Genomic DNA, 70,563 nt, shown 5'->3' on the forward strand with positions numbered 1-70,563 from the left:
GTTGTTTGGAACTCGTTCACAAAAGTCGCATTCGACATAAACTGGAACGATTTCCTCACAAAGTACGGCCTCGGAGGCAACAAGTGGCTCTCAGGTAACCGAGGTTTTAATTCAAATTATTTTCATGCTGTTATCTTTTGGGTCAAAACATGCACAGATTTCGGTTTATCACAGCTCACCGGTTCGGTTCATTTTGCAAAGCTGTACAAGGGTCGGCATATTTGGATTCCAGTTTACCTGGATCACCACTTCTGGGCCGAGATGAGAAGCACACAAAGGAGTGAGAGCATGCATGCATTTTTTAACAAGTTCATCACACCCAACAGCTCCCTGAGTCAATTTGTGAAGCAATACGATAATTGCCTAGCAAGCAGAGAGAAAAGAGAGAAAATTCGACGCTGCATATTTTCACACCGTGATATCATGCGCAACAAAATCAGCAATAGAGATGGAGTTTCAGCACGTGTATACCCACGAGAAGTTCAGGGAAGTTAAAGGACAATTCATAGAAAAGGTGAACTGCATCACAAGATCAATGCATTTCACCCTAGGTTTCACAACATACTAAGTCGTAGAGCAGGTTTCTAACTCAACATTCAACAAGTTTTTCTTCACCTACGATGCAGTATCACGAGAGGTAAAGTGTCAATGCTTGCGGTTCGAGTCAAGGGGCATACTGTGTTGCCATTCTCTGAGCGTCCTAAGCTTCGAGCGAGTAGATAACGTGGCACCAAAATACATACTGGAGCGCTGGAGCAAGAACATAAAGAGGAGGCACACACACATCAAGATCAGCCAAGACGAGCCTCTACTGGAGCCGAGAAGCAAGAGATTCGACGATTTGGTGTTTCAATCCCACAATATCTACAAATTTTCCTCAGAGTTCGAGGAGCTGACCGGAATTCTGCACCGTGCCTTTGACAATGTCATGGCCGAAATGCAAGAATATCAAGCGAGAAGTAAAGGGAAAAGTTTGTTATCCTACGAAGAAGCGACGTTGAGCGACGTGAACAACCTTCAAAGCCCTCCACGTGTCAGAATAAGAGGCCAGCCAAAGAACAGACTTGGATCAAACCTGAAAAAAAAGATCTCAAATGCCACGAAGAAAAAGAAAAGGACAGCTCCAAGCGAGGTAAAATTGATTTGCTTTTGATTAGGGAAAAATTCATTTTTGTATTTTGCTAATATACGATTTATTATGTCTTTTGCAGTTGAACCTTTTAGACGGCGGATCAACAATTCAGTCAAGCTGCAGCCTTTACAATGCACTGGATATGAATTATCCCAGAGAGGATTATACGAGTTTTAGTTTTTATTAACATAAATTTTCTTTCATCTATGAGGAAATTTTGGTTCACTAAGGTTATAGTAGGGTTAATTTCTAACTGTTGTTAGTCTTTATTGAATAGTCACTTTTTTTTATATTAGCTTTTGTGAAATTCTTTATTCAATAGTCACTTTTTTGTTTATTGAGTAGTCAATTTATTGTGCTATGTCCGAGAGTTCAGGTGTTTCTAAAACTGAATACTGATATATACATTTTTTATTAATATATGCACTTTTTCGGTTCACTATGTGTATTAATTTCGGTTCATTTGTTTATTTGGGATTCCTGATGCTTGATAAACACCCTGATTCCATTCACTGTGAACTTGGAACAAAACAGCAGCCAGACAGTTCCAACAGATATATACATCTTTAATCAGGTATAAATATTAACATTAGATATATACATTAAGATTTACATTAATATTCAGATATATACATTGAAAGAAGCAGTGTTTGCTTTTTTAAACAAAATAATATTAATTACAACCAGTTAAACAAAGTATATTCTATTTACTACTATATATATCCCTAGACGTGAATTTACAAAAAGGGCTGGAGAGGGCAACAGATGGCTTCGGGAGTCTTATTGCTTCACATGCCCGAATCACTTGGTCTCTCATTTTGTTCAGTTTGTGCAACACAATATTTGGACCATATTCAAGCCTGAAAGCATCAATCTCTTCCTACATTTCAATTGAAAGGAATAAGTTACATAAGAAATGAACCCAACTGAAATGAGAAATGAAATAATTTTATTAATTTAGAAACTACTTACTTGTGTCCAAGCTTTATACTGATACCTCTTCCCGCTTTTGATCTTTCGAGGATCAATTGTTTCAAGCCATTTCATGACGTATATTGCACAATCATAACTAAGCAAGAATTTAAGTAAAATACGATTAATAGTATAAAAAATAAAACACATTAAAAATAGAACTATAGAAGAGAAAGATTTTTACCTTGTACGTTGACCATTCAGCCTGATATACTCTGCTTCTTCTCTATCTCTGTCCTCCATTAAGGGTTTCACCCCAGCGTAAACCCTTATCTAGGAGATTATTAATCCCTGAAAGTGATAAAAAAAAATAGTGACTTAAAATTAGGTGAATCAAAAACAGCAACTTCACTGAACCGAACACCAATCATGAGTTGAATAAAAACATCATAAACATTGAATCAACAAGAGAAACATTTATATAACTTATAACAAATTTGTTCAATTTAATTCTTAAATTAGTTATTTCATTCTTCTTCTTGTTCACAGGGCCAAGCACATAGAATGCCTTTTTCCGAACATCGACAATCCACAACCACAAGTGCCCTCCATTGTAAATCGGCACAAACAGTTGAAATTTGGGAAAATTATAGAATATCTCAGTTCAAACGATAGCAAACAAGAGAATTATCAAAGAAGGTTTAGAAATCACAACTTTCAAATAGATGCGATGCGAGTTTTCTTTTGTCAAGAAACTGGCGTTGGTGTGCATATCGATCGACATCGAACCGGTAGACCTTCTTGGTCTTTGGATCAATGTATTTCTCATCATGGTTTTCCAACATAAACATCTGCAAAACAAACCTCAGTTAAATCACAAAAGAACCAATAAAACACCATTCATGTGCTGAATAAAAGGACATAACTGAAGACACTAACAATCAAGTGAACGAAAATGACAAACTCCACTGAACCGAATGTAATTCATGTGCTGAATAAAACGTGATACACATTCAATCATCAAGAAAAATATTTCTGCATGCAAAAAGACCTAATTGAAGACACTAACAATCAAGTGAACGAAAATGACAAACTCCACTGAACAGAACCTAATTCATGTGCTGAATAAAATGTGATACGCATTCAATCATCAAGAAATACATTTTTGCATGAAAAAAGACCTAATTGAAGACACTATCAATCAAGTGAACAAAAATGACCAGCTACACTGAACCGAATGCAATTCATGTGCTGAATAAAACGTGATACACATTCAATTAGCAGGGAATAAAAAATTTGGCTTACCAAAATATCCGTCGGCACACAGTATATATCTTTCTCTAACTAGGGACATTTCATGTCGTTGAGAATCATGCAATGTGTATTGACCACCTACAGGAAGAAAATTTACGTGATATGAAGTATAAGAGTCTTTAGAAAAATCATTATGTTAACTCAATAGGCAAAGAATTTACCGTGCTTTCCACATGTTGTTCGGGCATTAGAGACATGAAATGATGTCTAAGCCCCTCAACTCCTCCGTGATTTCTTTCTCTTTCTCCGGAGTTTTGTAAACTTCAGCGGCTGTGAAGCTCGGCTCGGCACTTGTTACTTCAGCAAACTTCAATGCCGCCGTCACCCTAGCATCTACCACCCCCGCTGCCAGTATTTCAAGCTCTGACACAGTCGGCTCAGAGGGTTGACTTGATTGAGTCACTGTCATTTGAGAGGGGGAGAGTTGGTTAAGATGCTGGGGGACTTAACCCAAGGATGAAGGAAGGCACATCATCTTCCCATTGCCGAGGACGAGCAGCACTGCAAGACGATAGAGGAAAGTTTCAAGCAATAAGAAAAAGGCAGTACCATATAAGACGAAATTTAACAAAAATGATATTAAACAATGTAGTGAATCGAAATTAAACAATGTAGTGAACCGAAAATATCCAGATTTGAACAATCAGAAAACTTACAAATCAGGCTGTGCTTCTTCTTCCAATTGTCATGCCACCGGAGCTTCTTGGCATGGTTGTTGTTGTTCTTCGGGGGGGGTGCTGCATTAAACAGAAAATAGTTTAATAATGATACAGAATTATTATCCTGTACCATTAAAACTAATAAAAAGAATTCTAATTACAACTTAAAGGAACAATGAAAAAGCAATATATAAGATGAAACATTATAAAAAATGATATTGGTTAAAACTTACACATTCAACGGAGGTTCTAGCTCCATCTTCCTCGGGGAAGATTCCTTAGCGGCCTGCTTTTCTTGTTCCGATTGCTGTGTTGGTGCTTCTTCGTAGGGCTGCTGTTGCGGTTCCAGAGGGCTGCTGCATTAAACAGAAAATAGTTCAATAATGACCCCAAATTATTATCTTATACCATGAAAATTAATAGAAAGAATTTTATGTGCAACTTACTCATTATTAGAAGTTTGTTGTGTTTGACTTTCCGAAGGGATATAGATAAAGTCATCTTTCATCAACTTTTCCTTAAGAGAACTTGGAAGAGACACCGCAATAGGAGCTTTAAGGAATGTAAACAAGGAAAAAGTTAATGTTGAATAATTAGAATTGGTTCTGAGAAACTAAAATCTGCACATTGAAAACTCACATTTCCAAAGGTTCAGAACGAGTTTCTTCTCGAACCTCAATGATTTGTAAGTCAGAATCAGGTGTAGCGTTACTAACTTTTAAACACGATTTCCGTGTGATTAATTAAACAAAAATTATTACCTAAATCTAAAAGAGCAACATAAATATTTTTAACTTACACTGGTGGAGTTTTTAAACTCTTTTTTTGATGGATTTTCTTTCTTCTAAAATATTTTACTAGGGTTTTCGGGGTATTTTTCCTAATAAAAAAGATACTAAATTAAAATCAGCAACCAAGATTAAAAGCAAAGGTCTAGAAACACATGAAATTCACTTTTGGAACCCACTGAATCGAAAGTAAAGCATGCAATGAACGAATTTACCTGGTATTGTTTGGGGCATTTACAGACGGTGTGGAGCTCGTCTGAGTCTGTAAGAGAGGTTCGCTACCCAGATTTACAGTTGGCAGTCTAAGCAAGATAAATAAATATTACTAAGTGAATCCAGAGGAATTAGAAGATGTTCTAGCAAAAGTTAGCAAACAAAGAAAAAGAACTTGGTATAAGAAACCGAATCTTACGTCTCGGAAAAATCATTCCGTGCCTCTGTCGAGTCAAACTGATCTGGAGTAACGTTTGCTGTCTGAGCTCCATCATTTCTTCTCTTTGATCTCTTTTCTCTTAACATTTCCAACGCCTGTCTTCTTCTTTCCGCAGCGCTATCCTTTACTTGTTCAATTCTGAAAATTCATAAAATAAGTATCAATGAACATAAAATGAAAGCATCAATAACCGAAAATATGATTCCAGAAACTTACTCCTTCTCAGATTCAGTTTTGCTCTCTGAATTTGTCAAAACAAGCTTTCCTGATTTGGTTTTTTTTTTGGCCACCATCTCCGGTTGTTTTCTTTTCACTATGGGTGTTTTTTCGATTTCTTTTTCTCTACAACACAGACAAACACATTGAATTTATACTAGAGACAAATATCAGCAAGAGAAAGATTTCTAATGCCAAAGGACCCAACTGAAGACATTAACAATTAAGTGAATGAAATGACCAACTCCACTGAACCGAACGCAATTCATGTACTGAATAAAACGTGATACACATTTAATCATCAAGAAAAACATTTCTGCATGCAAAAGGACAAGCGAAGACACTAACAATCAAGTGAACGAAAATGACCAAGTCCACTGAACCGAACGCAATTCATGTGTTGAATAAAACATGATACACATTTAATCATCAAGAAAAATATTTCTGCATGCAAAAAGGACAAGTGAAGACACTAACAATTAAGTGAACAAAAATGACCAAGTCCACTGAACCGAACGCAATTCATGTGCTGAATAAAATGCGATACACATTCAGTCATCAAGAAAAACATTTATGCATATAAAATGACTCAACCGAACACTTGACAATCAAATGAATCAACTTGACCAACTCCACTCAACAATATCACATTTGTAATGTACTTAACAAGCATACATAAACAATTTTCAGCAAAGAAAAGCAAAACTAAACCAGATGAACATCATACAATCACATAAATGAACATCACCCAACACTTACTGGCTTTCAGATTGGCTTGTGCTCTTTGAATCCGTCGGGACAAGCTTCTGTTTTTTGCTTTCTTTTTTAACCACCTTCTGTGGTTGTTTTCTTTTCTTTGTCGCTTTTTTTTCAATTTCTTCTTCTTCTCAGTAATACATAAGAACAAACACATAAGAACAATTTTAACCAAATACAAGTAAAACGAAATCAATATGAACATCAAACTTACTGGTTTTCGGATTCACTTCTGCTTTCTGAATCCGTGGGACTGCTTTCAATTTCTCTTGTTGTTTCTGAATCTGTCGCAACAATTTTTTGTTTTTTAACCAGCCTTTGTTGTCATGTTCTCTTGGCTAGCAGTGTTTTGTCGGATTCGGAGTCAAATTCGGAAAAAAGTGTCTTCTTCCGAAGAAGAATCCAAAACAACAATTTTTTTTCTTCTTTCTTCCCTTTTGATTTTTTCTCTACCTTCTTTCTTTTTATTTTTTCCTTCTTTATTTGCTTTCTATACAGAAGTTCCTAAGCAAATACAATAACAATCTGGTGAATCAAAATGAGCAACTCCACTGAACCGAACAACATTAATGTGCTGAATAAAACGCCATAAAGATTTAATCATCAAGAAAAATATTTCTGCATGCACAAGGACTTAACTGAAAACATTATCAATCAAGTGAATCAAAATGAGCAGCTCTACTGAACCGAACAACATTCATATGGCGAATAAAACGCGATAAACATTTAATCATCAAGAAAAATATTTTATGTATTCACAAGGACTCAAATGAACACACTAACAATCAAGTGAATCAAAATTAGAAACTCCACTGAACAGAAAGAAAATAAGAACATATTTCATTCCAAGCCTTAGTTATGCGAAAAAAATGGAATGAGAATAAGTCGATCTACTAAAGTTTTGTTTAATTTACCATTGTATCGGTAGCTCTATGAGCAATCCGGTCAAGCATCATCTGCTTTGTCCAGTGGGCCACCCATGGTGGCCCAGGAGCATCAGGTGCATCCAAGCGAGGGAACTTGGATTAATGGAAATATATCAACATCAAAACGAAGACACAGCCGTCAACAGACTCTTTCTTCTCCTTTATCTTGTTTTTGATTCCCTTTCTTAAGAAGCTCAGCACATGATTTGCCCAATCCCATTGTCGGATGTTGTCCACTCGAAGGACAGGCGACTTATGGATTGGGAAGGTCACGCTTACCGTCGTCGGCAGCAAGAAGCATTTCTGTACGAAGACGACAAATGTCCTCTAAAATTTCTGCCTGTTCTCCTCCCTTTCAACACTCATTTCGAGGATAGACTTTGTCAAAGATGCCAACATAATACATTTGAAGCTGTCGATTATCTGCTTGTCTGCCGGATTCAGTTTGCCGTAATCAACCTTTTTAGGAAAATGATTCTCTATAATATTTTAATAGCAACAAATCAGCCAAAAAGGCTCAGCCAAATGAACCGAAATTAAAGGAAGCAATGAACCAAAAATAAGGAGAAATTAGAAAGTGTATTACCGCTGTGATTTATGCCCAGTGCAGCTGCTATCTTGTCAGATGTTATGTATATTTTTTCATGGAGAGTTTTCAGGCATCCATGATAGTAATCATAGAAATCAATCAATTCTCTCAAGAGGTTGTGAGAGACGTTCATTTCCAGGACATGTGCTAGCGCACCAAATCCCATTTCTTCAACAATATCTTTCTTTTCTTGGCTCGTTTCCTTGAACACCTTCGCTATTGCCTTTGTTTGGCATCTGCAATCGTGAGTTTTCTGCAAGGTTTCAAAATAGAATGTCACTATATATTTATAATACAAAATAGATTTTATTCAAATGAAAGCGGATAAATATATTTAATGTGTGCATATGCTTACGTTATAGCGCTTTCTCCTTCTTTGTCACCATTGACTTCTTCATTTTTGCCGTAAGGACAAAAAAATTTGGTGAATACTTCACTCAATACACCGACAAGCACAAGCATGCATATCTTAATCAAGTGAATGAAAATGTCCCAATCCACTGAACCGAACTCACTTGATGCACTGAATAAAACTTGATAAATAATGAAACAGCTAGAAAAGCATTTCTGCATGCAAATACACTAACAACCAATCAAGTGAATAAAAATCACCAAGTCCAATGAACAGAACACCATTCATGTTGTGAATAAAACGTGATAAACATTCATTCATCAAGAATAGTATTTCTGCATGCAAAAGATGTCAACTGAACATACTAACAATCAAGTGAATCAAAATTAGCAACTCCACTGAACTGAATGAAAATAAGAACACATTTCATTCCAAGCCCTAGTTACGCTGTAAAAATGGAATCAGAATACGTCGATTTACTAAACGAAGCAACTCTATCCAGTAAACCTAAAATGCAACTAGGAGAAACGGTAGATTGCAAGATTTCAAATGAACAGTAGTTTTTCTCAAACCTTTGTCAGTCTCTGTTGTTGTTTTCATTCATTTTTGCTTCTTCCTTCCGAAATCTTCTCGCGATTCTTTTTCAGTAGCGATTTTTACAGAGAACACGAGTGAAGATTGAGTGATTTTGAGAAAGATTCGAAGAGAATGAGCAATTTCGTGTGTGTTGAAGAAGAAGAAACGTTTTTTCATAATAAAGTGCGAATGAATATTAACGTTTTGGGGGTTTGAGGTGCGTGTAATACACGCTCATTTAATGGTATTGAATTTTTTTAGTATTGAATCAGTTTAGATGAATTTAGATACAAAATTAAATAGATGTGTAGCATATTTGTATTAATTTAACTTGAATAGTTTGACTAAGAACAAAAATATCTCTGTTAAAATTCAAATTTGAACCTCATTCAAATTATCATTATATGTGGGGATTTATAATTATGTCATTTAATTTATTGTCATACATATATTGTTCATTCAATAGCTCTTGAACGTATTCTTAAAACAACTTTTTACTTGACTGAATCATTCTGTCAAATCTGTCTAAAATCAATCCAAATTTTTTGAACTAATCTAATACACTATTCAATTTAAAGTATTAGATTAAATTGATAATACATCTAATGATTTATATTTAATCTATAAATAATTTACTAAAATTTATAAATAACTTATTAAAATTTATACTAAAAGATAAAAGTTTCAATATTTTAAATTTGCCCCAATAATAAAATTTGATAGATTCAATGATCAAACCCTCGTTTGCTCAGATTACTCCGTATCTCTATTCAATTTCAGCTCCCAGACGAACTCCTCAACAAAAAAAAAAAAACTATCAACACCTTCATGGAAGACCACCGACCATCCTGCCGCTTCTTCCTCTTCCATCTTCTGCACCAGGTACCTCCATGTCTCTATTCAATTTCTCGATTTCATCCAAATTCTTGCGATTCTCGTCGTTTTATTCTCATTCCACCGAAGTCTTGTGAATTCGTTTCATCCACCAGGTTCAACTTCACTGCTACGTTATACCTGCCACGCGGCGGCACGAGGCGGCGGGGGAGGCAGACGCGACTGCGTTCAGGTAGAGGTGCACGTGGCGGTAGAGGTCGTTGAGGTCGACGCCTCAGTAGCCGTTGAACTCAAGTATCTCAACGTATGCGTAAGGAGATAGCAGATCTTGCGCTTATTCGTATAGAGAGTGAAGCAGAGAGAGAATCTGAGATGGAAGCACATTCTGCAGAACGGTGAGTAACCCTAACAGTGTTTGCTGGTTTGAGATTTGTTGTTCTTGAGGAATGGTGGAGTGGAAAACGGAGTGAGAATTTGTTTGTTTCTTTTCACATGTTTTTTTCTTCCTTTTTTTTCTTTGGATTGTAACTTTGGGGGTTCTCATACATTGCATAAAGTGGGAACAGGGTCTGCTAAAGGTTGGTGTTTTGAATTTGGGATGAAAATAAAAGCAGCATTGAGCATATTGCAGAGATAGAGTAGGGTAAAGTTAAAGGTTAAAGATGATGAAGCCAAACAATTTGCTTTAATATTTCGCTTTTGCTTTGTTCGTTTGTAATGTGATTGATTCTGCTCAAATAAACTCATCTCTTCATTATCATTTATCTTCAAATCAATTTATTCTCACAAATTGCCATTAGTTAATTGGCTTTTGAGTACCTTGGAAGAGACAACCCCCTTGGAACCATACTTTACCTGATTATTTACTTGATGTTTCTGTCCTTTGTCCTTCTGTTTTAATTGGCTTGTGCTCTTTGTGAAACTGATCCTGATATTGCACATGCTATTAACGTGCCATCAGGTCTTGTAAATTGGTTGCAAAGAAACCCTCTTATCTATGAAAATTATTCATATATTATAACTGAGTTACATGTAAATACAAAATTTCTTCTGTAAATAATGATTTCCTTTGGTACTTTCATTTTCTTTTAGCCCTTTTTAAATGCTCTCCTTCTTTTTAAACTAATTTTGCTGCCATGATTTCTACTTTTCTGATTTGTTGTCATAGAAGGTAAGAAAATACAATTGTTACTCAATGCTGGGGGACCTTATAGGTTATTGCATGTTCAAATGGCTGAGGCTGTTGCGCAGTTTAGAGGCTATGGCACCTCAAAAATCAAATCAGTGTCTGCCTCATCGGTATGTAATCTGCTTCATTTTATCACAATTTTCTGATGTAATTAGTAATTGTTTATTGACATTATCTCTGTATATGAGAAAATATTAACCTCCTTAATGCTAACTGATAATCAAATTTCATACCAATATATATTCTGATTCTGTTTCATGAACCGAGCATACTTGTTTTTCAGGTTAATAGAGGCGTGAAGTCCCCATCTGACGTATCAATGATATCACTAGATTAGCTCAAACACTAAAAATTCATCCTGTTTCATTCAAAGATGGTGTCAGATTAACACTTGAAGCTGAAGCCAAAAATTGAAGCAACAAAGATGTCCAATGATCCTTTGTTAGCATTTTGAGTATGGCTGCCATAAAAGTGAAAACTATGCTCTCTCAGTGCTCTGCTTTTCTTACTGCATTCTGAATGTTGTAAACTAAACAAACCTAAATTCTTGATGAAGTTAAACCAAGCCAATTTGCTATTGGGCATCTTTAATTTGTTTGTCAATGTATCATTTTCATTTTTGGAAAATAAGTTGTACTGAAATTCGTTCATGTGTTTTTGCATGTATTATGTATACAAAAGAAATATTGGACCTGAATTACTATATATATGTCAAGTGAAGACAAATGTTTTTATAGCTCAATTGTTAAATTAGAAAGGCTATGTTTTATTGTTTTCCCATGAATTTAAGCAAGACTGCTCAATGCTCATTATGCACGAAAAAAATAACCAAAAAAAAAAGGGATTAAAGGAGAGGAATTACCACTTATTTCACCGATGCAAAGATAACCAAGATGTTGAAATTGTTGGTTTTCAAAATCAAGATGCCTATTTAGCCCCTTATTGGTTTAACACTTCAATGGATTATCAATTCCCAGTTCCTTTAGGACAGCTTCTACCTCAGTAATTACTAAAAAGAAACAACACCCTCTTAGTCTTAATTCTTATGCACGTTACAATGTGCATACTTTCATTTTTCGTTATATTATTAAAAAAGCATGCATGTCCAATTGAGAGTTTTCACTTTCGGTACCGCTACGTTACCAACAGCATATCTGCTAATTTCTGTCAACTCTTATTTATAACTGTTTTTCATGGAAGTGTCTTCGTGGATGTGTCTAATAAAAATATTTTTTTCATAGTTGTGTTTAATAGAAGTGTCTTTATAGATATATTTTCTGGATGTGTCTCTTTATATATGTATTTAAAATATAATAATTAATTATTGTTGGCAATAAGTTGGCAAATAATATGTTGGTACCCTATACTTTTCCTTTCACTTTTCTTTAGTTTCATCTTTCTATAAAATTAGCTAAACAAAGATTCCGGCAATATGCTAATACACTAATACCATATGGGCTTGTAAGCAAGTCATTTATGATTATTTGTGAACAATGCATAAACTTCTTGAATAGACAATCATTGGTGTGTACATTTCATTTTCTGAGAAGTAATAACAAAAAGCATCAAAATACAAACGAAATTCATATATATTAGAAAAGATATGATGGGTACATCAAATTCTAGACGTTAGTAGTAAAAAAAACTAGTGACTGCTATTAACAATTTGCCTGAATTGATGATGTTCCTAACCGCATTGTTAGATTTCCATCTTCCAGATCATATTATCAACACTGCAATTATGAGATTTCTCCAATGCTTAACAGACAGAACCTGTCCTCAAATGTACTGGGGGAATGAAGCAATCTACTGAGACCTGGGACATTGAATGCAACCTCTTCAATTGTCCACGCCTCTTCCATTTTTGTTTTGGTATGGCTCATTGCCATCTCCCCAAACCTGAAAAGAGTAGTTACCACAGAATGCCCATTTTTGTTTCATCTGCCAGAGCACAAATCCACCGGACTCCGCGCACCTAGAGGCATTCCGGATTTTCACTACTCTAGTTGCAGTTTCAAACTCAGAAGCTACCATCCTCACCTTTCCCATTGCATATGCATTTCTTATTGGGTTCTGCAACTCCTGCCCTCCAGAGGCAGCAGTATACTGCTGCAATATGTAATAAGCAGATGAGGTTTCCTGCAAGCATAGCCAGGAAGAAACACAAGACATCAAAATCACTAGTTTAGATTTTGAATAAAACATATTAACATTTATTTTCTGATGCAAACAGAAGAATTTGGCATCCTTAACAGTAGAGAGGTACATCTAATATACTTTACAGGAAGTGAAATGAATTTTAACTTCTACACCAGGACTTGATCTGGTTGACAAGTAAACTAATCTCAAGCAATAAGTTAAGTTTTGTTACAGCACAAAGAACCCTTATAGAAAACATCTAAAATCCCATATTCTCTGCTGTTTTTTTTTTCCAAGCGTAAAACTGAAGCAATAGAGAAAAGGTGCTATTGATTCTTACTTTCAACTGTTATCCGTTTCAGTAGTAACAAATAAAAATAGACCAAAAATAGAACTAGAACATCATGAACAGAACCATACACACAGAAATTGAAATCACTATCATAAAAACAAATTTCAAAATTTTTTAACCCTCATAAACAAAACCCAAAAAAAAAAAAAAATTCAAACAACCAAATAAACAGAACAAAAAAAAAAATAATTGAATGAAGTCAATGAAACAAATTCATATAACAAACCTTAACAAAAAATACGTAGAACAGAAAAGTTTTTGAATGAGTTCAATGAGGCAGATTCATACAACAAGAACATAAAGGGAACCAAAAAAAAAATGAAATCAATGAAGCAAATTTATACCTGAGGCTGAGACTGCATTGGAACTCTGGAAGTGGAGGATGAAGGGGGAGAGGGAGCACCACGGTGCTGACGACGACGCTCAACTCGCTGAGATCCACGCCATCGCTCGTTGCCTGCTAAGGACGACGCCGCTGAGGAGTGAGAACGACGACGCCCGCGGGTGTCACGACGACGGCAGAGAGAACGACGGCGCACTGAGGCTGATAACGAACGACTCGAAGAGAGAAGAGGGATACTGCGAATGAACGACGGGGAGAGAGGGGCTAAGAACGAGGGAGATGGGCAGAGATCGGCAGCAAGTACTGGGCTGGATGGCGACGGCGACGTCGAAGACCAGAGAAGAGTGAGTAGGTGGAGGTGGCTCTGTGGATAGAGAGGGGAACGTAGTGAGTTTACACGGAAAGAAATTAAGGATTTCAAAAATGTGTGGTAAAATAAAAAAATAATTATTATTATTAAACCTCCATATAATCATATTCATAAATTATTTATTGTGTATATAAAAAAAGTTCAAATGAATTGAGCTTAGTAAAGAGAGTTTTTTAATTTTGATATGGAGATAGCGACGGAGTTTCACAGCGTTATGGGAGTTTGAGGTGTTTCACGGAGTTGTGACGGCCTGGACGAAGAAATCGGTGGCACCGATTGGGGGTACAGAAATCGGTGGCAACGATTTCTGGTCGCGGATGGGACGCAAATCGGTGGCACCGATTGGTGACCACCTTGCCACGCGTCACGCATGCAGATGGGTTGTGGGTGACCCGTGACTCCTATGCGCGTTTTACCCACTCAAAACCTGTGTTTCCTATCTCTTTCACCCTCCCAACACTTTCTCACATTTACTCCCACACACACAAAGTATCCCTTTCCCCTTTCTGCAAAGCCTAAACCCCACCATTCACTATTGTTGGACCACCAAAAAGCTCAGTAAAAAAATCTGAAAAAAAATGCCAAGAAAAAGAAAAATTAAGGAAGTAAATCAACCAGAGTTTCATATTGTTAATTATCTTGGAGATCCAAATTATGTAAGTTTTTATTTTTTAATAATTTTATTTAAAATTAATGATAGTGAGAATTTTAAATTTTATTAGCAATATATTAGAATGGTATTAAGTAGAAATTAAGCATGTATATATGTATAATTCTATTATTAGGTGGTTAGAAATAGAAATTAACATAGAAATAAACTTTGTATGTATGTATGAATGTATGAATGATATGGTTAGTTAGTATATTATCAGTATTAGTAATTGAGTTTAATTAATTATTATGATGAAAAATAAAAATTTAATTTATTATTTTATTTATGATCTGTAACAATTGAATTTTAATATAATAAAATTTAAACAATAAATTAATAATAACTAAAATTAGATTTTATGCTGTGTTAGGTGTTAGGTGTTAGATGATAATAATAATAATAATAATAATAATAATAATAATAATAATAATAATAATAATATTAATATTAATAATTTGAATAATATTAATAATAGTAATAACTAATTAGTATGTATGCTGTTTGAATAATAATAATAATAATAACAATAATAATAATAATAATAATAATAAATTAGTATGCTGTTCTATATGAATAATAATAGTAATGAAAAGTTATAATTATAGTAAAAAACTTAGTATATATGCTGTTTGAATAATAATAATATTAATAATAATAATAATAAAAAAAAATTAGTATGCTGTTTTATATGAATAATAATAATAATAATAATAATAATAATAATAATAATAATAATAATAAAATTGGTATGTATGCTGTTTGAATAATAATAATAATAATAATAATAATAATAATAATAATGATAATAATAATAATAAAATTAGTCTGTAACCTATTTGAATAATAATAATAATAATAATAATAATAATAATAATAATAATCATCATCGTATGTATGCTGTTTGAAAAATAATAATATTAATAATAATAATAAATAAATAAAATTAATATGCTTTTTTATAATAATAATAATAATAATAATAATAATAATAATAATAATAAAATTAGTATGTATGCTATTTGAAGAATAATAATATTAATAATAATAATAAATAAATATAATTAATATGCTGTTTTATATGAATAATAATAATAATAATAATAATAATAATAATAATAATAATAAAATTAGTATGTATGTTGTTTGAAGAATAATAATATTAATAATAATAATAAATAAATATAATTAATATGCTGTTTTATATGAATAATAATAATAATAATAATAATAATAATAATAATAATAATAATTATAATAATAAAATTAGTATGTATGCTGTTTGAGGAATAATAATAATAATAATAATAATAATAATAATAATAATAATAATAATAATAATAATAATAATAGAGGCTGATTTACTGTGTAAGGTTAATTAATTTCTGTTATAAAGTAATGAATATGATTGAAAGATTTACTGTATAATGGATAATTTTGTTTTTGAATAATATAGTTATGTTATACTTGGAACTACTTGTTCTTATAATGGAAATGTGATATTGTAGGCTGCAAGGATGTTGATGTGTGACCATTTACATCCGCCGGATCCATACAACGAAATTGTTGAGCCACAGTTACGCGAGACTGGATTTTATTATGTATCCCAAATTGGAGTCATTAAAGGTCAGTCAGCAATGATTAATGCTCTGATTGAGAGATGGCGGCCCGAGACTCACACTTTTCATTTTCCGGTTGGTGAGTGTGCCGTGACCTTGGAGGATGTGGCGCTAATTCTCGGTCTGCCGACAAATGGTCTTCCGGTTACAGGTCCGACCATGAGTGCATTGAGGTATTGGAAGCCGAGTGCTTGCACCAATTTGGAATTGCACCGAGGAAGACGGACTGTAGAGGGAGCTTTATAAAATTAAAGTGGTTTAGGGCTTTGAAAGATCGTATAGCATTGACTGATGATGTGCACATACAGATGTATGTAAAGTGTCATATAATGTTGTTATTTGGGACAGTTCTGTTTGCAGATAAGTCGGGTACAGCGGTGCACTGGAAATTTTTACCTTTGCTCCGCAACTTCGGTGGGATCATACAATTTAGTTGGGGTTCAGCGTACCTGGCACACTTGTATAGATCATTGTGTAGGGCAACTCGTGTCGACTGCAAGGAGATGGACGGTCCACTGACACTGTTGGTCAGTTGGGCTTGGATCCGGCTCCCATTTCTAGCTCCGATTCCCGGCAATCCCGGAGTGTTTCCAATTGCAAATAGGTAATTTTGATTATATTATGCATTGAAAGAATTGATAGAAATTGTTTTTTTTTTTATGGTAAGATAAGTTAACTAATGGATTATCCGTCGGCAGGTGGCATAACTGGGACCGTCAAAACTATCCCTACCGATATAAAACGCTTGCGCACTACAGGAGGTTGTTGGATGATCTACAAGAAGGACAGGTATTTTGTAAAATACAAGTACTTTATGTAACTTGTTAAGTGAATTAATTGTTGTGTAATCATCTGACTGGTCCGATGTGTCCAGTTTGTTTGGCAGGCTTATGGCATTGGATATATCGACCCAGACGTAATTCCTTTAGCCATCCGTCATAATTCAGTTATCTGGAGTGCCACAGTGCCACTTATATCCTTTGAATGCATCGAGTGGCATGCAACTGATAGAGTCAGGAGGCAATTTGGATTGACACAGGGTGTTCCTGCTCAAGGGCAGGATCTAGGTGCATCACACGGTGAAGTTCTAACTGGGCCTAAGAATCAAGATTGGGCCGATACCCACTCTCCTTGGGTGATGCAGTGGACAAATCGATATAGTCACACTCTCTCGGATGACCTAGTAAGTAGGCATTGTCTCAAAGTGAACCACTGCTGATGGCTCTTTGTGGCACATGGCCTCAAACCATATGGGCAAAGCTTCGTAAGATGCTTCCCAACTTCCGAAAATTGATTCGACCGCCTGCTGCTTTGCTAACCAAGCCTTGCGATAACTGATGGTGTAGTTAAACTTTGACTGGACATCAGCAATTACTGCTTTCACCTTTATAGACGGATCAACCTCTACCAACGGCTTTATTGCTTCTGCAACTGTCTTGGAATCCAGCTTCGAATGGTCTTGAGAAATAGTAGACCTGGTACAAGTGTGACTTCCATTGTACCTCCTTATCTCCCAACAGTACTTCTTCTGCATTTTGGTTACCCTGATCAACCAGTCACAACCATTCCCATATTCTGTGCATTTGGCATAAAATGTCGTCGGTTCCGACTTAAATACCCGATAGTCCACACCTCTGCGGATGGTATAATCTTTCATTGCCTTGATTACTGTCTCCCTTGAACTGAATTCCATCCCCACTGTGAACTCACCATCCGCCACAACAGGAGGCGCTGCATACATCAAAAGTAATAAATGCTTCAATATGTACTCAGTAGGAAGTCTTTTATTACAACTCAATTAATAAACACACTTTAATATTCTGCGGTCGTTATACTCTTACTTTTCACTATTTCATCTACGTAAAGAACAACTAAATATCATTCACAACAAAGAACTATTAATTAATAAAGAAATCCAGCGCTACGGTCACAAATGCCTAGTCACATATCACATACATTACTCATCCAACTTATTGATCTGCTACTTCAGAGTTTCACATAGCTACCTAAGTTTACGCACCTGCATTCATATATTGCGGAAACTCTGGTGCGTGCATAGCCTCCAAATCCAACGACCGCATGAAAGAAGGCTCCTGAAATCGATGCGAGTCTGCTAGTGCATTTGCAACTTCCGCCACATCTGCGTTCATGGCGCCGCCAGCATCATCTTCGTCTTCACCTGGACCGACGATCTCATAGTTACTTTCAAATTCATCTTCGCTTTCATTATAATCTTCCAATTCAATGTTACGGTCCGCTTCAGATTGCTCAAACTCAATATATAACTCGATGCACGACATCCGGTGGCGATTTTCCATGTACATTGAAAACATTTCATGCATACCTGCTTCATCCGTCACGTACTTGGACTGAAATTGAACAAACCCACCAAACACAGGTAAAGGATACCTGTACAAAATATACGATATTCTCCTACATCTTCGAGAATCTATCTTCTCACAAATCACACCTTTCAATTCCTCAAATGACAATGTGAACGGAATAACAACATCTAATGGATTTTCACACACAAATTGAACTCCCTCATATGTTTGCAGTAAGATCTGTCCGTAATAATAAACCTTCAATACAACTCTATCATCCATAACATTACACGTAGTTGACTATTCACAACCTCACAAAAAAAATTTTTACAAAAAAAATGGAGATGAATCAGAGAACAGAAGAGAAGAGGATGAACATGACGAGGAAGAAATGGGGCTTTTCTGAACTCACCATCCACTTTTTGTATGCACTAACGGGCAAATCGGACGGACCGACCGCTGCACCACCCAAATCGGTGGGTCCGATTTCTGCACCCCGAATTAAAATAAAATTTTCTTCCTCTAGTAATCGGTGGGACCGATTATTGCACTCATAAGGTAACGTCTTCCTCCTCCACAAATCGGTGGCACCGATTTATTCCCCATCAACCTCTCCCACACACAAATCGGTGGCACCGATTTATTCCCCATCATTCTCTCTCACACAAATCGGTGGGACCGATTTTTGGTTCTTCCTCCCTGCTAGAAATCGGTGGCACCGATTTCTTCATCCAAAATTTTAAAAACGCAACGCCGTCATAACAGTGTAAATCACCGGTAATGATCATATCTCCGCACAACTCACAGCCAAGCATCATATCTAAAAAAATCAGCCTAGTAAAGATAGATTTCATTCTCTCTTATTGTTTTATTATTTTATCATGTTAATATATATATATATATATATATATATATATATATATATATATATATATATATATATATATATTCCGTTTTTTTCTCTTAAGTTATCTTTTTGTGTTATCTATATGCATTGCTTTTTTCTTTTTTCTAAAATATTGTTTTCTTCTTTAACTAATCTGATGTATCATATCGCTTTTATAAATATAATTTGATATCTTTAATTAACACAAAATTTTGGAAGAATCACTTTCTTATTTTATATAATATTTTAAAAAATCTTTTTTGATTTGACAAATCTATCTAAATCTTTTTAATTTTTAAGATTATTCTATCTTTAACTAAATTATTACCTTAACTTTTAAGAATAATAATTATACCATCTACTATAAATAGAACACAACACAAATTCTAAAAGACACAACCTCGAAACAATGAGGAACATAAATAAAAACATGCAAAGACCAACATTTAAAAAGAGTAGGTCATCCTCTTCTTCAATCATAAAATCGCTCCCAAAAGAATTATTGGTAGAGATAGTTGCAAGTGTAGCCTCTCATTCATTCATTGACCTCCACAACGTGAAGAAGAGTTGCAAGGATCTTCTTGAAGCTGCGGAAGACAACTATGTTTATCGACGAGTCTCTCTGGACAAACTCTCCTTTATCCCAAGGTCTTCTAATGATAAAGAATTGTCATTCTTGAAGCGTTGCAAGGAAAATCAAAACACAGAGAGCTTGTATAGAGAAGGATTGCGAGAATACTTAGGGAATGGGAACGCCAAAGGTCTTAGACTTTTGGATATGGCGGCTAAAGAGGGTCATAAAGAAGCAAAATATGTGTATGGCATGATCTTGTTGTGTTCATCAAGACAAGATAAAAAGTTAATCGAATTGGGGTTACGGCATTTGCGTTTCTTGAGAGAGTCTAAGTGTGTTGTAAGAACAAGGAAAAAGGTAGAAGAATTCGTTAGAATAATAATGTGGAAAAACAATGGAATGATTATTAGTAGGATAAATAGAAAATTACTTTTGTGTCCATTCAAGAACACATGTAAAGGGTGGAGAGTGAAGAAAGGACGATGGACACTACATGATGATGACGACGATGATATTGTTATTGACTCGTGTGAATATTGTAGATGGGATTACAAGTTAAAGTTCTTTTATGGGTTGATGAACATCAATTAGTTCTAACTATATCATTCATCATGGGGTTCTTTAATTTTTTTTTATATTAGTTATCTTATATTACAAGATTTTAGAAGTTATATTATTCTTACGACAATAGATGCTTCTGTTCATTACTTGTATTATTTTTCTTTTCTTTTTTTTAATATAAATGAGTTAAACAAAATATTTAAAGACTATGGAGGCTGAACTATGAATCAAACATAACCACAATTTATAGAGTTTATTTTGGTGAACTTCTAAAAAGAATATTTTTTTGAGTTATTCTTTTTTTAAAGATTTTATAAAAAAGATAAAAATAATTTTATATTTAGATATTTTATGTGAAAATATTTTTTTATCTATTAATTATGTTTGGGTATAATAATATAAAAGTACTTTTTGTTTATTTATTATATGAAAATATCTTTTTTTTTAAAATATATTTTTTAAAAAAAGATATAAATCGTAGCTTTTTAAAAAAGATATTTTTTATTTTTTTAGTACTTTTACTTTTATTATTAGAAATTTACTAAACACGCTAAAAAATAAAAAAGATATTTTGTATTGAAAAAAAAATCTTTTTCTATCAACTTAGAATTAATTTAGATATGATTGACTTTTGAAAAAAAGTACTTATTTTTTTATATTTTTAAAAGATCTTTTTTTAGTAGACAAACTATTTTATATTTGGATAAATTTTTTTAAGAAAAAAATTTAAGTATTAAAAAGTCTTTTGTTCTTATTTTTTTAAAATAAGGTATTATTAGTTTTTAGAAAAAGTAAATATTTTTTTAATAAAAGTACTTTTTTAAAACATGTATCCAAATAGATTTAAAATTAAATAAAAATACTTTAATTAAAAAAATATCTTTTTAACTCAAAAAAGTTAATCTAAAATAATTCTTAATGACACCCAAATAAAACACATTTACAAATATCAATTTTTGCCGTGAATATTATCTTATATATAGTTAATTTGAGTAAGTAAATTATCTTTTAGAGGAGTACTTTTGTTTTTTCGAACTTTTTTTATAATAGAAAAAAAAATTGATTTAATGTACTATTGAAAAATTTTTCACTACTAATTTCCTTGATTAAAAAGAAAATTATTCCCAATACTTTGAGTAGTTGGACTAGTTTTTACCATGCTAGAAAATTTGAAATTTAGAACGGATAATTATGATTATACAGAGATTTGTTGAAATTTACTTGAACATAGATTTCAAGAAAATTTTTTTAAAGAAATACATAATATGGGTTATGCTATGTGTACACTAAAATTAGTCATTAAAATCAGTCACTAATATAAAATGAGAAAGTCTAGAGAACCAGCATTTTTGTTGAAATCTGGCCGGCACTTAACCATCAAAGGAAAAATAATTAATCCTACACCATTAAATCTCATCTCACACCATTGAAAATATTGATGATGGCTAATTGATGGCTAAACATCACAAATTCTGCTGGCCCCCTAGCACTCCTCATATAAAATACATGCTGGAATATAAATACACATTAAAAATAAATTAAACCACATGTATTTATACACAAATACATTGATGGTTGATTTTGGTGTACAAATAGTATTTTTCTTTTTTTTTTTTTGTGTGATATTGACAATATTAGATACAATGGCATTTTGAATTTTTAACAATTAGAATTTGCATGGTATTATTGTATAATGAGAGAAAAAGAGAGTGTGACTGTGTATCATAACTCATAAGAAATTGCATATAAAGAAGACATAGAGCACATATGTGTGCGAAACAGGGGCATAAATCTCACTTTCAACCTTTATTTTTTTTAGTTCTTTTAAATCGAGCGAAAAAAAATAGAAAAAGGCGAAAAAAGGTGTGAGCAACAATGAGAATGGCCGTCAAAGTGAAAAACAGTGTGAGGTAATTGGTTCTGCCGGTGAAAGCAATAGGAGAGAGTGTGTGAGAGGTGTGCATCTAGTGGTAGAGCGGATGGATGAACAAACGATGAACTTCAAGCGGATCTTCCATTCTACGAAAATTGTTAAATCACTTTTTCGTAGTTCTCAATAGATCCTAGATTTTAGAAAGTGCCTACAGCTATGCACTTTCGGCTAGTTCAAATGCAACCATCCGGATGAAATTTGCTTCAGCAGAAGCTATTTCATGTATTTGGGGAGGAGAATCTTTAGATTCGTTGTGGTATGGAGGGTTCAAAGGGGATGAGAGTCTCCTTTAAGAATAAGGTGGTGGGAATGACTAGTCTTAAGCCTTTCACGATAGATGATGCTCTTAATGGGGATAATTTAGCTATCAGTGACAGATAAACAAGGAGATCCAAACCCACCATCTGTAACGTTCGTGGAGGAAGAGAGAAGGTCACTTTTAGTACCATATGCGGGATCTATTATCATCAAAGTACTTAAAAAGCATGTGAGTTATACAGCCATAGTTCATTATCTCAAGAGCATATGGCGATTGCAAGGCGGATACGATGTCATAGATGTTGGTTATCGATATTTTTTTGTGAAATGTGATCTCATGGAAGACAAAGATAGCATTCTCTTAGGTGGCCCGTGGAGGTTAGGAGGGCATTATTTGGCGGTCAAGTCTTGGTCACCTGATTTTTGACCTTGTGAGGAGTTCATTGGCTCAACGCTTATTTGAGTGTGCATTGTGGGCTTGAACATATGGTACTACCAAGAGAGAGCGATGTATCGCATAGCTGCGACCATTGGCAACCCATGAAAGTGGACATGGCAACAAAAGAGGCGGAACATAGGCGTTTGGCTAGAGTGCGCGTCTAGATTAATGTGGAATTGCCGGTTGTGACTGATATAATTGTTTACGGACACAAATACCAAGAGCATTATGAGAATTTAAAATTGGTGTGTGAGTAGTTCAAGTGCTTTGGGCATAATAAGAAAGCTTGCACGAGAGTATAAGGAGAGCAACCGGTGGAGGAGTCGCGCACGATGTTGTTGCACCACGAGAAGAGGCAGTGCCATCGAAGGAACCAATGGAAGCTGAGGGGAGCACAAAGAGAAAAAAAAAATCAAAATCAAATTCAAAATTCAAAAGTCTTGTTTGAATTTGGAAAGAATCATCTAGTTAATGAACCAAATCAGGAAGGAGAGCATATCAGAGGAGACGTTGCACGAAAATGTTGAGAATAGGTAAGAGAATCATGCACATGAGGAGTGGATCAAGTTACTAGGAGAAAAGACAAAAAAATTGTTGAATAAGTAGACGAAGGTGTGAGGTTTGGGCTGAAATCTAATAAGTCCAATTAAAAAAGGCTTCCATGTTCAATATAGTGCCAACAATCAGCATGGGTCATCTAGCCATGGGTTAAAACATGGGAATAAAGTTTCAACTACTAAGAAAGGGAAGTGTGTCTAATATAAATAGAGGAAATGTGCAATATGACAAGGGGAGCTCTAGTGTGAAGACGCCATCCTTTGCGACAAGGAGGAAACATGTGCAGCCCAATTTTCTTCAAAATTTTCCCATTGATATTGGGCCAAACACTAATGTGGTAGTTAAAACAGAGGCCTTCCGACAGCAAAAGGAGGCGTTGTCATCTCTCTAATTCCAGTTTTGTGGTAATTATAATCCATGTTATTGGCATACTCTATCCTTATCTTTTATTTATTTTATGGATAGTTACAATTTTAATACTTTGGCTTAGAATATAATTAAGAGGAGCCTCTGATAAGATGGCTCGGGTTCACTGCAAAGAGCTTGTTCACAAATATCACCCTTCTTTTTTCTTTTTGTTGGAAACTCATATTGCTTTTGTCAGAATGAAAATATTTTGGAGTGATTTGGGTTATTCAGCTGTAACAATTTCTGAATCGCAAGGTCAATGAGGTCGTATATGATTTTTATCAGCTGTTTCTATTAATCATTACAAGGTAGTTAGTGTTATAAAACAGTACATTACTGTGGAGATACTTATTTATGGATAGTAAGTCATGGATGTGTAGTACTATTTATAAAAGTCCTAATATGGGGATCAGACAGGAATTATGATATCATTTGATAGAGTTGGCAGAACAAGTTCAGCTTTCGTGGTTAACAGTTAGAGATTTTAATAATATCTTGCTCTCGTCTGAAGTGAAAGGGGACTTGTTTGACTGTAGAAGGGCAGAGAGTTTTGCTGATACTTTAGATAGGTGTGGGCTTGTTGATATTGGTTCCACTGGGAGAGAATATACTTGGTACAAGAGGGTATCTAAAGGTAAAGATGTTGCTAAGAGACTAGATAGGGCCTGTGCTAATCAGTAATGGTGTCTGAACTTTTCGAAAGTGTCTTCGGAGACTTTGTATAGGTTACATTTAGATCATTGTCCCATTATTATTCGTTGCAAGAGGTTTATCCACTCTAAGTAGGACCAGAAACCTTTTCGATTCCAAACTGCTTGGACAACTCATCCCAAATACTCTAGTATCGCTAAAGATGCATGGAATAAGAGAACTCCTAATGTGATTGCAAGTCTTAAAGAGGTGCAAAAGAAGTCTTTGAAATTCAATAAGGAGGTTGTTGGCAATGTCTTCATAAAAAAGAAGCAGTTAGAAGTTCAGTTAGTGAAATACAGAAGTTGTTGGAATCATCAAATAATCCACGTCTTTGGGATAAGGAGAAAGAGTTTAATGATGAGTATAATACTATCTTTTTGCAGGAAGAACTTCTCTGGTATCAAAAACCAAGAGAGCAATAAGTGAGGTTTGGTGATAGAAACATCAGTTTTTTCCACATGCAGATCATAATCTGCAGGCGAAGGAGAAAAATTCATGGTTTCATTTTGGAAGATGGTTCTTGGACCGAGGATCTAGATGTCTTGAAAGCAGAGATAAATAAATTTTTCTAGAGGCTTTTCTGTAGAAAGGAGAAGGTTGATATTGATGTCCTTGGAGATGTCCCTCTTCCGCAGTTAAGTCAAGAGGCGTGGAGCCTGTTTCTTTAGAGGAAGTCAAGAAGGAAGTTATGGGTATGCATTGTTTAAGTCATTAGGTCCGGTTGGATTTCAGGTTTATTTCTTTAAGAAATTTTAGGAGCACATTAGGAAAGATGTTCACCATATTGTGAGCATGGAATTCTTTGAAGGACAATTGGATATGACAGTTTTTGAAATTCTCATTGTGTTTATTCCCGATGTGGAGACTCTTACAACTTTTAAAGATCTCCGTCCCATCAGCTGTGTTATATGGTGTATAAGATTGTTACTAAAGTGCTGGTAAATCGTTTGAGGCCTTATCTTTCTAACATCATTGGTCCTCTTCAAAGAGGATTTATTTTAGGGTGGGGTACAATTAAAAATATTGTTATAGTTCAAGAGATTCTCTATTTTATAAGAAAGACAAAGTCCAAGAAAGGCATCTTAGCTTTTGAAATTGATTTAGAGAAGGCATATGACAGAGTGGACTAGAGATTTTTGGAGCACTCTCTTTTCAATTTTAGTTTTTCTATCAGTATAACCAGGTTAATTATGAATTGTGTAACTTCTTCCTCCCTTTCGATTATTTGGAATGGTGGAAAGCTTGAGAGTTTCAATCCGAAGAGGGCTCAGATAAGAGAATCCAATGTCACCTTATCTATTTGTTCTTTGTATGGATACATTGGCCTGTTATATTTCTCATAAGGTGTCTGAAGGAGTGTGGAAGCCAGTAGCTATGTCTAGAAAGGGACTCAAGGTATCACATCTAATGTTTTCAGATGATCTTTTACTTTTCTGCACAACTAAGGAAACACAAGTCACTATGATCATGGAGGTTTTGAACACATTCTAGAAAACTTCTGGGTTGAAGGCTAACTTCGAGAAATCTAAAGCTATTTGTTTAAAACATGTTTCCAATGCCAGAAAGAAGATGTTTACTGGGATCTCATCAGTTCTATTTACTCAAAATTTTAAAAAATACTTAAGGTTATGCGAGATATGATGAAAATTGGAAAAAAACGGTGTTGTTTCCAAACGGAGGGGGTCAGGAATCATTTTGTTCCTTGTTAGAGTTGACAGGGACCACTTTGTCCTCCGTTAGAGTTGACGGAACAAAAGGCCTAAGTGACTGACGGAGTTAATTGTTAGGGACCAATCGAGTAATTAATTTTAGTTGGGGACTAAAGTGCTTGGTCCGAAATTCTTTGGGGACCGAAATGGGTAAATACTCTATGTTTCAAAGTACCACCTTCTCTAGCCAACTCTCAACGGAACCAGGATGGGTTTGGAAGGAGAGCTCTAACAAATCTTATTCAACCAGAGATGGGTATTTGTGGCTGCTAAGAAGGGTTCACTAGGATGAAGGGCACAGAGCTGGAAGTGGCTGTGGCGGGTGAACAGTCCAAAGAAATCTAAGTTGCTGACATGATTAGCCATTCATGATACATTGCCGACAGAGGTTTTTCGTCACTGCCTTGGTCTATCGGAATCGCCGATGTGTCCCTGGTGTGGTGAGGAGCCAGAAACGGTGATGCATTATTTACTGCAGTGCCGAAAGGCGCAAGAGATTTAGGAGAAATTGGACCCTTTTATTCTGCAGCTGTTTTGGAAAAAAAAAAAAAAACTTATCTCTTATCTGGTTTTTGGTGGATTTAGAGGTATAGAAATCAGGAAGTATTCAATCCAGATAAAGAGTAGACATAGAATAAGGTGGTGGTTTTGGTGCGAAGATGGAAGAATGAGTCTGAACAGGGCCTTTTTCGGTCTCGACAGCTTTTTTTAGTCCATAATGTGATATGACAACCTCCTCAACTTGATTTTTCGAAAGTAAATTGTAATTCAAGTCTATTTGAGGAATTTCAAGTAGCAGAGTTTGGTTGTGTGCTAACGAATTACGCTGGTGATTGGATGAAAGGTTGCTTTGAAAATATTCTAATATGGAGTATCATAAGAGCAGAACTTTTTGCAATATGGAGAAACATGGTCTTAGCTTGGAAGTGTGGTATAAAAAAGATTCTTTGTGAAACTGATTCGAGAAAAACTTTCATTGCTGCTTAGAGGGAACCAACTTCAGATGATAGTAAAGATGCAGATATAGTGTCACATACAGGGACGGACCAAGGTTCACATAAAGGGGGGCATTTGCCCCCAGTAAGTTTGAGAAAAAAGTAATAATTATATATATGTATATATATTTGCCCTTAATATAATTATATTTTTTTTCAACAAAAATTTATAAAATTTTATTTCGAGATTTATATTAAAATAATTTTTGTTTAAGTTTAACATGTAACAATATTTATTTTATTAAACTTGATTTAATATCACAACAATTTAAAATAAGTAAATAAATTAACTCAATAAAAAAATAATTAACAATGATAACATAATTTTTTAAATTAATCAATCAGTTAATTATCAAAATAAAATTTTCTAAATATAAACAAAATTATGAGTATCTTTTTTATCTTCAAAAATTAGTTGACATAAAAAAGAATAGTATCTATCTATTAATTGATATTCTTTATTTTAAAATTATATAGTACTTTTATTTTATCTCTTAAATAATTTTGTTTGTAACAACTATTTTAGATTAAAAAGTATTTTATGTTATAAATATCATAACAAAAAAACTTTCTAATTGAATAAGAGGTAATTAATATTTGAAAATTATAATGAGTAGTAGGACAATTGTTTAAAAATATAGAAGTTAATTTGATATATTAAAATATATATATTTTTTACACAGTCATTTAATTATATTTATTCTTTTAGATAACTATTTACATGATGAATGTAAAAAGTAATTATTTTTAATTATAATATATAATTGTGTAAAATTTTTAATCAGACATTATATCAAAATTAAATAAAAAATATATAAAAAATTAATTATTTAAAAAAAATAATTATAAATTAAATTTTTATTATTTTATATAAATATATTTTTCATATACAAATTTAGTTTTTTTTTGTATTTATATATAATTCTAGTTTCAAATTATAAATACTAGTATATTAATAGGCACTAATGTGCCAATTGATTCATTCTTTTATCATTAAATGTGTATAAAAATTAATAGAAGTAAAATTAATAAAGATGACAAATTCTCTCTAATTTAATTAAAATGTTTTAAGATCAAGATTTAAAAATAAAAAAACATAAAATTATACATAATGAATAGTATTTTAAGAATGAAAGTGTTCATTAATTTTTTTTATTTCATATCTCTAATATATTTTTAGCATAATTAACAATATTTAACAAAATTTATTTTAGTATATATATTTTTGCCCCCACTCTTAAAATTTTCTGAGTCTGTCACTGCTCACATATCCATGAAATGCTTGAAAGAGAGTGAGAGGTTCAATTCAGTTTAGTGTTATGTGAAACATTACTGACTTGATGGCAAAGTTTGGAACTTAGAGTCCGAATAAATGGTTTGAACCTCTCAGTCCGAATAAATGGTTTGAACCTCCCACAAACATTTTTAAAGCTCTCACCAAGATCATGACGCTATTTAAGTTCTAGGGATATTTTTTCTGTGTTTTTTTTATTGTACTTTTTATTCTTTTCTTTTTTAGATAATTTTTTTTTATTTTTGTTATAAAATTTATAATTTTTCAGCTTCTATATATTTTATTAAATTATATTATTTTTATAATAATTATGTTATAGATTTTTAGCGTGTAAATTAAATTATATTGAATTATGTTAAATTATTTTAGTTTATAATTGTTATATTATTTTTTTATATTTTTGAAAATTTTTAAAGACATATAACGTCTAAAGATACATGTTAAAATTAATTTTTTTTATTGAAACAAATAAATACAGATAAATACAGATAGCAATAAAAATATGAAAGAGACAGAATACATTTTCTTAACAAATTAGTTGGCTTAAAAGAAATTAAAAAAATCTAAGGAATAAAATTCTACAACCAAGCAAAATATTTAATTAAATTCAACTAATTTGTCATAATCGTTTTCCATATCCCATGCATCTTCTCTTTCGCGTCCTTCTTTCTTCTTCCTTCTCATTCGCATTCTTCTTCCTCCCCAAGTGATGTTGCTACTTCTTCTTCTACTCATCCTCTTTCCTCTTTTTTCCTTATCTTTCTCTTTTGTATCGTCGTCGTTACCACCATCAGACCACAGCCTCTATCTCCTCCTCCTCTTCTTTCTTTTTCTTTCCTTATTTAAATTTCTTCGATTTTCTCCTTTTTTTAGTTGGCTTAAAAAAAAATTAAAAAAATTAATAAAGCTCTACAACGTTATAATCGTTTTCCACATGACGCGCTTATTCTCCTTCGCGTTCTTCTTCCTTCTCTTTCGCATTCCTCTTCCTCCCCAAGTGATGTTGCTACTTCTTCTTCTACTCCTCTTCTTCTCTCATTTTTTTTCATTTGTCTCTTTTATATCGTCTTTGCCACACCACACCACAGTACAACCTCCATCTCTTCTTCCTCCTCTTCTTCCTTTTTCTTTTCTTATTTAAATTTCTCCAATTTTTTCTTCTTTTTTCTCCTCCTCCATAATGATTATTATCATCATTGTTATTGTTATTGTCGTCTTCTTCTTATATGTATAATAGTTCAAATCCAGAATGCATTAAAATTTCTTAACGATGACGACACACAAACAAACTCAATTCAAAATAAGTTCAGACCAAAATTACATCTTATTTAAATCCAGAATCTACCAAAATTAAATTCAGAATTCACCAAATTATTTAATCAACCTACATTAAAAATTGCAATATAATACATACATGTTCAATTAAGTATAATATGAGAAGTAATACTCCTAAAAGAAGAAATAAGAGTAACAGAAAAAAAAAAAGAATAAAAAAAAGAATTAAAGAAAATATTTTTATATTTTCGTAACAAAATTTTGGTGTCAAAACTTAGAAATTTAATTGTTATTATTAAAAAATTTTGGTACATTTTTTTTGACAAATTCTTTATAATTTAAAATTATTCCTTTTCCTCTTCCCCATCTTCTATTATTTTTTTTCATCTTTTTCTTATTATATTCTTTTATAATTGTTTTTGTTTTACTTTCTTAAGAAAAATAAAACAAAAAAATATTTACTTAGTAATTGAATAATGTTTTTATTAATGATTAAATACTATGTTTTTTATAGTGTTTTTGATTGCACTCTCGCATTTTGACATCTTTCTATCAAATTCTTAGTGATTCTTGTTCATGTAATTTTTTTTAATCATTTGCTTCTCTTTTGATGCATGCTATTTCTCGTTTGATTGAGTTTTTTTTGTACAATTTTATTGTTACGAATTTTTTTATTATATTTATTATTATTATTTTTATTATTACTATTACTTTATAATTCATGCATTTCTTTTCTTATAGAGTTTTTTTTAGCTTCGTACAATTTTATCCTTATGGATTTTTTTGGTGACTTAGCATTATGGATTGTTGTGTATTATGTTTATTTTGTTATTATTTCATAATATGAATTATTATTTTCATTAAGAAGACTCATTTAAAGATAAAAATTAACTATAAAAATTATATTAGAGTAATAAATAATAAAAAATTATAGCCAAAATAATACTAAAAAATAATAAAAAAAGAGTAATGTACTTATAAAAAGAATAGTGGATATATTATATATTTTGTCTATTTTATCACGAGAGTACTGAAAAAATACATAAATTATTTATTTATTCATATATTATTTCTATGAATTTAATTTACATCTACTACGAGTCACTGTGTAATTAAATCAATAATTATTTTTGCTGATTTCTATTTTTGATATATTATATATTTAGTATTTTTATATATTATTTTTAATTTAATAATTAAAAATTAATTTTTATTATAAAATTTATTTAAATATTTAAAATAAATAATAAAATAATATAAAATTTATTTAAGTTCATGTTTTTTAAATAATTTTACATCTTCAAATAACTTTAAGTAATATAATCCAATATTTATTTTCTTGTAATTGATTTTGTAACGCAACTTCCTGTAATCAATTTGTTGCATAATCTTAATTGTAAACTTCAATTTAAATACACACTTAGATAGGGTAGTGCTTTACTTTTCTACGATTTAATTGATTATAAAAAGAAAAATAACTATGCTATTGTACTGATCATGATGGCAGTTGATTTTGGTGGTTTTACTAATAACCATCCCTCAACGCAAGTGGCTCCAGATAATAACGACAAGCAGTTCAGAACACTGTCAAAATAAACCGTAATTGCTTACTTCCACACTTATAAGACATACTCTCCTTCTCACTCTCACTTTCACTTTCATTTTCTAACATCATGAGGTTCCAAATAAGCAACACAGTAGTGGGCGCCCTCAACATTCTGTCCCTCTTGCTTGGTCTCTCTGCCCTTGCAACCTCCGCTTACATCCACTTCCACGGAGGCAACGGTGCCTCTGATTGCCAGAAGGTTCTCCAGTATCCACTCCTCATTGCTGGAGTATTCATTGTCATCATCTCTACGTTCGGCATAGTAGGCTCCCTATGCCGCATCAACGTCGCATTGTACGCCTACTTGCTCGTCACCTTCTTCCTCATCGTGGCTATGGTTCTCTTTACCATTTTCGCCCTCTTTGTAACCAACAAGAAGGTTGGCCAGCAAGTCTCTACCAGAGCCTACGGCGAGTACGTGGTTACTGATTTCTCTCATTGGCTTCAGCATTACGTTGTTAACAACAAAAATTGGGATGAGGTTAAGAGTTGCTTGATGGATGCTGGTGTTTGCCATGATCTTGCTATCCACGGTGGCTTCAACCATAGCAATGAAGATCTCTTTTTCAAGCACTTGTCCACCACGCAGGTAACTACTCTCTATCATTTTTTTTTTTAATAACCGTAAGTTGTACCGTTACTTGAATTTTGAATTAAAAAAATATTCAGTTAAAGCATTGCTACACTAAAGTCATAGTTATTAATTGTAAAAAGAATGTACTTATTGTTGCTGCAGGTAGGGTGCTGTAAGCCACCTGCGAACTGTGGATTCAAGATGAAGAATGCTACATACTGGGAAGCTCCAAAGACAGGAGTAAGTCTGGCTAATAATTCAGATTGCAAGACTTGGAGTAATAAAGAGGACAAACTTTGTTATGATTGCAATTCATGCAAAGGTGGAGTGTTGGCCAATATAAGGAACCAGTGGAGGCATCTCACCATATTCAACTCTGTTGTGTGTGTGCTTATAACCGCCATTTATGTTTTGGGATGCTTTGCTGCAAGGAACAACCGCATCGACATGTACAACAAGAACCACACACACCCTTGATCTCTCTTCATGCTTTGTTTTGTTTGTGTATGTTGGATTGATTTTACGTTTTCTTTTTCTTTTGAATTTGAAGAAACAATTAGCATATTAGCTTTATTTCTTTTAATTTCTAGAAAGATGTGTGTTATGTTTCTTGAATTTATTGGTCCAAAAACATCATATTTTGTTTGTCTTTTGTTTAATATAATAATATATTTTTTTTTGGTGACTTTAATATAATAATATATAATTGTTAACACAAGAACTAATTGATTTGTGAAAATATTTTTTATTTTTTTTATAATCGATTTTTATTTTTAATTTTTTACATTTAAAAAAACTATTGATGTATGAAAAGAGGATTTATTTTAAATATTAAAAATAATAAAAATATATTTAGTTAGTCTATTTTTAAAATGTATTTTTTAATATTTAAAATATCAAAACATATTTTTATATACGATTTTAGTTATTTAATTTTTTTAAATAAGTTAACAATTTATTTTTATAAAATTTCAAAAATAAAATAAATTATTGTCTTAAAATAATTAATTTTATTTCTCGTTAAAAAATAAGACTAAAAAAAATTAATAATTAATCTATTATTCATTATAACTCTTTTAATTCAGTTAGTATGTACTCAGTACTAAATAAAAAAACTCAACAAATACATGTTATTTTTAAGTTGAACTTAGAAGATCCCATTTTGTTATTTTTATACCTATATTAAATATCATGTTATTTTTTATTAAAATTAATTGATAAAATTTCACTAAAAAATGACATGTTTAAAATTTTATCTTAAAGTTGGTTAAAAAACTAATGGCAGAAGAAGAAGGAGAAAAAAAAACCATCAATAAATGTTAAGTGAAAATGTTTTCAAAAGTGATAACTGAAAATTTTAGAAACAAGAAAAATGCATTTTCAATTTCTTTCACCTTAATTTCTCTTTGTAGTGTCGTTAACTGTAATATCTCATTATAATCTCTTGAGGAAAAAAAATTTAGAGAATAATAAAAAATTCACGGATTAAAACGCAAGTCTTGGCTTATTCCTTTGAATGATGCAACAATAACAGCCCTTCTTTGCTGTGATATTTGTACTTGCTTATTCAATTTCGTTAGGGATTGCTCCCATCAACCATTTTCCTGACACAGCTTAGCAGCACCAATAGCAAGGAGACAAACGGAAAATTAAAATAGGATCACAGCTAAAAGAAAGCCTCTTTTAAGTCTTAACAACAAAAGTTACTTTTGGATTCATTAAACAGATTCGGATATTACTATACTCTCAAAATTAATAGAAAGAACAAAACATGATTCCAGAACATAACCAGAACTTTAAGCAAAGAATCAAGGTCTAAAAAATATCTATGCTAACAACCGCCTAGTCAAACTCTTGCTTTGATAAGCACACTCAGAAACCCAAGTTTTGATCACCTAGCAACTCATTAAAGAGTGCAAGACACTGACTGAAGCTTTGTAAGAATTATCTCCACTTCACTTGAGGAAAGTACAGGCGAGGAACAAGAACAAGTAAACGAATAACGATGTTAAGAGTTCGAGTGTCCAGGTTGGGCGCAGCAACATAGACGGAATGTTGGGTACCGCCAATGAACCAGAAATCCATCCGCCCACTAGGGCCCCAAACCTGTAATTGTGCAATGAAAAACAATGTTGTCGGTTAATAAGAAAAAAGGGGATTTAGAAAGGTTAGTTGATGCAAGTTCTGCTATGTACCCAATAATGCAGGCTCTACCCAAGCTCTTTGTCTTTTCATTGAGAAAATATATGCAAGCAGCCAAAGAGATTGCGACCTGCATCAGAAGAACGATTTCGTTAGAGGAAGCAAGAAGTTGGGGTATGGAAATGACAGACAACTGCATACATATCAGCAGTGTCCTTTGATGTCTCCATTCTAATACATGAACCACACACGTAATAAATAGTTAGATAACATAATAAACCTAGTGATGGGCAAACTAGAAAAAAGTAAGCACGTATCAATAAAAGGTAATATTGGCATTTTATTCAAAAGAAAATTTGACTTAAAAACATGTGTTGGCTGTGTGAAAACTGAAAAGACATTGAAATTGTGCTCAATTAACCTGAAAGTCTCGTAGTTACAAAGCACAATCAGTGCAATGGCTGATCTAAGATTTCTATAATGATATATTTCTTCCTTTATCAAAAGAAAAGAAACATGTATAAGGATACTCAGACACAAGTAGTCAATCAAGGTATAACACAAATCAAGAATAAGCCTAGGAAGCAAGACTATATTCAGAAAAATAATGGTACTCTTTTAAAGGATAAGGCATAGTTATGATTTTCAATTTTTTTCCCCTCTATTTCAAAAATAAATACATGTTTATTTTGAAAAATAATCATCTGACTTACACCACACAGATATAAATAGCATAATAAAAAATAAATAAATAAATTCAAAGCAAACCTGAAAAGCAGGTCCCGTTTCAGCAGAATTCATAATACTCCAAGCACCCATGAAGGCGAAGAGAAATAATCTTCTGAGGATGACTTCAGTTGGTGGAAGCTCAACAAAATTGAGCAAGTTCTTAACCCATGGTGGAGACTCCTCTACTTTCTTCTTCAACCTGCTTTTCAAGTTGATTTTTGTTTTCTTCCTCTGTTTGAAACTAGCCATCAATAGTTTTTCAAAAGCAGCCTCGATTGACTCTTCACTGGCCTCATGTCCAGAATATTGCTGCAACAGAAAATTTCTTGATCCCCAAATCTCTTCTTCAGATGCATCTCGACTAATACCAAGGCGTTTGTAAGGATCCCAAACGCTACGCCGAGGGAACTTTTGAACGTTACCTACAAAGAAGATTTATATAAATACATAAATCAAATAGTTCAATAAGGTGGAACCAAAAAGACAGAGGAACACAGGGCACAAATGCAGAATTTATAAGCTCATATTCAGCTTTCATATCAGGCAACAGACAACAATCCAATATTCACTGAAAAGCTACCAGAAAAGGAAACAGTACTAGGGAAATGGAAATCGCACAATAGATCAAATTACAATCTCTCATTTCAAAGAATATAAACTTATAAAGTAATGATGCCAATCTACTCAGGCATAGCTGCAGCAACTCTCATCCTCCTTCATAAAGCAGGCCTCCGTGCACGCACTCTCACATAAAATGAAAGTAAACCTTAACAATGCTAACATAGCCTCCCTCTTAGATGCCCCTTTCTAAATTCCCCTTGTTATTGATTTAGCTAAATCTATAGCTTGGCCTTGTTCCACTTTAAGCACCACAACACCAACACAAAACAGGACCTAAAAAGGCATACCAATCACAAGGTTCCTACGAATAGAGCAGTGAGCAGAGATCGATTTTGCCCTAGGAACATGATACATGCCCCAACCAAATGAAACCCAATCAAAGTTTAATTATCACACTATCAATTTTACTAAATATCATCCAATCCTTCACAAGAGAAACATGTAATGTATACATAGAACCATGCACAACTAATCAGCAGTTAGCGTAAACATAAGCACATATGCAAATGAATTCAAATTTGGATGTTAATTAAAGAACACGAAGAAACCTCCGTAGGGCGTATCAACCGCACATCTGGTACGAATTGGAACATAGCAAAACTTTGTCCGCTTCCCCGTATTTCCTCGCAGCAACCTGAACAAACCCAAAACGCACAAACATAAATTAAATTAGATTAAAAAATCAAAACTTTCTTTTCCAAGAAAAATAACACAGACAGAGAGAGTACAATTTATTGTGGAGGAAGGAGGTGGAATTAGGAGGGGAAAGAGTAAGAGAGAGCATGGTTGCAAGTTGTGATGAAGAGGGAAAAGGGATGGGCTAATTGAAATTGAAGAGCATGGTGGGAGGGGAAGGGGAAGGGGAGGGGCTAAATGGTAAATATGGAAAAGGTGGAGCTTAGGTTTTTGCCGGTTTGGTTCGACCACCACCACAAGTGGTGTGTTCGTGTGTGTGTGTGTTGGACTGTTGGTTAGGTGGGTCGAAGAAGAACAAGACGGAAAGAGAAAGAAACGATAATAGATGATGACTCTCTTATTTTAGTTTGTGTGAGAGCTTGCTATCTGCTACGGTACGCACTAGGTGTATACTGCGTATATTACAATATTATTATTATTATTTTGAAAAAATATTAGGAATCTTAAATTATATTTTTAATATTAAATAAAGAAAATTTTTGAAACTTTTTATCTTTTTAATATTTTCAAACATTAAATATACACATAAATTCTTATCCATTTAAGAATTACAAGAGTAATTAGAAAAATAATTAGAATTCTTAATCATCACTCTCCCTATTTTTAATTATCTCGTTTTTATTTATCATTCTTCATATTTTTATAAAAAAAATTATATATTAAAATTAATTAATATATATCTATATATAAATATATATATTATTTAATTTATTTTTAATATATTTTTATATTTTAATATATATTATATTAATAGCTAATTTTAGTAGTTAATTTTAATATATATTTAGTATGATTAATTTTTATAGTACTAATGTAAAAATAAAAAGTTGGGAAAAAAATTATAATATTGACTATATTCAGTGACTAAATGAATTCGTTTGAGGGACTAACTTCAATTCAGTTTTATACATTAAATGTAAATTGAGTTAGTTATTAAATTGTACTTATACATAAGTACTCTAATTTACATGTTTAAATAGGAACGAATCTTCTCAAATTTTTTTATTTATTTTACCAAATATTATTTTATTTATTTTAATTTTTAAAGAATTTTGGATTAGATATTTTAGTTATTAATTAAAATTAATTATTCGATTAGTCTTTAAGGTAGCGTTTGTTTGTAGAGACTAGAACTGAGACTGGGGGATAAGAAGTCAGTATTATGTTTGTTGTGGTAGAGACTGGCACTTAAATTTGTGTCTCTGTCTCAAAAATTTCAATATTTCAGTACCTCCAAAAAGTAGGGACACTGGAGACTGAGATTTTTAAAGACAGAGACAGAAACTTTAATAATATTTTTGTACCTCAAATACCCCTATTGTAATTAACTAATGCCAACTTTACCCTTTCTTGAAATCAGATTAGGGCTTCAGTGTGAGCAGCCACTCACTCTATTTTCTCATTCGTGCTTCAAAGTGTGGCTTTTAGCCTCTGCGTCGCCAGTGTCAGCACAGTCCCGTCGTCACCGCCGTCATAACCACCGCAAGGTAAGTGAGTCGCAGTTGAAGTTCTTCTTCTTAGGCTGTGAGTTCTCATGTCTTCATTTGCTCATTCACAGGATAACGTACAAGGAACCTAGTTGAGAGAGTCTTCGTTGTTGCTGTCGCTGTCGTGTTCATCAAACTTCGTTGTTGTCATCACAGTTTGCATAACCTAGGTTAGTTGGGGTCAAATTTCTTTACTGGTTTGGGTAAATTTTTTTATTTCGCGAGTTATGCTCCGTGGATTTCGTTATAGAAAGAATCTGGGTTTTTCTCTCTTCACTTCGATTTGGTTATTTGTTCTGATGTATAGATGCGTATATGTTTTCATGCCTTATTTCTTTAATTTTGTTTGTGATGTGCTTCTTATGAATTGGTTTTGGTCATGCTTGGTTATTTACGTTTTGCATTCTTATACATCTTTTGATTCTGAATTCTGGGATGCTCTGTTTGCCTAATTTATGTATGTTTGATGTGAAAATGTATAAATTGTTTTGTGAAATCTATGATTGTTGTGGCTATAACTAACGCACTCACTGTAATTTCTGAAATCGTATTGAAGAGGAATTTGTTAGTTTAGTATGGTAATATTAAATTTTGGCAGATGATTTGTTCTATTTCTTCATCCCCAATGTTTCTAGCTTGAATGATATCTGGTTGCTGAAGTTGTATTTGTATCATATGTAGAGTTGAAAACCTAATGGACTTATGTACTCAGATTCTGATTAAGGAGGAAAAAAATGCAGTTAATTCTTTTGAATTTTAGCTCCTACGTACTTTACACCACTAAAATTTTAAAATTTGCGATTTTTGACACCTTGAGGTTGTCAAATAGTGCATAAAAAGCATTTTTATTAATAAACTTCACAAGCAAAAGTTCAACGGGGTTAATTGTATATTTGTCTTATTAATTAAACTAGGAAGTATTATGGTTCCTACAATACCAGAGTTCTATGAGACTTCCACTGTGAGAATAATAAGTATCTGCGTCTCCTTAGCTTTTGTGTATTAAAACATTATATTATACTTTATATTTTGAAGTTTTCCTTCTATGGCATAGGCCAAAATAATAGTATTCTGATGCAAAATAATAATGAGATGTACTGATTTAAAATCCAATCTTGCTCCGCAATTATCAAGAATCATCAATGCATGATCAGTTTGCAAATCAAAAAATGCTAGCCATAACTTTCCATTCATAGAGATTTGCCTTCTAGTGCTGGTGTTGCTTAATTTCTATCTTGGTTCATAAGGTGTGAGAATTTTGCATTTAGGTCCTGCAAGATGTTTTGGGTGGATATTGAGATTACATGCTATTTCAGAAATTATTAGGGATCTAAAAAGGCCAGTTCCCATGAATCGGCTACTTCAGGTTGTGATTTTGATTAGCATGCTTTTGTATTTGAACAATATTATATCCCGTTATAACTATTTCATTTTTCATTTAACACATTTTAAGTACTTTTCCTCTTTTCAAGCTGCCATAAAACTGATTTAGGACAGCAGAGCAGTGTAATTATGTATAGTTCCCTAGTTTCTATTCCATTTGTGTTGATATGTTCTGATTGACTAGTTATTTTTGTTTTATCTCTGTAGTTAGGAAAATATTTACTTTCTGTACTTGGAGTGGCCTATTATGTGTTAGGAGGTTCATTGTCTTGACATATTTTCTCCTTTCAATATTTTCACCTACACTGAATCCCCTCAAACCAACTGTTGATTTTAAGTTGATAGTTCACTGTCCCGATTTTGAAATGTAACATTCTTTTTGAAAAATAAGTACATGTTAGACTATGAATGGTGTTTTCTTTTTTAAAATATTGTAATAGCACATAATTCAACAGTTACATTGATCAAGTTGTAGGAGTGTGTAGTGGTGTACAAGAATTATCATAGATTAAGTGGATTCTGATAGGAACTGAGAGACAGCACTACAGCAGCAGTTTTGTGATAGTACACAGGATGAATTCGGTTTATATCATACTCTCTTTAAATATTAGACTTGTAGTTGTAGCTCAAATACAATTATTATTATTTTTATATCACATTTTTCTACTGACGCATTAATAGTTGAAATGAAGACTATGGCAGCAACTCTTTCGTTAATTCAAGCCTTTTGTAGAAATTAGTAATTAGTTAAAGAGTATAATTTTTTAATTAATTTAAACATGGTCGGTTGACAGCACTTATCTTCCACTCCAAATCTAACACAAATCAAACAATTTTTATATACATACTCTCTATGCAAACAAATGCTATATTATATCATACTCTCTTTATATACATACTCTGTTATGATAAACTTCAATATATATGATTAGATAAACTTCAATTTATATGACTAGATCTAGATAGTGTTAACTGTCTTTTGGTTTCAGTTTCTTGATCTTTTTTTGGTCCTAAGATATAGCAGATTTTGCATCAACTATTGTTAGATTTCTATAAATGTTTATGTATTTTTTGATGTAATGATTTTGATAGGAAGAAATGGAGCGGTCGAAAATTATTAAGCGATGTGTGTCTTTTTATGAAGAGATGAGATCTAACCATGAAGACTTGATGTTGTTCTTTATGCTTACGCTATTTGTTTACTTTAGGGATAGAACTAGTGGCCAATTATCGTTAGGTGGAAGAATGAATAGTAGAGTTAGACGTGAGGCTTTAGAGCGTATCATTGGTGAGGGTGATAGGAATTGTATCTGGGAGTTGAGAATGAACACAAATGCCTTTGCTAATTTGTGTGAGTTGCTCCAAGTTCAAGGAGGACTTACCGAGGATGGTCATGTAAGCCTGCCGGAGCAGGTTGCGACTTTCTTAATTATCTTAGCGCATCACAAAAAAAATCGTAGTCTGCAGGTTAGATTTTGTAGGTCCGGCGAGACAGTTAGTAAGTATTTTAATAAAGTTTTGAAAGCTGTGATACGGATTCAAAGCATTTTGTTTGCCAAGGCTACACCAGTTGAAGAGGATTGTCTTGACCCCACATGGAGAAAGTTTAAGATAGAGCTTATTCGATGTTGTGTATGTTTGGGTATTTTTTGAAGGATTCTATATCTGAGTATCATAACTTTCTATGGATGATAGGGTTGCTTGGGAGCATTAGATGGCACTTATATAGAGGTGACAGTCCCCGAGTCGGAGAAGGCAAGATACCAAACAAGAAAGGGTAAAATATGCACCAATGTCTTAGGTGTGTGTAACCAGGAGATGGGTTTTCTCTATGTACTCAGTGGATGGGAGGGATCGGCGTCTGATTCACGGGTACTTTGAGATGCAATAACTCTTCGTAATAGTCTTAAGATACCCCACGGTAATGATGCCATCTTTGAAGTTAAGCTTATACAATTACCTTGAGTTCACGATAGCCAACGCCTTACCTTGTTTACATTACTCGTCTATAGGTAATTACTATTTAGTTGATGCTGGTTACACAAATGGTCCGAGGTTTCTCGCACCGTATAGAGGCACTCGATATCATGTAAGAGAGTGGGCCCAAGGAGCACGTGCACCACACAATTACCAAGAATATTTTAATAGGGTTCATTCTTCCGCAAGGAATAACATTGAGCGATGCTTTGGTTTGCTGAAAAAGAGGTGGTCCATCTTAAGAAGCCCTAACTTTTACCCTCTAAAGACACAATCTCAGATAATTATTGCCTGTTGTTTGCTGCAAAATTTCATTCGAAAGAGTATGGAGATGGATCCGGAGGAGGAAGGTAGCATATTGGATGAATTTCTGCCTGATGGAGACGAAGAACAGGATGGAATGATTGATGTGGTTGAAAACACGAACGAGTGGACTCACTGGCGTGACAACATAGCAACTGAGATGTATGAAGAGTGGCATGCAGGTCGTATGGGTGACTCTGGTGTTGGCAAGAGCAGCCTCCTTCTCTTCTTGCTTTCACACTAAGCAATGGAAGGAAAGATCTATAATATATACAAGCCTCAGCCATTCATGTTTTCCTTTTTTTTAAATATTAACTTCATAAAAAATTTGTTAAATGCGGTTTATTTTTTCACAGGCACATCTGACCAAGTTCTACAGTCATGGCAAGCCATTTCCTCTTTTTCACCGACTGGAGGGTATATTTGGCAGGGATAGAGCCACAGGAGTAGCAGCAGTTAGTGGTTTTGATGCGGAGGAACATGTTAACAAAGAGACAGAAGACACTGCAGTTGGATTTGATGAGTCTGATATGTCTCCACATCCAGACAACGGTGGAGGGCCAGCAATGCAAGGATAAGGTTCACAATCTGAAGCAGGTGCGAGTGCAGGAAGCACAAGGCGATATGGGAGAAAGAGAAAACAACTTGACGTACTGGAGAGGATGGCCGACCATATTCAGCAATCTTCAGCTGACCAAAGGAAGAATGCACAACTGATAGCTGATGCCATTGTTGGAGTAAACGAGAAGTGGAAGGTTGGCGAGAAGCTCACACAGCTTGGGTTCAGTGATGACGAGGTGGTGAGGGTGATTTTGAAGTTTGCTAAAAGTCCTAACGTGTATGCACACTTCTGGGGCTTGTCAGATTCACAGATGATTGGCCTTGTCCGCTCCATTATATGAAGTTGACTGTTAGTTAAGGGTATTAGGTTTGGGCTAGGGTATTAAGTTTTTTACTGTAGGGTTTTAGGATTTTGGGAGTAGGTTATGTTTAAGATGATATAACGTACAAACTTATATTTGGTATGCATTTGGATAGATATTTTGAAAATGCCTTTATTTTGCTCTGTTCAAAATAGGTGTAGGTTCTTTGTACAGTTTTATTGGTATTGTGGTATGGCCTTTATTTTGGTGGTTTGAGCAGGAATTTTTTACTAAGTACAATATTTATGGTCATGATCTTGTTAATGACAATTATCTTTTAATTTTTGGTCATCAACTGTCCCATTCTTATATTTTGTGGTTCTCAGTAATGCAGTTCTTCTTCTAGTCTTTGCTTTTGTTAATTTTCTTTTAGCCACAACTATATCTACTTTATTTCACACTTACCGCTATCAGCAACTTATGTATTTAACATTCATATCATGTGTCTCAATTATTACAGGAGCACAACACCAAGAACAAGCCTTTTCATTTCTTTATGGAAGAAAAAAACTTATTTTTCATTAACTCTTTAAATATTGGTTTAAGATGAGAATGTCATCATCTCTGTTATTCAAGAAGAAATAGTGGTAAAATAAGATACATAATAATTTATTTACATAGAATGGTAGTTTTTTGTTAACCTTATTAAATAAAAATTTATCCACTTTCAAAACATCAACAAATGCAGCACATGAGACAATATGTCACACTTGTTTTGAGTTGGTGCCTCTGTGCAAACTATGCCACTCACTCTCACTCTCACTCTGAACCACATTGCAAGCCCCCCCTTCTTTTTTCTCATTGCACTATTAGACCAATTTTTTCTTCTTTCTTGTGTTCTAACTTCTAATGCCACTCATCGTCACACCATTCTGCCTTAGCAGTTTTTCTATTTCTTTTAATGTAACATAATGTGTATAATATGATTCCTCTTATACGGTATTTAATAACAAAAAAGAAATATAAAGTGAGAGCAGTAGTGAAGTAAAAAGGACTATAGTGACAAAGAGAAGAAGAGATATTGAACCTGTACTCATTTTATAATTAACAATAAAAAATACTGAAACATGTTCTCAAACTAGTTATTACAATTTCTCATTTGCCTATTTGAGTTCAAAGGTCATACTAAAACTTACACAACAATAAAATGACCAAGACAACACAGACTACAGAAACAAGAAGATGAAGGAATGCTAACAATTTCAGATACACAACATCAGTATGAAGATTTTCCACTCTTTCGCTCGTCTTCAAATTAGAATTCACTTTCTACCCGGTTGGCCATGCTATTCGAAACTTGTAACGGTGCTCTTAAACCACACGCACCAAATTATTCTCCCGTTACGTTGCCACTGACATACAAACCACTTGTGGATCTTCTACTTGTGGAAGCCATTGTTAACCAGGCTATACCTTTAACAGTAAGCAAAAATCATTTAGCAGGTTAACAACAAATAGTAACACAAAACAAGAATGAATCAACTAATCGAAATAAAATGCACCAACGAATCTAATGAAAACAAATTTTCCAATTCAATATATCTCATTGCAATTTGCAAGAACGGGGAAGACCACTTCTGCCTATGTCCACCCTTCAATTCCTCCCAGAACCGCTAACGGAGAACAGAAAGCCCAAATGGTAAATTAATACAAAAACATAAAAGCTAAAATATTAAGAAGAAGCACAAAAAATGCAACACACCCAACAAAGAATTACAAGCCTAATTAACAAATAACGCTAAATTCCATGCTTTTATAATGTACACAATGTCAGTACTAGTGGCAACTTTTCAAACCATGTTTGTTAATAAACAATAAAACAACACGCATATTTAATACAACCAATTATTTGACAGTAAATAGCTATTAGGAACACTTTTGAGGATGAAGAGGAAGGAAATGTGATCAAGACTGAATGCTTGTCAATTCATTTAATGAAAAATAGTGTTTGTTAGATTTTGTGAATTGTAATAATGCTCTTACTGTGGATAGATAAAGTGTGCCTCCAAAACAAGGGAGAAACACATTAGGTGGTAACTATTAACATAAAAGCACTAGTGTATAAGAATCTGTAACTCTTGACAGCAAAAATTCAATATACAATTGTAAAAATTAGATTGAGAAGTCAAGAAGGAAATAACAAACTTCACTAACTACTAATTCAGGCAATATACAATTAACAAACAAACTAACTAATGTCTAATCTTTTGTATTTAAAATCAAATATTGGTGCCTCTAGTTTTTCCAATAAATTTCCAGACACCCGTGAGTACTAATTTCGATAACAAAAAAGGATCACAATAGGAACATAATTATGATATACAGCTCTCAAATCATCTTCTTTGATTTTCTATACAGTAATCGTCAAAAATAAATTTTAAAAAATAACAATCACAGATTTACAAATCAGCAATTAACAACCACAAGTAACCTGAAAAAAATTTTATGATACACAAACAATGGAATCAGCAATCAGCAATCACACATTCCCAAATCCTTAAAAAAGATGACACAGAATTCATAAATCTGCAAATGAGGGCAAATAAGAACTCGGATATAACAACTTCAGAAATCTTCAACATTTGAAGAAGCACAAATCATCAATTTTAAGCAAATTAGGGCAAATTTCAATTCATTGAACGAGGGATTTAAACATTCTCATCAACATGCGGACAAGTCAGAAGGTGAGGGTCTCACAAATCAGAAAATGGGGGAATCAAAAATCCCTCTTGAACTTCACAAAATTAACAAGCAAATAACGTAAATTGAAAGAAGATACCAGCTCCGTTGACAGAGAAACAGCGGAGACCAGACACACAGCTCCGAGACGGTGGCGACGCAGACCCACCGGCGCGGATACACCAGCAGTGTCACAAACCGAGGGTGGCAACTGGGGCCACGAAGATGAACCAACGAGAACTGGAGAGGCGCCGCCGTGGTTCCCACCATCGGAGGTGCTATCGGCGGCGGGTCAGGCTCTAGGAGTTCACGGCAGAGGAGAGGAGAAAGGGTAGAGAAGAGGTAAAAAGGGATTAGGGTTGGATGCTGATGAAAATGAAATTGTATTTGGGGGTTAGGGTTCTTAATTAAAATTAAGGGCATTTTAGTAATTTTAAATATTTAGTCTCCAATTTTTATTTCGAACCAAACAAGATACTGAGACATAAATCAGTCTTGTACACTTTCACACCAAACACAATACTAATATTTATTTTTGTCTCTGTATCTTGATCTCAATCTCTCTGTCTCTGTCTCTTGGTCTCTGTCTCGCAAACAAACGCTGCCTAATAATTACAACTCTGCTAGGTAGACAATAGAGATTGTAAACAATGTGAACAATAAAATGGACTTCTGGTCTACAGAAGATGAAAAAAAAATAGTCCATTACAAATTACCCTCCCAAAAATCCTACTTTCATCTTTTACACTTTAATCATCCACCTTCTAACCGTTTTATTACCGCATACGTCCTCCCCAAAGCTAGTAAAATGAACATCCAATAAATTTCATTATATCTACTTAAATCCAATCAAATTAAATGAACATCCACTTTAAAATGAAAATAACCATCCACATACCTAGTAAAATGAACATCACATCTAGAAAAGGGGAAGAAGAAGAGGAGGAGGAGAACCACGGCGGCGGAGGGAGGACGGCGACGAGACAGCCACAACCACAGTGGCACATGGGGAATGCGCACAATAGCATCACTCGCGCGACAGCAATCGGTAGTGGCACCGCAACAATTCCTGGCGCGACACCATATCAACGCTGCCAGAGAAGAGTGGCGCGAAAACAGCAAGACAACAAACTGCGGCGACAACGCTCTTATACACGTGAATGGAAGATAGGGAGGCAGCACGGGAAAGGGACGGAAACGGACGGGTGTGACTACGCTGCGTCTGCACGGGGTGCGGGGAAGGGAGACAGCGGCATTCTGCTACGTCTGGACGGGGTGAGGGGGACCGGCGGCATTTGGATGGCTGTCTCCGGTAACAATGCCGAGTTGTGGTGGAGGACCGGAGATGGAAGGTGTATGGTAAGCAGTGAACGTGGGGCAATGGAGTAACCGTATGAGTGGCAATGGAGTTACGGGAATCCTTATTTTTGAAATTTCATAAATTAATATTAATTAATTAATTAAGAATTTGAATTAATTTACCTTTCTTTTTTAATTCATTGTTCGTGTTGTTTACTATATACATTGTTCTCCTATACTTTTTTTAACAACTAACTTCATCAGTCACTTAGGTCTTTTACTCCGTCAACTCTAACGGAAAATAAAATGGTCCTAGCAACTCTAATAGGGGATGAAATGGTCCCTGATCCCTCTGCTCGGAAACGACACCGTTCTCCCCCAATTTCGATCATATCTCACACAACTCTAACATTCATACTCTCCTTCTTCATCTTCACAGTCTTCTTCTCCATCTTCTCCTTCCTCCTCTTCACCTCCAAGATCAAGTCATGGTGTAACTGCCATGCGTGTCGCACCTACTTCAACGTGCCATAAACCACACACTTCCTCAAATCTCTATGACTAGTACACCCACCTCCTCTACACTTCACCCATCAGAAGCATCCACCTCCACGTCCTCGATAACAATATCACCTCCGACTCCGACAACGTCTACCACATCTTCAAGACCAAGTTCCACAACTACTCTAAAAGCATGTCATTCTCCACTCTCTGGCAAGCAATATAGATTGTTGGACATTAGGACATCATGAAAAGATTCTTCTTCGACATCTATGCAAATTTTCATTTGGAATGGACACCGGGTGCTTCATTCCTTCTCTCCCGGAGTCCAAATTGGCAGATAGCTTCGACCTCGCATCCAATCTATTAGTACAACGAGCAATGTTGCCGTCGCCGCTGCCGCTTATATGAAAAGTGAAGCGATTACTAAACATTAGTTCGGAGAAGAAGCTGGAGGAAGCAATCGGAGTGGTGGACAATGTGGCCATGGAGATGATAGTAGAGGAGGAGGGAGATGACGACAACGACGACGGGTCTTAACAAATTAAATCAAATTTGCTGTCTAGATTCATGGAATCCATCAAAGACGACAAGTACTTGATAGACATAGTCATTAATTTACTGAGTATGAATAAGTTGAGGATTTTTTTTTTTGTGAACATTGAAGTTGCAAATTGTGCATTATGTAGCTTAAAATTGCAGTGTTAGACTGTTAGGGTTATGTGAGATATAATGGAAATTGGGAAAAAGCAGTGTCGTTTCCAAATAGAGGGAGTCAAAGCCTATTTTGTTCCCTGTTAGAGTTATCAGGAATTATTTTGTTCTCTGTTAAAGTTGACGAAGCAAAGAACCTAAGTGACTGACGGAGTTAATTGTTAACGACCAATCGAGTAATCAATTTTAGTTGAAATTAAAGTGTCTGGTCCGAAATTCTTTGGGACCACAATAAATAAATACTCTAATTTTTTACTATTTAATATTTTCTTTCGCATATTTTTTTATTTATCTTTTTTACTATTTAAATTTTTCTTTCGCATATTTTTTTTATCTTGCTTAAAGAATGTATATCATAAAAGTCGAAGAAATTACACTTTACAATAATTGAGAGAACAAATATTTTTCTTTTCTCATATATATCTATATATATTATCTTTAATCTCGTTAGAATGAGTTCTCATTTCAAACTATAAAAGATTTAATAAAAAGGAAAAGCAAGAAAACATTCCAGAAGTAATAGTAATAATAAGATCGCTTAGATAAATATTTTTTTTTATCTTTATTGAAAAAATGCATATTTTGTTTTTGGTCAAATAAAATTTAAATTGATTTATCTTCCCTCCTACAGTTAGCTTATTCACGTGGTAATTTAGATGTTCAGTTGTTAACGTTAAAATTTTATCTTGTGATATCATTGCATTAAATTACTTCACAAACAAGATATAAGTGTACTCTAATTCTAACTAAGACAAAAAGAAATTATAAGGAGCAAAACTAATTATGAGAAAATGATGAAACAAAAAATAAGGAGGACATGAACATACAAAAGAGGTAGATTTGTATTTGCAAATAAAAGAAAAAAAAGAAAAAAGAAAAGAAAAGAGAATCAATCAGCTCCAGGAAGAAGCTTGGCACTTGATTGGGAGGTTGTTCCAAAACCTCTAACAGCTGCAGGGATGACTCTTGATGGAGACAACACCTCTGCAAACGAAGAGAAATAAGAATCTGTTCCAAGTCTACTCTGTAACCACCCTTTGTTCCCCGAGAACCCGTCTGCCACAATCCACGTGTTCTTGAAACCGAGGCTCGTTAATGTTCTTGCTACTATTTTCGCCGAGTCCGAGTACCTAATTTTGCATCCAGCACCAATGGTTAATAATCAATTTATATAACGATGTAACTCAATATGATATAGCAAAGAAACTAACGAGTCCATGATCACAATGTTGGAGCCTTTGTTGATTTTCTTCAAGTAAGAAATCTTCAAAGCTGCTAGTTCAGCTTCCACTTTCTTCACATTCCTAACAAGTCCTCTGAGCTTGCTTGGTAGTTCTTCCAATCTGAGTTTGAAGATCATATTTCAGTTTTGATGCCTTATTCTTAAGGAGGTAAAAGTCACATGCTAATTTCACTTACGGAATGGCAATCATTCTGTTTTTCGCACTAGACGGAAGGCGGGGAACACCGGCCTTGTCCTTATCTTTCTCTGACCTAATATCAATCATGAAGTAGTTTTGTGTTGATATCAGATCGAGGGTTTGAGCAGGCGTAAGCTCACCTACAAAGCATGGGAAGAAGCGTATTATCCGATGGTTTTGCGTAAGAACCTTTTAATGTCAAAGGTACCTTTGTAACCACGGAAGTTGAAGGTGATGGCAGACCAAATTGGAGGAAGTAAGAGGTACGCAATAAAGAGTGCTCCAGCTGTTCCAGCAATCACAGTAGGATCTGAAGAAGATATTGTTTCAACTGTCGCCGAAGCTATTGGCTTCGCACCTTCAATCACCTTGGTTGTTTGTTGTGCAGTGTCCACGACTGTCTGAAAATTACAGAGAATATCCAGACCAGGTCAAGAAACTTGGTTCTTCAAACATCATTCAAGTTTCTAAAAAATGGTGCAAACTTCTTGAAAGGCAAAATACAAAATCCTTAGGGGTCATAATATGATCTATTTCTTTAGATTCGATATTCAGGGTCATAAAGCAGAACCTAGAAGAACTAGTCTAGTTTTCTTTTCCCTTTTCGAAAGTTCTGTTACTACTTGACTTCGAAAGGGGGAGAAAGAGTTTTGGTAGCATCAAATGAATAACACCTCGAAAACCAGAACACAGAAGAAAATTGAGTATAATTTAATAATGAAATTCCAAAGACATTTAGCAATCTAAATTCTAATCACACTCTTTATAGACCTTATCTCTGAGAAAATTGAGAAATTTTCCAAAGAAGTCCATGCTTTCATAACAGATTAGTATTTAGAAAACACATGCTAAATACAGAAACTAGCACATTGCTGCTTAAACAGGAACCAAATTGAGCACTTCAGAAACTTGCATCAAACATCATGAATCATAATTCAGAATCAAACAAGTGAAATTCTTAAACCTTGGCAGCAGTGATGACAGGTTGGGGATCAACACCAGTGCTTTGGAGTGCTTCTTGTGCCTTCTTGGAAGCTTCAGAGATGGCAGGGGAAGCTATCTTCAAGGCCTCCTCCCCAGCCTGCTGCACAATCGGCATCGCCGCATCGATTCCAGGCTTCAAAGCATTCCCCACAATCTCCAAAACACGCTGTGCCGCATCAAGGAAACTCGAACCCACCACCTGAACCTGATCAATCGTCTTCTCCACCTATTCCACAAATTATAAATAAAAATAGAAACTTTAGCTACTCTGGTGTGCCTGAAATTCAAGAATTAGATCAAATTCATAAACTTTCTGATCTAGTTTTACATAATCATGATGAACAAGGAAACCCTAGGCACAAAAATAAAAACTTTGATTTTGGCAATGTAAAAGGAGGAGTGGCTTACATCGTTGAGAGAAGAGACAATCTGGTCCTTGGGGATGGTGAGAGCTGCTTTGGCTTCATGGGGTGGTGAAAAGAGTGCGAGAAGTGAAATGGTAGTTGAGGTTGGAAGTGTTATGTGTGATGAACGCTTCAACAATGGCAACTTGGAGTTTGAGACTAATGTTGAAGAAGAAGAAGAAGAAGAAGAAGATGGAGTTGGAATTGGAAGAGAAGGTCTTGGAGTTGCTGAAGCCATGATGGCACTAATCTCCATTGTTGCTCTGCTTTGACTGTGATGAGAGATGTGTGGTTAGAAGAGAAAGAAAGAGCATTTGAATGATGATGCTTCTTTCTTCATGGCTTGATGCTGAATTCAAACACTATCATCAACAATCCCACGTGGCAACCCTCTCTTTGGTGGAGATTGGAGAATCAGAAAATAGATTCCAACATGACAACGTCAACTTGCTGTGGACATTGTCATTTACTGTTCATTAATAACATTCCAACCTTTTTTGTGTGATAGGTATGTGTCATTATTATCCTTCATTCATTACTTGCACTGTGTTTGGATTATGTTTATGTATAAAACAAAAATTTGGTACATTGGGCTCTATTACCTGTTTCTTCGAGTTGGGCTTGTGCTCATTGCTTTGAAATTATGACCACATGCCCAAATACCAAAACCAAAAAGCACAGAGAAACATGTATAAACATGGCTGGTTCTATTGTGGAAAAAGAATAATGTGGTCTTTTAAGGATTTGAGAGGTTTTATAATATAAAAGAATTGTAAAGGTTGATTTGTAAATATTAATTTAGTTGAAAAGCTCTGTTTTAAAAAAGTCTTTAGGGATAGATTTGCTAATGAATTAGATGACTACTCTAAATACAGAAACGAAAAAAATGACGTCGTGTGAGGAGCTCTTTACGATCGAACAAGAAAAGAAGCAGTTGCAGAGAGAAGTTGCTTCGACGGAGCTACAAGAAAGGGTTATCTTCGGTTGCTTGTTGTGACGGACGAAGGTCGAATTTCAGCACACTGATATCAACATCTCTCTGCCGCGTATTCCATCCACTAGATCTAGTGATTCAAATCCAAGAGATTAGTGCAGCTTTTTGCTGTATGCATGTTTGAGCTAAGAATTGGAGAAGTCTATAACAACAACTCCTAATCTTTAATGAGTGCTCTGTATGTCATCATTCCAACAGTATAAGGACATTGCCATCGTACTATCCATGCTTTAGGTTGATACTAGCTTTAGTATCTTTTATCGTGTACTTCTAATTTAAGTTCAGAAACTTGTTCATTTTAAAAATCCAAGACTAATGGCAAGTTCTGTTCAAACTTACAAGGTTAGCATTTTGGATAGCAACAACTCTTTAAAGATTAATTTTCTTTATTTCATTATAGCAAACACACGTGTCTGATGTTGTTTTCCAAAAGCTCTTATAAACTGTAACTGTTCATTATGATTTTTTTTTATTATTTAATTGAAGGAGATACATTAGGCTAAGAATTGGCTTTGCTAACTAGAAAAAGTTGCTTAGAACTAAAAGCCATGTTACTCTATTAGTTATATTGGGAAAATTGCTAACTGTTAAGTTTGGTGCATTGGAATTTCTATTTCAATATATTGGACAAGAGTGGTAAAACTTATGTATTGGATAGATTCTTAGTTATATTTGGACAGAAAATTTTAACTCAAGTTGTCAAAAGTATAACCGATAATTATATTAGAAGTGAAATTGAAGCATGAGATAATGATATATAAGACACTATTTAAGTGGATAAATACAGACACATAATAACAAAAAAATATGTCCCTATCTTCTTCTGATAAATAGAAGACACATCTAATTTGTTTTTCTTGAAATTAAGATCATATAGATTAAGTTGTTTTTCAAGTAGTAGTAGTGGTTGATAGTGGTGACCAATTTTAAAGATCTTTTCAAAGTGTTGAGACAACACATTTGGTTTATAAGAAGTCTTCATGGTACAAACTTTTTGCCTTTATTGGTGCCCATGAAATTTTTTCAATTGAGATAATCTCATACAGAAGTTATAAAAACTCTCGACTTTATAAGTTTAGGTTTAAAATCGATCAAATTTATGATTCTACAAATAAACTTTTATAAGTTTGAGTTTTATTATTGAAGTTTATGTATGTAACATGTATAATTTGGTCCTAGCATAATTAGTAGAGTAATTAGCTATAAGTAGAAATAAATTAAATAGTAGTTAGAACTTAGAAGAGTTATGATGGATTATGATGAGAAATGAAATTTAAGTCTCACTTTCTTAAATTCTTTTTCAAATGCTTCGAATTTGCATTGGCTTTTTGTTTATCTTAATTTAGCTAAAGCTTCTGAGTATGCTTTTGGCATTTGACAAAATCATGAGTTTCTTAAGTAGCTTTAATAAGTGGATTCTGAATCCGAACAATGTTCCTTGCTTGCAATGAAGGAAAATCAAATGAAAAGAAAGAGAGAATGAAAAAATGAAATTCTGATTTTGTATGTCCCTGGACAAATTAAACTTGCCTAATAACATGTAAATATTTTATTATGACACATATATAAAACTCTTAATTTAGATGCAGCCCATTGTTGAGTAAAGCTATCCAACCATAGTAATATATTTCATTTTATTTGTAATTGTGAATTTGTATTAAAATAAAGTTTTTTACCTATTTTATTCTTAGTTGATAAGTGATATTTGTTTGTAAATAGTGTTAAGTAACATAACCACTTGTGATTTATGATGATGGCTCCAATGCCTTCCCTATTCCTTCTATAAAATAAAATAGGATTGATAAGGCATTAGATTGTTTAGATCAATTTATGTTGTCTTATCTTTTTTTTCTTATCCTTGGATTTTTTCATTTCAGATTTGATAATATCGAACAACCAAGAAGATAGTTCTTAGTGGTTTGGGATTTGACGAGTAATGATAGAGGAGACCAAGGAGGTTTCATCTAATTTTCAAGAGAATGTCATTCCAGAGGTAAGCATATCATCGTAAAATTGATGGAAAAAGTATTTTTTAGGACAACCTCTTGGCATCAGCTATGTATTATTTTGGTAATGGATTGTTTCAGGTGGAAGAGGACCCAATGACAAATGAGACCTTGGTTGCAGAGACGACATTCATTCTGATTGGTGCTAGTCAGGCAGACGATCAAAGAGATGTCATCGTTCTTGACGGAATAGGTTCATTTGGTGCAATTGATTTTGATGCATTGCGAGCTGGGGAGATTATGATGATAGAGTGTGTGGATTTGAAAACTACTTATAACTTCTATAGCGAGTACGGTCGAATTAAGGGTTTTTGATAAGGCGGTTGAAGGTAGGGCGCTGCAAGAAGGCAGAATCTGAGGGAGACATTATATGGCAAATTTTTGTGTGCTCACGACAAGGTGAATGAGATGCAAAGCATGTTCATAGAACTGATAGGAAGATAGATCCTAGACCCATAACGCGATGGGTGTAATGCATGGATAAAAGTCCATGTTGACTTGAGAAACGGGCCTTAAAAGTCCATGATAGAGGGATGATGCGATCTCACCGGGAATAAAAACAAGGGATTTACACCAGATTAATACGATGAAAAGCTCTGGCCTCCGAGTTTTGACAATATTTCGGGCATTTGCAAACCAAAGTGGTGGATTTGAGATGGTTGGGTTTGACGTGAAAGACATCTATAATGCAATTGAGAAGCAAAGAAAAGCTGAAGCCAGTGACACATATAATGCACTAAAGTATTTACAAATGTTGAAGAGTCGTGACCCCTGTATGTTTTGGAAGTATTCGTTGGATGAACAGCGGAGGCTCCACAATATATTTTGGTGTGATTGCACAAGTCAGTATGATTTTAGTATTTTCGGAGATGTATGTTATGGGGTTTGATGCGACGTCTGGGAGGAATAAGTACAAATGTCCCCTTGTGATATTCTCTGGAGTGGATTACCACATGCGTACTGGTGTGTTTGGATGCGCAGTTTTCTCAAAGGAATGGGAGAAAAGCTATGTGTGGTTGCTTCGGGCATTTCTGGAGGCCATGAAAGGAAAAGCTCCTAAGTCTGTTATTATCGATGGTGATCAAAACATGAAGAGTGCAATCAAAGTTGTATTTCAATAAGCGTATCATAGGTTGTGCAGTTGGCACTTTTTACGTAATGTGACCACTCGAGTATATATTCTATGGTTTTTGACCAAGTTTCATCTTTGTTTAATGGGGGGATTTGGAGGTCAATGACTTTGAATATATATGGAATGATGCAGTTGAAGAATTTGGGTTGCAACAAAATTCATGGGACAAGGATATGTATGAGAAGAAACATATGTGGTCGAATGCCCACATTAGGGGTAAGTTCTTTGCTGGGCTTAAGACAACATCAAGATGTGAGGCACTGAATATGTAGATAGGAAAGTTTATACACAACGGCTACAACTTGAGGGAATTTATTGAACATTTCCAACAATATTTAGAATTCATGCGTAGGAGAGTAGTGGTTGCTGATTACAAATATGTTTATAGAGATTCGGTTGTGAAAACAAGATTGGAGGAGTTAGAGCAGTTTACAGCAACAGTATACACACAAGAGGTCTTTGTCTTACTTCGGGAGGTGTTATTATTGGCTAGCAATGTCAGAGTAGTTTCTTCGAAAAAGACAAACACGTGTACATTGTTTGAGGTGGCCATATATTGCCAAGTAGATCATGGAACGTTTCTTGGGGTGAGATGGATGACAAATTTAGATGCTCTTGCCTGCGCATGGAATCCTTTGGAATCCCCTGTGTGCACATAGTTGTGTGCTTGTTAGACTTAATATGGTTGTTATTCCAGATAGTCTTATACTGGGTCGTTGGACAAAGAAGGCAAAACAACCGTCGATGAATAACCATGTTTTTAGTGGAGAGATTCCTGATGTAACCTATATGAGTATGCATGCGGTAATGCTCGATGACTGTAGAGAACTAGTGAAGTTATCTTGTAGTTACTTTGAGGATTACTTCGAGGTGAAGACCAAAATAGCTAATGAATGAGAAGCGTTAAGAGAAAATATCTAGAAAAGGTTGGCCACCATTGCCGAGAGCAGGGGCGATGATGCGTTCGTATATGATCCTCTGAGAGCCAGGCATAAAGGGTGTGGTCGTCATGTTGTGACTGCTCGTAGGAGGTCCAACGATGCAGAAAGTGTGGCAAGGTTGGCCATAATTCTCGTAGATGCATCGACAGGAATGGTGACGACACCACGCATGAATTAAATGCCTTGGGATCATCGCACAACATGGACGAATCACAAGAAATTGAGGCTACGTAACAGATGGAATACGATGGTCTGAGCTTCTAAATGAGTGTGAAGAGGTATTAATGTATGTTGTATTATTGTTTTATTGTTGCCTAAATTTCATTGTGTGCTCTGGATAATTAGTATTGGTTGTGGTGTTAGTTAAAAAAAGAGTGGGTTGGGGTGTGTTTATTAGTTATATGTGTAGTTCCATTAGACTGAAGTTGAGTTTTTTTTTTTTTTTCAATTTTGCTGTGCATTTGCAGAATTACTGCCAGAGGACTATAGCAAACAAGCAGCCCTCTATCAAACGGCTGTCCATGGTACCTAGATCACCACAAGAGAATCCTAAGGCTATATCTAGAGTAGTGTAATATTACGTATTTGATGTACCCACTATGATGTTATCGTCCATGCTTACTTTGATGGTAATGTGCCGATATACTTGATACCTATTTTAATATTTATTTGGATTTATTCTATGAAGAATGAACTATATAACTTTACTTTGTTAATGTTGATGGTAAATTGTGTGCATTATTTTAATCATGGACCTTTTGATTCCTTATTTTCGTAGCAATTAAAGTGAAAAAATATCCTGTTTGTGTGTATAAGTGTAAAAGTGATAATAATTTGATGTGTTTTGGAGAAATTGTAAATATAGATTCCCAAATAAATTTGTTTAAATATATTTGTGTTAAATTACGCATGCCTTTATTAGTCCCACCATTGGGTTACAAATATTATTCTTTCAACAGTTCCGATGGTATGTAACTCTGATGCTTGACCTAGTTGTGTGAATTGGATAATTCGATAAACAAAAAGACTAGATCCATTATGCCATGCATTTCTCATAATATGATCATAAACTAGTATAAATTGTAGATATTAATATTTAACATTAGTAGCTGTTGATAATAGTCCTCACAACAACAATGACATATGCATAGCTAACATGGAATAAATTCCAAAACCTACATGTGCACTTGCATGCTAAGGATCCCTTGACATAGTTCAGCTAATTTAGATGACCATCATGGATGTTGAAACTGTATTAGGGTAACAAAAAAATGGACATCTAATTTTGCGCTAATATTGTTCACGAACCATGCTAGCATAGAATACACTAATAACATAAAATATTCTACTAATACATGGCAGTAACCAAAATATTAAAAATTCATAATAGACAGACATAAGTAGGTTCCTAAGGCATGCATATAACAAGCATAGGTGCTCATGACAAGATTTCTCTTGTAGTCCTTCGAGAATTCCAGTCAACTAGGGACCGCTGAAAAAATTCATCTCTCATTTCATTGAAGTGCTCCGTAGCCAACGCAAGCGTAGTGCGCATCCTTATCTTGTCAGATATACAGTTAATGTTGTTCTGAAAAAGTGAGTGACAAATTAAGATAATGTTAGATTTACTTATGCCATCGCTAGTAGGCTTAGATAATGCGAAGACAAAAAAAATTAAGAGGAAGAAAATATTTTGCTGCCCAACAGGGTTTAGAGTAAACAACTGCTCCATTTGGAGCTAGAAAAGCATCCACATTTTGTCATAATAGCTACATGGATAATCCTATTATAGAGCCCATCATGATGCAATGAAGATAATATTAACAGAAAGTCAGCAACTGTCAGAATGGCTTATCAATTGTTCCTATTTGGAACCCTAAGGACAAAATTTGGGTGCCATTCAGCTAGAGGTGGTCTCCCGCCTAAAACATTTAGGTCAGAAAACAAGACCTTCATCACCTTATCTAATGCCCTTGTCTATAGATAAAGCATAGAAAAGGACTATAAAAAATGTTGATGTGCTTATAATGGCAGAATAGAAACACTTGGTAATGGCAAGAGAAAAAAAATATCATTTACATGATCCCATTAAAGTCCAACTACGACTCAAATCATTGAAAACATGATAACATAACAAAACAAAACAAAAAATAGTGACCCGAAGATATAAGGTTACAAGAAGCATGGTCCAAAGAGGATGAAGGCAACCCAACAACAACACAGATTCTTGTACCAAAAAATAAGTCGTAAAGCGATCTAAACAGGCCCGTGATATTTAGAAGAAAACTATCACATCCAATCAATACAGGATAAAAAAGCAGCAGTATGGAAGCTTTCAAAAGCTAATTCGAAGACAAACTAAATTATATTCAACTCATTTAATTACTAAATAGCTCTAGAACCAAAACACAAAAAAAAAATATTCACAACACCTTTGCATGAATGCAAGAATATAACCCATCATATTAAAAATCCAACCAAATAGCTCATACAAGGTCAGACTAACCATAATATTTGTTGTTGTGGTCATTGTGGTAGAATAGAGACACTTAAAATATTATTTACATGAGTCAAGTAAAGCCCAACTATGGCTCAAATAATTGAAAATATGATAATACAAAAAATAAAAGAAACAGTGGTCCGAAGATATACGTGCTACAAGAAGCATGGTCCAAATACAAAGAATGCAGCCCAACAGCAACACAAATTCTTGTTTCCAAAAAAATGCATAAAGCGATCCAAACATACCCATAATATTAAGAAGAAAACTATCACAGCCAAAAAAAATAAGATAAAAAAATCAACAATATGAAAGCTTTTAAATGCTAATAAAAGGTCAAACTAAATTGCATTCAACTCATTTAATTACCTAAATAGCTCCACAGCCAAAACACACAAAAAAAAAAAAAGACATTCACAACAAATTTGTATGCATACAAAAATATAAGTCAACATATTAACAATTCAACCAAGTAGCTCATACGAGGTCATACTAACAACATCCGAAGCAGCATGAACCCTCCCTATATTGGTTTCAAGTGTTGAAAAACTATCAAATATCCATATCTTTCCGTTTGGAATGTCCATTATCATAAGATAGTAATGGCTTTCTTTTGAGGATTTCAGCACATCTTTCATTTGAACATAAATATGAAAAATAGATATGACAATCATGTGAGAACGTATCAGCATGATGCAAACATAAAAATAAATCAAATCCATATGAGATATACTTACATATTTCAGAACAATTGGTTTGGAAAAGTAGTCATCAACATAATATGTGATAACATGCTCCTCGTCGATCTCCAGGTCTAGTATGAAGTCCTATAAGGAAGGAGAAAAACAAAGTTTATTCATTTGTGTCTAAAATGTGAATGTTAGGTAGGTTTTGAACTGAATAATCACTTAGAGAAAATGACTGGGAGGGACCACACGGTGCATTCATGAAGTTGAGCTTGTGTCCATGCAGTTTTATAAGACATGAGCTCCAGGACAAAGTCCGATGGATCATTCCCTGGCAAAAGGCGGGAGAATGCTTCACGGTTCATACTATGAGATCCTCTCTTGAAAAGAATCTATTTCGAATTCAATGAAGCACCAAATAAGTAGGCCGCTACCTGAGCCTCCTCAAGGTTATACCGCATTGCTCTCGTAATCTTGAAGTTCAAACGGATGAACTTTTAAGACATGGAATGTGCTGTTAGGGTTCGGATAATGGAGAAAGATAAGCACCAAATAGTCCATAATCAATGCTTCTTACCGGCGGAAACGTAACTCCCACAGTAACGCAGCTTAACTTCAACGGTGGTTCTCGCATTGGCTTGCGCATCTTACCACTCCTCTTCGTATCCTCTGGAGAGCGTTGAGCAATCTTTGCAATCTTCGAAGGTTTTGGTGTTCCAAGCAAGGATGGTGTACATCAACCACTACTCTCACCAAGCCCACCCTGGATAAGTTGAAAACAAAAGGAACCTCTACATTAACAACGATGGATGAGTTTAAAATGGGTTCATAAAGAATGCGGTAAACATAATTACCATCACTTTAACCCTCATTTACGAAAGGATGTAGGTGGAGTGTACTGGGGCAGATGCTGTAGCACCTGAAGAAGAACATCCAGCGTCGGACGTGTTGAACGTACACGTCTGATCTTGATGAATAATAGAACCCAAGATAATGGTGTCTTCATTCCAATTGCCAACGAGCCCGGAGTGCAGCAAGGGTTCCATAGGGGGTATGGTGTCACCCACAGATTGGTCAGCTGGCTTTTCGGGGATATAGACCTCCTTCTCATCTCTTGCAACCAGAATGGCAATGTTCTTGCCATCGACGATATCATCGTTAACAGCAATGACATCAGAGGCGGCATTGTGAGAGTTGCTCGGTTGTCGATCCTTCTATCCGAATGTTTTTAGCGATTGGTCAACCAAACTGAGGGTTCTTTTCAGGTCGCCGGCAATAGCTCCGACTTGCTCAGTGCGCTGCTCGTAAGTCTGTTTATGAGGAATATATTATCATTTCGATAAGTTAGTTATGATAATTAGAACTAAAATATGGTTATGTAACTCAGGGCTTTTGTCAAACGGATTTACTTGAAGAACCTTGAACAGATTCTTGGTAAGACCCTCCATGGTTTCATTCAGGACCTTCAACACAGCACAAACATCACTATCCTGAAAAACAACACAGATTCACACATTAATGTCATATGACTACAACATTACGGTATAAAATAAATGAAAATGAGTAGTAAGGAGCAATGTATCGCAATAGGATCTTGGTGTTCTCCCACAGCCTTCACTGGCTCATCAGCATCCATGATAGGAGGGAACAAGGTCTGTGAAGAAATATTAAGCAACATAAGCACTTTCTGAATGGTATGAATGGTAAGGCATAATCCTACTTAAAGGGGTAGTGAAGGATAGTCTTGTAAAGTGAGTGAATAGAGGTAATGAGTGAAATTTTTTAGGCCATGTCATAGGATGGCGTTATGGGAAAAGATGAAGCATAATAGCTAGCTTAATCTCCTTTCTGGTCTGTAGCAGGAAATCTAACTATTAAAGCATCTTGCATCCTTGATAAGAACGAAAGAATCTCAGAATGACCTTCACATCTTCTATTCTTCTAACCTGCCAACACCCTACTTGACCTACGTGAATGAGACATCCTTCAATATCTTCTCTTCTCCTAACTTGCTTACACCCTACTTGACCTACATGAGTGAGATATGGTGGTGTCATTAATTACCCACAACACTAAAAAATCAACTAATATCTTATCATCGAATCTTCTATTTAACATCTACATAAAGTTATTATAATTTATTATACTTAATGGGATAAAAAGCTAAGATGTAATTGTTAATGTCAAATACAGTTATCAATCCTTGAAAAAAGTCATAAAATGGGTAATGTGGTGAAATAAGCAAACTTCTTGAATTAAAAAATTCTAATACATTGTTTAAATTCTTTTTTTTATATAGATTATCAATTATTTTTGTGTTGAAATAATTCATAATTTGAAATCTTTAATTTTATTGTGTTCGTTTATATTTTTTATATTATAATTTTAAATCATTGATTACAATAAAGAAAAATTTTGTTTCTTTTCGAAAAATTTGGACTCACGCTAGAGGAACAAAATGGACTTTGGGCACTAAACTCTTATTATACACTTAAATATTTGTGTCGTCAAGCAATGCATTTGGGCATTATAAGCTCTTGCTATCCATTTCTTAACATGGTGGGAGAGTAATTCTAATTATAAATACCATTGTTATCTCGCTCTTATTCACGCATTCTTCAAGTTTTGATTGAACCTGTCATTCCTAAAGAGGATGCATTATTTCTCCAATTTTTATGTAATTATAAATCGAGTATTGCCCGCTAATATGACAAATAATTTAAATCAAATTTACTAAATTCAATGGACATTCATAATAAGCGTTAATTTACTCTTCATGATAATGATTTAAGTTTAACTTCAACACTAATAACATCTTGCACAACTTCTTTTCAACTTAATTACAACTGCCATTCATACCACATTAGACACAATAAGTATCACTTTTAATTCTACTTAATTATATAATGAAAGAACTAAGAAACGACAAAAAAAAAAAAAAAACAATAAAGACAACAAATTAGTTCTTGCAAGAAGTAGTTTATGCAACCTACTCCTTACATGCAACTTCGATGCCGTCAATTCTTTTGATCCTTCATGTTGAACATAGTCGACATCTTTTCAATAATTTCTTTATAATAACATTAACATCTAATTAGATGTTAAATTTTTTTTTATATATTATAGTACATACATGAAAGTAAATTATTTTAAAATTTATTTATTTTCTCATGATAATAAAATTATAACATCTTAAATAAATTCTTTAAAACGATTATATTTTATATATTGTATTCACGAATATATATATATATATATATATATATTCTTGCATTTACTCTGTGTTACAAAAATATAAAAAGAAATTTGTTCAAATTGATCAACTAAAAATGTATATTTGTGTAAACTTTTTTAAATACATAACTCATAAACGTTAAATTTTAAATTGTAAATCCTTAAACCCTAAACTATCATTTCTAATACTCTAAACCCTGGACCTTAAATCTCAAACCATGAATCCGAAATTCTACACCATAAACTTTATACCCTTAATCCTAAACCGTAACCCCTCAACCTCAATCTCTAACCCCTTAAACCCTAAACACTAAACACTAAACACTAAACCTTAAACCTAAAACTCTAAATTCAAAAACCCTAAACTATAATGCTCTAATCCCTTGCACCCTAAACCCTAAACTCTAAATCAAAATTTCTAAACCCAAATTCTAAACCCTAAAACGTAATTCTAAACCTTAATTTCTAGACGCGAAACCCAACCATAAATCTTAAATTATTAGCTATAAACCTTAAATCCTAAATTCTAACTATAATATGAAAATATTTTAATATTTACAATAACATTAACATCTAATTAGATGTTAAAAAAAATCTTTATATATTATAGTTGTTGGGCCAACCATGGGGAGCTCTCGACCACCGGAGAGATTTCGGAGAAGAATCAAGTGAGATAATATAAGATGAGAATACACCACATCCAACTCAAAATCTTAAGGTAGTAAGTTAATGGGTCTCTCATCTTATAAACTCCTCACTCTTCCTTACTTTCTTTGATGTGGGACTAACTTTAACGCTCCTTACACTTGCAACATTAACAATCTCCCCCTCAAGTGTGAGCCTCCACATCAAGCATCAACTCCCCTCTAGCTCCTCCACCACATATGAGTATTCGTCCATCACACTGCCGCAAAACACTGCCCGAACCACCTTTGTCGGAAAGACTTTTGATGCTTCACCTTGAATACTCCTTAAAACCACCAGACTGATTAACCATCGGCTCTGATACCACTTGTCGGGCCAACCGTGGGGAGCTCTCGACCACTGGAGAGATTTCGGAGAAGAATCAAGTGAGATAACATAAGATGAGAAGACACCACATCCAACTCAAAACCTTAAGGTAGTAAGTTAATGGGTCTCTCATCTTATAAACTCCTCACTCTTCCTTGCTTTCTTTGATGTGGGACTAACTTCAACACTCCTCACACTTGCAACATTAACAATAGTATATACATAAAAATAAAATTATAACATATTAAGTAAATTCTTTAAAACGATTATATTTTATATATTTTATTCATGAATATATTTTAAATGCATATATAGATTATTTATTATTCTTGCATTTACTCTGTGCTACAAAAATATAAAAGGAATTTGTTCGAATTGATCAACTAAAAATGTATATTTGTGTAAATCTTTTTTAAATACATAAATCATAAACTTTTAAATTCTAAATTGCAAACCCTTAAACCCTAAACTATCATTTCTAATACTCTAAATCCTGGACCCTAAATCCCAAACCATGAATAAAATATCCTATACCATAAACTTTATACCCTTAACCCTAAACCGTAACTCTTCAATCGTAATTTCTAACCCTTCACCTCTAAACCCTAAACCATAAATCCTAAATCCTAAACATCAATCAAATTGTTATTATATTGTAAATTTAAATATCTAAATTTAACTATTGAAAAGAATTTTTTAGTATATTTATTCCAGTAAGAGTATCATAAAATGATAGATACATATTAAATCATGAATTTGCCTATCGTGGAAAAATTAATATAGTGTAATAGAAGGTAAAAATAGAATTACGACAAGTAATTTTAAGGTATACAAAAATATGGGAACTACTTTTAATGATAGTAATAGAGTAGATAGATTTAAATTTCAAAACCCTGAATTTAGTAAAAAAATAAAATTTAGAATTGTTTGTGATAAACATGAATTTAATAAAATTAATTTATAAAAAATAATATACATATTGAATTTAAGTAAAAAATAACTATTTATGCCTTTATCTTTTTATAGAGTTTATTTTTGATGTATTAATAGTGTAAAATATTTTGTACAGTCGTCTAATTATATTCGTTGTTTGTTTTAGAAGACCATTCATGTAGTCAAAGTAAAGTTAAGTTATTTTTGTTGATATATGAATATATGTGTAAAACTGCTTTATATTGATAGTGGATTAAAATTAAATTATGTTGACAAAAAAAATTGGTAATTGTTTGCTCTGCTTTATTTTATTAGCACAAAAAAATATATAATTAATTTAAATCTTTTGAAAAAATTATTAACAAAAGTAAATATCAAATTTGAAACTATTATTTATAAACAGTGTAGTTTGTATATATTGATAATTTACAAATAGATGAATACACAAATTTTAGTAATTACATATGTCTTGAGCAATACAAATAATAAAAATATAGCGTTATTATTTAATTGATCTAATTATTATTTGTATAATGCTATTAATTAAGTAAATATAGTCTAGCATTTAAATTTTTAATATAATTTAAAATAAAAAAATTAAACATTTCTTTGATTTATAAAAAATATCAAGTGAACAAATTATTTTTGTAATTAAGTTTAACAAATTTTTTTTCTTCTTATGCCTTTTGTTTTCTCTTTTTTCTTCTTCAACTAATTTTTTTAATCAATTTTTAAAGTTGTGTCCACTACTACATTTTAGATTTTTAGTAACATTTATTTCCTAACATTTGTTAAAATGTCAATAATTATCATAAAATTATATATTATGTAACATTTATAATCAAATGTTAGGAAATACATTTACTTTTTTAAAAAATCTTACAAAAACTGTTACCTATTCTCAATTGCAGCCCAATCAACAAATCCTCAAGCTTTGAAACTCGAAATCACGCGTGTTCTCACTTTCACTTTCACTTTCACTCTCGATGCTCTAAAACGGTGAAACCACCTCTCCATCCTCTTCAATTTCTTGCTCCGCGTCTTCAATCTCTCGATCCCCTCATCGATCTCATCACAGTTCACTTTTAGCTATTTGAATTCAACTCTCAATCCTCCTCAATAACTTGCTCCGCCTCTTCGATCTCACCTCCGCCACTATCACCAAAGTTGTCGTTGCCGCTGCCGCCACCGTCATCGAAGCCACCATTGCCGGCGTAGTCACCAGGATTGTGATGATAGACAAGGATATCTCAAATTCAAAATGAGATCTATGTTCTCGGATCTGAATTGAAAATTCTCAAGGTACGTCGAACTTAATCTATTGTTTCATGTTTGTGTTCTTCCGCCTAAAATTAATCTCATTGAATTGAATCCGTCGCTTCTCGAAATTGTGCATTTTGTTATCGAAAACTTAAGAAACAGATTTATGGTAAGGAATTTGTCATGCTTCACTACTCATTTCAATCATTTTGTAAATGGAAAGGTTGATTTGATATGTTTACAAGTCTTTCATGCTTATTCTCTTACCTGATTGAGTAAGCAATTCATCAACAACATGCAATGAAGTTTTTTATTACAGATCATCGAAGATGAAAAACTTCAATTGTAGAAGTAACTTCTCCTATCTTTCACTGAATCTTTTTATTTATTTGGATTCTCATTTATAGCTAAAAATTTATAGTTAATGGATTTTCATTGTTATGCGAATGAATTCATATGTTGTGTTTAATGAGGAATCCAAATTTTTTTAGTATAAGAATTTTGATGAAAGTTCTCTATTGTATTTTTGGAAGTGCATTCAAGGTGTTTGAAGAAATGCCTCAGAGAACTTTATCTTACTATATATCTTATATTGAGTCTGAGAGTATGGGTGTACGAAGGCATGAACCGGTATGCTTTGTTTCTTTTCTTTTTTTCATTAATTCAAACAATTTATCATGCTTGAATCTTTTCAAACATTAACATGAACTTCAGCAGCTTTTCACTGATGGAGTAAAATATTTCATAGATGTTTCAGTTTTCTCCCTTCAATTATTACTTGAGACATGCATTTCTAATTTTAATACCGGGTCATTCTTTTTTCATATAAAAGTTTTAGAGAAAGTATAGATGATGCTTTCTAAGTTAATTCACATCTATAGGATTATGTTACAACAAGATGGAACAGAGCACCGGAGCTTTGTGGATCATTTTACTCAAAGGTATGACTTTCTCAAAGATCCTTTTTGTTAATTGCCAGTTGAATCAACAGCATATGAGATCTGAATTCCAATTGAATTCCTATATGTATGTGCTTGTATTGATGTGTTCTTAAATTCTGTTATTTTTTACTCTTTAGAACACTTTATTACCAGCAATGTCTGTTCTTTTGGAGTGTAATATTTATGTTTATGTCTGTATTTTTCTATTATGATTTTTTTTCTGTTACATTTGATTACTCTTCCATTAGATATTAGTCTATATGTTAAAGCTTTTATTATATTTTTGTTATGTTTTACTTGTTATTATGCTTAGCATATGCTCTTTGATAAGTAAATTTCGTCAGTATTTGATTATAGAAATTTTGATTGCACTCTAATTTCATAATGTCATTTAGTCATGTGTGACTAGGGGTGGCAAACGGGCCTAAACCTACCAGGCCGGCCCGCGTAACCCGCCAAAAAAGGCGCGCCAGGCTGAAAAATTGGGACAGTCAAATAGCAAAAGCCCGCTTAACCCGCACCGCTTAAATCGCAGGTTTTGGCGGGCTTTGGCGGGGCGGGGCGGGCTTCCCCGCCGGGCTTAGTATTTTTTTGGCAAAGGGTATTTTTACAATTTTTTTTTACCAAAATCCAACTTCCCCCAACCCAACTTACAAGAGAATGAAGATGAAAATTGAGTGTTTTAGATTATGTTTGTTTTGTTTTAGAGACAATATTGTTAATTATGTTTTGGATTATGTTTATTTTGCTTTGGGAACAATATTTATAATTATGTTTTGGATGAAAACTTGGTTTATAATTATGTTTATTAGATATTTATAATTACAAAGACTTTAATGTTTGTGAATATAAAAATTATAATTTGTTTATACTTTTAGAAATTATAATAGTTAAAAGTAAAAAACAAAAGAGATTTTTTTTATCTTTATATATATTATTTAATAGTTAAAAATAAAAAAAAAAGGATATTTGGCGGGCTTAGCCCGCCGGCCCGCCAGCCCGCCGTTAGGCGGGGCGGGCTGGAATTCTGGGACCGCCTCACTAGGCGGGGCGGGCGGGGCGGACCAGCTTGCCAAAAGACGGGCTTCTGGCGGGGCGGACTTCCCCGCTTGCCACCCCTATGTGTGAGTGAGAGAGGACCTTAAAGAAATCTTTCGTATTAGCCTCATCACAATCTCATAATTGCATCTTCTCTTCAGTTACTTATTTTAGATGACATAGGATGCTTTTAGATGCTACTGGATTCACTTGTGTATTATTTATCTGGATGCATATCATGTCTAAGAATGATCCTTATACATTGGGTTGTCAAGGTTCTAAAGTGCGGCTGCAATATTGTTTTTGCAATGCCAACCTCATTGGCAACACTAGTGTAACATTTTTTCTGCATGTTTAAAACCATCAGTTGCTATATGACTAATCAGGATGGGCTTTTATCAACTAATTTCAGCTTGAAATCTAGCTCTGCTGTTATTTAGTAATGACTACATTTTTGTGATCTTTTCAATTCAGTTAAATCACTGAAATTCTACTCTCTTTTTTACCACTCTGCTTCTGCTATCAGGGTGAAAAAAAAAAGATAAAAAGAACTAAAACTCAAAAATATTGGATCCCAAGCAGTTTATCTTCATTTCTAACATGAGACCTTTTTTGACAGATTAATGAAAGCACAAGCACTTGGAGACAGTTCTAGTTTAGAGTTTATGAGGGGTAGGAAAATTTTGGAGGTTAATCCAGATCATCCTATCATCAAAGACTTAAATGTAAGACTTAGTTCAATGCTATTTATTAATAACAGTCTTTAGTTTATCAAACTTGTGATTTTTGAATGGGACAAGTTATTTGAAATGTGTTATTTTTTCTTCGTTGCACTTTTTGACAATTTTAAGGTGTAGAACTGAATTGTATATCTTGAAAGTTTAGAATGTAAAGTGCACTAGCATTAACACAAGATTCAAAAAGGGACACACCCAATTAACTTGATAATTAGTTAATTATATCAGTTGCTGATTTTACGACTAAAAAGCTACACAAAAATGAATATGGATGTAAGTTCGGTAGTTGTGATTTTGACCGGAGTTTCGAACCTCTTCGCTTTCTTTGTTGCAAGCAGCATGCAAATATTCACTGTAAATACAAAGCACATAGAATAAATCAATATTCTTTAAGGTGAGAAGATTGGTAAAATGAAGAGTTAATTACTCTTAAATTAAGATAGTGAAACAGATATTGTATGAGAATTATAAATTCAATTATAATTAATCTCTCACTTTATTACTTTAGTAAGTATCTAAATTTCATGTTTGCTGAGGGGGAAGTGTGATTCAATTTTTGCCACATAAATTTTCGATTTTACACAGATTCTGTTTCTGAAAAGCCTTCATGTTTCATATACTATTACTCATAAGTTGCTATTTTCTGAAAAACAAACTAACTCTGCATGATCTTGCCAATCACCATCCAGTGGTTTGTAGGGAGTATACTACACAAATAGGCTGATCACATGCATACCTATGGATAAAACAGATTCAGCAATTTTGCCGTTTTGAGCAATTTTTTATTAATGTGACCAAGGAAAAGCTTCATTTTAATCAGGTTTGTTTGTTATAGAGATATTATTTTGTTTATAATTACTGGTGTCTCTTGCTTGTATAGTTGAAAGATAAACACGATTACTTCTTTTTCAATTTAAACATGTACTTATGGTCTCAAATATTTGTTCTCCAGCATGTTTTCAAAATGGAGTAGAAAGAGTACAAGAAGGAGGAGATCGATTGGAGTTACATTGAATTTGTTGACAATCAAGATATTCTAGATCTCAAAGGTTCATAGTTTTATTCTAGATCTCAAAGAAATTAGGCTATTTTCACATTTGTTTTAGTGTAATAGGCAATTTTCACATTTTAATTTTGTATTTGATCATGTAAACATATTGAAGAAATAAAAAAATTGACTTATTGGACCAATTTTAGTGTTTAAATATCTTGGATTTAATTTGTAAAGTAGGTGTAGAATATGTAATTGAAGAAAAAAAATTTAATTCAATATTTTGTACATTTAAATGTTACTAAAGATCTATTGTAATATTTTTTTATTGTTAGCAAAGAAAATCTTTTGTAACATTTATTAGAGTATTGCTATAGAATATGGTAATATTTTCTAAGTGTTACAAAAAATATTTATAGTAACACTTTTCTAAGTGTTATAGAAAATATCTATGGTAATATTTTTTTAAATGTTACAAAAAATATTTATGGTAACATTTTCTAACTGTTACAAAAATTATTTATGGTAACATTTTTTTAAGTGTTATAAAAAATATATATTGTAACATTTCTCTAAGTGTTACATAAATGGTCTATTGTAACATTTCTCATAATATTACTATAGAATATCTTTTGTAACATTTTTACTAAATGTTATTAAATCTTTAGAAAAATATTAGTAAAACTCTTTAGTAACATAGGATATATTTAACATTTGTTAAAATGTTACTAATATACATAGGTAACATTTTAATATGATTTGGTAACATTTTTTAAATGTTAGTAAAAATCAATTATGTAGTAGTCGTTTGTCTACATGCACATGATACTGAAATAGAGACATAAAGATACAAAATCATGTTTGACAGATCAGATATGGACAGAGATATTGTGTCCAGAGATATTGAATTAGTGTATTTTGTGTCCATCCTGATAGGAAGACACAAAGACACTAACAAGAGACACAACTTATTTTTCATTTTTTCTTCCATTATTCTTATTAATTTTTCATAATTATATTTATTATTATTATATTTTTCTTCCCAAATTTTTTAAATGAGAAAATGAGAATAAATCAGAATTTTAAAATTTGTTTTAATTTATCACCAAATAAAATACAAGAATACTAATTTTTATGTTTCTGTATTTTGTGTCTTGTTCTCAATGTCTAGTCTTGTCCTATTCTTAAAACCAAACACAGCCTTAACTATTAGACCAATTTGATTAAACTTAATTACCGAAATGCCTTTGTTATGTAATATTATTTTAAATTAATATAGTAATTGATGACAAATGAACTACACATATATTACTCACAATCTAATTTTTGTCATTTCAAAATTAATAAAAAATAATATATTAATATTTTTAAAATTACATTTAAATTTGCCTATAATACAAATTGTTCCAAGAGTTACCTGAAACGTCGGTTTGGACCTAGACATGAGGTCCAGATCCCTTTGAAGGGCAGCGATCGACTTGTTTAGTGTCGAGGTGCTACTTGTCTGAGTTTCTCGTGAGAAGGTGGAGGGTGGTACCTGCAAGAGACTCTGATGCTTAAGTTAGCAATGACTTTAGGCAGGTTTTTAATAGAGTAGAACGTGTATATATCTGAGGGGTGTTAGTGTATTTATACTAGGGTTGTTAAGCTCCTTTGTTGAA

The 70,563-nt window shown here is 33.6% G+C and overlaps 6 protein-coding genes and 2 long non-coding RNA genes across 8 annotated transcripts; 5 read left to right on the forward strand and 3 right to left on the reverse strand.

The window, feature by feature from the left end:
* Window positions 1–12,149: 12,149 nt before the first annotated feature.
* On the reverse strand, window positions 12,150–14,409 carry LOC140176208 (uncharacterized). Its single transcript, XM_072206122.1, has 3 exons — window positions 14,349–14,409; window positions 13,512–13,972; window positions 12,150–12,815 (listed from the first exon to the last, which is right to left on the reverse strand). Exons 1-3 carry the CDS (start codon window positions 14,407–14,409, stop codon window positions 12,516–12,518), a joined length of 822 nt encoding a protein of 273 aa, XP_072062223.1. The 3' UTR covers window positions 12,150–12,515.
* A 1,518-nt stretch (window positions 14,410–15,927) lies between these two features.
* Window positions 15,928–17,309, forward strand: LOC112721816 (serine/threonine-protein phosphatase 7 long form homolog). The gene is made up of 6 exons (XM_072206123.1): window positions 15,928–15,951; window positions 16,038–16,299; window positions 16,509–16,752; window positions 16,847–16,937; window positions 17,035–17,227; window positions 17,293–17,309. The coding sequence occupies exons 1-6, from the start codon at window positions 15,928–15,930 to the stop codon at window positions 17,307–17,309; spliced, it is 831 nt and encodes a 276-aa protein (XP_072062224.1).
* Window positions 17,310–19,767: 2,458 nt separating this feature from the next.
* On the forward strand, window positions 19,768–20,523 carry LOC112721817 (putative F-box protein At1g67623). The gene has a single exon (XM_025772843.1). The coding sequence runs from the start codon at window positions 19,768–19,770 to the stop codon at window positions 20,521–20,523; it is 756 nt and encodes a 251-aa protein (XP_025628628.1).
* Window positions 20,524–31,728: 11,205 nt separating this feature from the next.
* LOC112724063 (tetraspanin-11-like) lies at window positions 31,729–32,712 on the forward strand. Its single transcript, XM_025775354.3, has 2 exons — window positions 31,729–32,250; window positions 32,398–32,712. Exons 1-2 carry the CDS (start codon window positions 31,729–31,731, stop codon window positions 32,710–32,712), a joined length of 837 nt encoding a protein of 278 aa, XP_025631139.1.
* Window positions 32,713–33,916: 1,204 nt separating this feature from the next.
* Window positions 33,917–36,806, reverse strand: LOC112722650 (protein CHAPERONE-LIKE PROTEIN OF POR1, chloroplastic). The gene is made up of 5 exons (XM_025773756.3): window positions 36,456–36,806; window positions 36,276–36,361; window positions 35,146–35,528; window positions 34,431–34,507; window positions 33,917–34,341 (listed from the first exon to the last, which is right to left on the reverse strand). The coding sequence occupies exons 1-5, from the start codon at window positions 36,509–36,511 to the stop codon at window positions 34,191–34,193; spliced, it is 753 nt and encodes a 250-aa protein (XP_025629541.1). The 5' UTR covers window positions 36,512–36,806; the 3' UTR covers window positions 33,917–34,190.
* A 966-nt stretch (window positions 36,807–37,772) lies between these two features.
* LOC112722651 (uncharacterized) lies at window positions 37,773–42,787 on the forward strand. Its single transcript, XR_003162772.3, has 4 exons — window positions 37,773–37,910; window positions 37,982–38,080; window positions 40,989–41,214; window positions 41,306–42,787. It is a non-coding gene; the product is annotated as an uncharacterized lncRNA (long non-coding RNA).
* A 5,569-nt stretch (window positions 42,788–48,356) lies between these two features.
* Window positions 48,357–50,868, reverse strand: LOC112722649 (calcium sensing receptor, chloroplastic). The gene is made up of 6 exons (XM_025773754.3): window positions 50,503–50,868; window positions 50,075–50,320; window positions 49,319–49,511; window positions 49,109–49,250; window positions 48,901–49,032; window positions 48,357–48,819 (listed from the first exon to the last, which is right to left on the reverse strand). Exons 1-6 carry the CDS (start codon window positions 50,752–50,754, stop codon window positions 48,579–48,581), a joined length of 1,206 nt encoding a protein of 401 aa, XP_025629539.1. The 5' UTR covers window positions 50,755–50,868; the 3' UTR covers window positions 48,357–48,578.
* Window positions 50,869–50,877: 9 nt separating this feature from the next.
* LOC140176403 (uncharacterized) lies at window positions 50,878–51,924 on the forward strand. Its single transcript, XR_011867763.1, has 2 exons — window positions 50,878–51,006; window positions 51,374–51,924. It is a non-coding gene; the product is annotated as an uncharacterized lncRNA (long non-coding RNA).
* The last annotated feature ends 18,639 nt before the right edge of the window (window positions 51,925–70,563 follow it).

Source organism: Arachis hypogaea, chromosome 11 (genome assembly GCF_003086295.3).
Source record: "Arachis hypogaea cultivar Tifrunner chromosome 11, arahy.Tifrunner.gnm2.J5K5, whole genome shotgun sequence".
NCBI lineage: Eukaryota > Viridiplantae > Streptophyta > Magnoliopsida > Fabales > Fabaceae > Arachis > Arachis hypogaea.

Bases quoted from the DNA above. Each gene is read 5' to 3' on its own strand.
- LOC112722649 (XM_025773754.3), bottom strand. From the start codon at position 50,754: ATGGAGATTAGTGCCATCATGGCTTCAGCAACTCCAAGACCTTCTCTT. The intron at 50,321-50,502 runs GTAAGCCACTCC...TTTGTGGAATAG, and splicing joins TTGTCTCTTCTCTCAACGAT to GTGGAGAAGACGATTGATCA. The intron at 49,512-50,074 runs GTTTAAGAATTT...TGTAATTTTCAG, and splicing joins CTGTCATCACTGCTGCCAAG to ACAGTCGTGGACACTGCACA.
- LOC112721817 (XM_025772843.1), top strand. From the start codon at position 19,768: ATGAGGAACATAAATAAAAACATGCAAAGACCAACATTTAAAAAGAGT.
- LOC140176208 (XM_072206122.1), bottom strand. From the start codon at position 14,409: ATGGTGGGGTTTAGGCTTTGCAGAAAGGGGAAAGGGATACTTTGTGTG. The intron at 13,973-14,348 runs GTGAGAAAGTGT...GATTATATGGAG, and splicing joins TTGTGTGTGTGGGAGTAAAT to GTTTAATAATAATAATTATT. The intron at 12,816-13,511 runs GTATAAATTTGC...CTATGCTTGCAG, and splicing joins CAATGCAGTCTCAGCCTCAG to GAAACCTCATCTGCTTATTA.
- LOC112724063 (XM_025775354.3), top strand. From the start codon at position 31,729: ATGAGGTTCCAAATAAGCAACACAGTAGTGGGCGCCCTCAACATTCTG. The intron at 32,251-32,397 runs GTAACTACTCTC...TTGTTGCTGCAG, and splicing joins AGCACTTGTCCACCACGCAG to GTAGGGTGCTGTAAGCCACC.
- LOC112721816 (XM_072206123.1), top strand. From the start codon at position 15,928: ATGAATATGATTGAAAGATTTACT. The intron at 16,753-16,846 runs GTAATTTTGATT...ATCCGTCGGCAG, and splicing joins GTGTTTCCAATTGCAAATAG to GTGGCATAACTGGGACCGTC. The intron at 16,938-17,034 runs GTATTTTGTAAA...TTTGTTTGGCAG, and splicing joins ATGATCTACAAGAAGGACAG to GCTTATGGCATTGGATATAT.
- LOC112722650 (XM_025773756.3), bottom strand. From the start codon at position 36,511: ATGCTCTCTCTTACTCTTTCCCCTCCTAATTCCACCTCCTTCCTCCAC. The intron at 35,529-36,275 runs GTTTCTTCGTGT...TCTTCTTTGTAG, and splicing joins GGTTGATACGCCCTACGGAG to GTAACGTTCAAAAGTTCCCT. The intron at 34,342-34,430 runs GTACATAGCAGA...GCACAATTACAG, and splicing joins GGTAGAGCCTGCATTATTGG to GTTTGGGGCCCTAGTGGGCG.